The following is a 72089-nucleotide window of genomic DNA, read 5'->3' on the forward strand; positions in this document are numbered from 1 at the left end:
CTACTACACTTCTGGTGGTGTACACAGTATCTAATACAGTGTGTACAGTTTCTACTACACTTCTGGTGGTGTACACAGTACACAATACAGTGCAGCCGTAGTACAGTTGCTAATACAGTGCAGGCGGTGTACACAGTATCTAATACAGTGTGTACAGTTTCTTCTACACTTCTGGTGGTGTACACAGTACACAATACAGTGCAGCTGTAGTACAGTTGCTAATACAGTGCAGGCGGTGTACACAGTATCTAATACAGTGTGTACAGTTTCTACTACACTTCTGGTGGTGTACACAGTACACAATACAGTGCAGCCGTAGTACAGTTTCTACTACTTTTCTGGTGGTGTACATAGTATCTAATACAGTGTGTACAGTTTCTACTACACTTCTGGTGGTGTACACAGTACACAATACAGTGCAGCCATAGTACAGTTGCTAATACAGTACAGGCGGTGTACTCAGTATCTAATACAGTGTGTACAGTGTCTACTACATTTCTGGTGGTGTACACACTAAAAAATACAGTGCATCTGTAGTGCAGTTGCTAATACAGTGCAGGCAGTGTACACAGTATCTAATACAGTGCATACAGTTTCTACTACACTTCTGGTGGTATACACAGTATCTAATACAGTGTAGTGTGGTGTTGCAAAACCAAATATACATCAGGTCCGGAAGGCCACCAAGGGGAGGCAGATGCTCTGTGCCTCTGTGTCTACAGTCAACAGTGCTGGTCATGGACATAGTGCATCCTCTGCAGGTGGCTGTGTTATTGAACCAGAACATGCAGAAGAGTTGGTAGAGTGGATAGCAAAGCCGTCCTCATCCGCACATCCTCTGTCACCCAGGCTCAGAGTAGTTTGCCTCCCAATGCAACTGCCAAAGCAGCCTATTCCACCGGCTCCTTGTCCACAGTCACTCTTTCCGTAGCCCCACCATCATGCATGGAGGAGTCCCCAGAATTACTCAACCATAGTGTTGGGTACATGCTGCTGGAGGATGCGCAGCCATTTGCAGGCTCCAACGTTGGTTCCCAGGTTGAGGAAGGGAATAATGTGAGCCTAGAGAGAGGGGGTGCCCAAGAAGGACAAGAAACTGGCAGTCATGTTCCCCCTGCTGCAGCATACTGCCAAGTTTACTCCAGTGATGAGGAGGGAGGGGATGATGAGGTCACTGACTGTACCTGGGTGCCTGAGAGAAGAGAGGAGGAGGCACAACTCTAACAAGGCAGGATGTCCTCTAGGGGGCAGCCACCCTATTGCATCACATCGCAGAGCTCCGTAGGTGCAGGGCGCTGCTGACTCCCCTTTGACTTTTAAAAGTTACTTGGTGTGGGCCTTTTTCGACACATGTGCAGCAGATCGCACCGCTGCTGTTTGCAACCTATGCCTGAAGCGGATCAAGCGTGGCCAGAACAGCAGCCACTTGGGCACCACATGCTTGACCATACATATGACGACCTGCGATGCAGTCCATTGGCAACAGCACTTGAAAGACCCACATCAAAGAAAAAGGTGGACACCACCATCTGATTTTAGCAGGCAAATTTCCCTACCCCAGTTACTGAACCGTAAAAAGAAATTCAGTCACAGCCATCCACATGCTCAGCGTCTAAACGCTAGCTTGGCCAAATTGCTAGCACTGCAACTGCACTGCAACTGCTGTCTTTTCAGCTGGTAGACTCCTTCTACCCCCTTTCGTGAATTTGTGGAATGTGCTGTACCTCAGTGGCAGGCTTCAAAACGCCATTTCTTTTCACGGAAGGCCATTCTGGCTCTATACTGGCATGTGGAAGGCAACGTTTTGGCCCCATTGGACAGGGCGGTCAGCAGTAAGGAGCATATTACCCTTGACTCATGGTCCAGTAGGCATGGGCAGGAACGTTACCTTTCCTTTTTACTGGGTAACTCTGCTGGCAGCTGGGAAGGATGCAGGACAGGGTTCAGCATTGTTGGAGCTTGTTCAGCTACCACACTTCCAAAATGCTAGTGGTGATTCTGCCACAGCTCTCTCCTCCACCAGCTCCTCTTATTCTTCCTCTATGGCCTCTTCTGCAGATTTGTCCTCTGAACCAGCAGTGCTTCATAAGCGTTCAAGGGGCTACGCAAGCAGTCAGACAAAAAGATGCCATGCGGTGCTTGAGCTGGTGTGCTTAGGGGACAAGAGCCACACTGGGGCAGAGATTCTGTCAGCTCTGCAGGGGCAGGCTCAGAGGTAGTTGATGTGACACCAGCTTCAGCCAGTAATAGTTATATGCGACAATGGCACCAACCTTCTCCCCGCCCCCTGACAGGGACATTTGACCCATGCTCCATGTTTGGCACACGTCCTGAATTTGGTGGTGCAGCGGTTCTTGACCAGGTACCCAGGCTTACAGGATCTCCTGAGGCAGGCCAGAAAAGTCTGTGGTAATTTCCGCCGGTCAAACAATGCCAGTGCTCGGCTAGCTGACATTCAAAGGGAATACAACCTGCCCACCAACCGCCTCATTTGTGACATGCCCACCAGATGGAACTCAATGTTGGCAATGCTGCAGCAGCAGCATGTGTAGCAGAGGGCCAGCAATGAGTACCTGTGTGAGTATGGCACCAGGACAGGGTCAGGGGAGCTTGGCTGCTTTTCACCACGCCAGTGGCTACTGATCAAGGATGCATGCACTGTCCTGTCCCCATTTGAGGAGGCCACAAGGATGGTGAGCAGCGACAATGCATGCATCAGTGACACTGTCCCTCTAGTTTTCCTGTTGGAGCACACTTTTTGTGGAATAATGGACAGGGCACTTGAGGCAGAACAGCGGGAGGAAGATGAGGACTTCCTTACCTCTCAAGGCCCAGTTTATCCAGATAGCATTCCTGCGGGCCCGCCAAACACACAGGAAGAAGAGGAGGAGGATTGTTTCAGCATGAATGTAGAGGATAACACTCAGCAACAGTCTTCAAGGGATGGTTTTCAGTCCCCAGAAACCCAAGGAGTTGTACGTCGCTGGGAGGAGGTAGTCACGGATCATGTGATTCTTAGTGACCCAGAGGACTCAGAATCAAATGCCTCTGCAAACTTACGCTGGCCTCCCTGAGAGAGGGATCATTACTGGCTGGCAACCCTTCTTGATACACGTTACAATGGTAAGGTTGCAGAAATCATCCTGCCTTTGCAGAGGGAGCAGAGAATGAAATATCTTCAGGAGGCCTTGAAGAAAGGTTTTTGCAATGCATTTCCAGACCCTGGGAGGTTACAATTTCCTGGTGCTGGACAACGTGTCGCTGAGGCTTCGTTCAGTCAGAGGAAGAGCAGTCGGAGAAGGTGGCCAGCTGACCAATGCCTTTAAACTATTTTTCAGTCCTCAGCGCCAAGGTCTGAGCGGTTCAAACAACCATCGGCAGTTTCTGCATTACAGGGTGCAGGAATATCTAGGGGCTAGAGCAGACTTGGAGACCTTTCCAACAGAGCATCCACTGGGTTACTGGGTCTTGAGGATGGACCACTGGCCAGAACTTATATACGATTGAGCTACTGACCTGTCCTGCATCCAGCGTTCTTTCTGAACATACATTCAGTGCTGCTGGAGGGTTTGTAATGGATCATAGAGTGCACCTATCAATAGACTCGGTTGATAGGCTCACATTCATAAAAAAAATCAGTCTTGGATCAGCAGCTATCAAGCACCTGATGCTGATGTAACTGATTGAATTTTCTATGGATGTGGGATATATAGTATAATACTGCTGTTCGTGGTGTTGTGTGGTGTTGGGTTCCACTTAGTATCCATACCAGACCCAAAGGGCCTGGTAATAGACTGGGGGGGTAACCCATGCCATTTTTTTTCTATGATTTTCATCTATATTGCCGGGACCCGACAATGCATTACAGCCACGAGTAGTTTTAATTTACATTTAAATGTCATTTTGCTGTGGTATTGTTCTAAACATGGGAAAAATGCGCTACTTTACAAGCATACTAAGGACATTCACAGGCACGATATTTAAAGGAATATTTAATTTTTATTGTTTTACTTTAAGCATTATTAAAATCACTGCTCCAGAAAAAAATGCAGTTCTTAAAACTTTTTTTGCATTGATACATGTCCCCTGGGGCAGGACCCAGGTCCTCAAACACTTTTTATGGCAATAACTTTCATATAAGCCTTTAAAATTAGCACTTTTGATTTTTCAAGTTCGTGTCCAATAGACTTTAACAGTATTCGAACAAATGTTTTGCCTGTTCGCATGTTCTGCTGCAAACTGAACCATGGGGTGTTCCGCTTATCCCTAGCAGTAACACACAAAACTATATGGCGTTAAACTGGCAGTAACGCACACAAAACTATATGGCGTTAAACTGGCAGTTACACACACAGAGCTATATGGCGTTAAACTGGCAGTAATGCACACAAAACTATATGGCGTTAAACTGGCCCATCATTAGTGGGGACAAACTCCTTTACTGCTAGGATAGGAGAGTATGTTGATTCTATTTTGCAGACCTTAGTTGTCAACACTCCTTCTTACCTGAAATGAACTAAAATATGTTTTTGTTGATGATAAACCCTTTTTAGCCACCACAGATGTGGCTTCATTATATATAAATATTGAACATAGGGATGGCAGTAAAGCAGTAGAAATTCACGCCTCAGACACAACAGGAATCTATTCTAAAATTTCTAAACTTTTCTATGTTACATAACTACTGCTGGTTTAATGGTTCCTACTATATCCAGACCAAAGGGGTGGCCATGGGGCTAAATTTGCCCCAAGTCTGGCCAATTTATTTATGGCCAACTGGGAATCAGAAGTGATCTATAATTATCAGTGGAGTAATTTACTTTGCTACAAATGATACATAGATGATATTCTGTTGCTATGGAGAGGGGATGAAGTTTCTTTACAGAATTTAATTTCCTATCTAAATGATAATACTCTGAATATCCAGCTGTCCTTTTCCTTTAGCAAAGTTGAAACCAATTTTTTGGACCTTAATTTAACGATAATAGATTATAAGATTCATACAAAATTCTTCTTTAAATCCGCAGAGCGTAACAGCTATATCCCCATTGATAGCTGTCATCACCCCTGTGGTTGAAAAATGTACGTATGAGATGTAATTGTAACAATTATGATGTATTCATTCAGCAATCCTCGGTTCTAAAATCTAGGTTCTTAGAAAAGAGTTATGACAAGAGCATTTTGGATCAGACGATTGCTGAAGTTGCCACTTCTGATAGAAATTCTTTATTAACATCCAATAATAATAAAAAAGGAAACTAATATTTTGTTCTCTGATAACCAATTTCCAACATTATTAGATTAGAAAGATTATACAGAACCACTGGAACGTTTTACAAGCAGACCCTGTACTGAAAGCCATCCTGCCGGATAAAGAGCAGGTGGTTTTCAGGCGTGCTCCCAATTTGAGAGACCGCCTGGCCTCGAATATTATAAAAGAGGGAAGAGAAAAAAAGCACCAAGCAGGCATCAGGTAGCACAATTTATAAAAAGATAAAAATGTATATAAACAGCAATGGCACTCACAAGCAGGTGTGGTGAGAGATGAAAGTTCACAGTGGATGGGAAGTCCAAGTATGAACTGGGAGCTATGGTCTCTATCCGTAAAGAAAGAAGGCAAGCCATATAGAGAGAGCAAGATCAGCCAGGAATCCATCCAAAGGGAACAGACGTCGAGCTGCCATGTGGCCGTGTGACCATGATGGTCCGTCCGGTGTTCGGATGTCCGTCCAAAGTGTGTATTTCCAGAAGGAGTGTAGAGAGGAGCTGTCAGTCCGTCCACCATGAGAGCCAATAGGAACGCATTTCATCAGACTGTTTGATGGAGGAAACTTCCGGGAATTTATAGAGGCAGCTGAGTAACCTCATGACAACCAGGTGAATGGACCAATTGTCTTTAAACACTCACAGTTGTAATGTTGCCAGAGAAGTCTGCTGCTACTATTTACAAATAAAAGATGCTTTGAAAACGTGAAAAAATTCTAATTTAAAAGGCACATGTAGCGTCCAAAGTGTGTATTTCCAGAAGGAGTGCAGAGAGGAGCTATTAGTCCTTCCGCCATGAGAGCCAATAGGAACGCATTTCATCAGCCTGTTTGATTGAGGAAACTTCCGGGAATTTATAGAGGCAACTGAGTAACCTCATGACAACCAGGTGAATGGACAAATTGTCTTTAAACACTCACAGGTGTAATGGTGCCAGAGAAGTCTGCTGCGACTATTTACAAATAAAATGTTTTGAAAATGTGAAAAAATTCTAATTTAAAAGGCACATGTAGGGAACTAAAATAAACTTGTTGTGAGTGCCATTGCTGTTTATATAGATTTTTATCCTTTAATAAATTGTGGTACACGATGCCTGCTTGGTGCTTTTTTCCCTTCCCTCTTGCATTTCAGATTGTGGATTCCCAGCCCACTTTTAAAGGCAGCCTTGCAAGCATTTATGGTGTCAGCCAATCTCTTTATTATTGACATTTATTCCTATACCTCCAGGAATAAGACTTTTTTGGCTGTTTATTTTAATCAGTTGCTCAATTACATTCTTGACCACAGAATTGACACAGAGAAAGCACTGTAGTGTATTGAGTTTTGTGTTTTTACCGAATATTATAAATCCTCCCTAGAAACCTTCTTTTTTCACTGAATTGAAAGACTTTTTTCCTTGCAACAGGTGTGTAATTTGCACTACTAATTCTAAAAGGCAAATGAAAACTATTCAGTTCTCTTCCACAACTATGGCTAAAGAGCATCAAATTGATTCATTTATTTCATGTGAATCCATGAGCTTGACTGATATGTCAGAGGTCCTGCCGCCATTCTGAGCTCAGTTTGGTGGCATACTATATAAGTTTATGTGCCTCATGTTTTCTTATGCACTTTATATGGACAGCTTGCACTGTTAGTTGTAGAGTCCAAAACACCATTCCCTGCTGTTTGTGGTTTGGTGGTGTTTTTATTTTGTTTTTTTTACATATTTTAATAGATACTACACTCTTTTACACAATTTTTTTCTGGTGTCGGTGATCCTTCTGTCTGGCTTGATGAGATTGAACAGTCTCCTTGATGAATTCACCTGTGAGGTTTGAAGATCTTCCACATCCATAGAGTTTTAGATGTATCTTCATAAGGAACACCTTTGAATACTGAATGCGCTTTTGCTGTCTTATAAATTAGGCAGCAATTGGTTCTGGTGAGTGTGAACTTATATTTGGTGGAGGCAACACACAGGTGGTGATTCACTGAAATTGTGGCGTAATAACACTGTAACTATATCATTTACACTTATGGACTTTTTTCACTTTGTGATCTATTTGATTTGATTTAAAACTCAGGTTTTTTTATGCACATTTGTATCACTAGTATCACTAGTATTCATACAGCGCTTCTTTTTTTCTTTGTTATGTAAGTTTTGTGTTTGTATATTTACACATATTGCATGCTGCTTTTTCCAGACCACTCAAGAGCTAACAGCTGACTTTTTTACCACGTAAAAACACAGAGACAGTTTTTGACAATTCCTTGTGCTGTCACCGATCCAGCATGCACCGGTCCATGACACCAGAAGGAGGGCCAGTGACACCAGGTGATGTTGCCAGGTGGCCCTGCTCTTACCAATATAAAATCTGTCAAACGGCAGAAGAGGCATTCGGCAGTCAGCCTTCAATGAGTGCGGAGCAGTTTTTTCTTTTTCGGGTTCTGACAGTACGGTGGGCGATGTGATTGATGATGGATCTACATCGGGGGACATTTTTTTTATTTTTTATTAAAGGAATTGTCAAAAACTGTCTATGTTTTTATTATTTTTTGACACTTTTTTGGTGAATGGGTACCCCATACTCATTCACATAGGGGGGGAGAATCTGGGGGTCCCCTTCTTAAAGGAGCCTTCCAGATTTTGATAAGCTTCCTGCCCACAGACCCCCTCAACCACAGCCCAGGGTTGCGGGGAAGAGACCCTTCTGCCCCAAAGCACCCCCCCATATGGCCTGGTATGGTTCAGGAGGTGGGCGCATTCTCATCCCCCCTTTCCTAAACTGCCAGGCTGCATGCTTGGCTAAAGGTCTGGTATAGATTTTGGGGGGGACCCCAAGTTGTTTTTTTAATTTTATCTTTTTAAATAGCTGGGTGCTGGCAATTGCAACCGTGAGCTTTTTTTGCTTTAGAAATGTAATTTTTGCTGCAGCATGTTCCATACATGCTACCGATGCACCACTTTACAATAACGGAGTGATCACTTGTAAACAAACCTGAGCATGTCTGGTTCAGCTCCTCCCCTCTCCTCACGCCCGTCAATACAGCATGTGAGGAGAGGATGGAGCAGCGCTGTGGGCTGGATCTGAAGTGCCCACAATGCTGATCCGTGCCCATCCCTGGCTCATCCATCCACATTCATGCTCCATCCCTGACTCATTCATCCTCATTCATGCTCCATCCCTGGCTCATCCATCTATCCATCCCTGGTTCAGACATCCACATTCATGCTCAGTGATGCTCCATCCTTGGCTCATCCATTCACATTCATGCTCAGCCATTATCCATCCCTGGCTAATCCATCCTCATTCATGCTCCATCCCTGACTCATCCATCTATCCATCATTGGCTCATCCATCCACATTCATGCTCAGCCATGATCCATCCCTGGCTCATCCATCCTCATTCATGTTCCATCCCTGGCTCATCCATCCTCATTCATGTTCCATCCCTGGCTCATCCATTCATCCATCCCTGGCTCATCCATCCACACATTCATGCTCAGCCATGCTCCATCCCTGGCTCATCCATCCACATCCATGCTCAGCCATGCTCCATCCCTGGCTTATCCATCCCTGGCTCATTCATCCAGATTCATGCTCAGCCATGCTCCATCCCTGGCTCATCCATCCACAACCATGCGCCATCCCTGGTTTATCCATCCACCTTCATGCTCATCCATGCTCCATACCTGGCTCATCCATCCACATCCATGCTCATCCATGCTCCATCCCTGGCTCATCCATCCACATTCATGCTCATCCATGCTCCATCCCTGGCTCATCCATCCACATTCATGCCCATCCCTGGCTCATCCATCCACATTCATGCTCATCCATGCTCCATCCCTGGCTCATCCATCCTCATTCATGCTCCATCCCTGGCTCATCCCTCGACATTCATGCTCCATCCCTGGCTCATCCATCCATATTCATGCTCTTTCATGCTCCATCCCTGGCTCATCCATCCACATTCATGCTCTTCCATGCTTCATCCCTGGCTCATCCATCCTCATTCATGCTCATCCATCCCCATCCATGGCTCATCCAGGTTCATCCATGGCTCATCCATGCCACATCGGTGATCATCCGTGCCACATCCATGCCACATCAGTGATCATCCGTGTCACATCCATGCCTCATCTGTGCCACATCCATGCCACATCAGTGATCATCTATGCCACATCAGTGCTCATTCGTACCACATCCATGCCACATGTCGAATGATCCACAATGGCTCAAAAGTGATATGGTTCAGAAATATTTAGACAAAATAAAGGTGAATAAAGCACCTGGACCTGATGGCATCCACCCACGGATCCTAAAAGAATTGAGCTCTCTAATTTCAAAACCATTGTATCTAATTTTTAGGGACTCATTAATGACAGTAATAGTACCACTGGATTGGCGCAGGGCAAACGTGGTGCCTATATTTAAAAAGGGATCAAAGTCTTTGCCAAGTAACTATAGACCTGTTAGTTCAACTTCTATAGTCGGGAAGATACTGGAGCATTTAATAAAAGACCACATTGATGAGTTCTTGCTGGAAAAAAACATTTTAAGCAACGGACAGCATTGATTCATGAAAGACAGAAGTTGTCAGACAAACCCGATTTCTTTTTATGAAGAGGTAAGTAAAACCTTGGACAGAGGGGTGGCTGTGGACGTGGTATACTTGGATTTTGCAAAAGCGTTCGACACAGTTCCCCACATGCGGCTCATATGTAAGGTAAAGTCTGCAGGCCTGGAAATATCAGTTTGTAAATGGATAGAAAACTGGCTAAAAGACAGAATTCAGAGAGTAGTGGTTAATGATGCTTATTCTGAATGGTCTAAGGTTATCAGCGGTGTACCCCAAGGTTCATTGCTGGGACCCTTACTTTTTAAATGATATTGGGTCTGGGATCAAAAGTAACATTTCTGTCTTTGCAGATGACACCAAGCTATGCAGTGGAATAACGTCCTTACAGGATGTCTCCAATTTACAAGCCGACCTCAATGCACTGTCTAATTGGGCGACTATGTGGCAGATGAGGTTTAATGTTGAGAAATGTAAAGTTATGCACTTGGGGGCTAAGAATATGCATGCATCATACATGCTAGGGGTAGTACAACTGGGGGAATCCGTGGTGGAGAAGGATCTGGATGTTTTGGTAGATCATAAGCTCAGTAATAGCATGCAATGCCAAGCTGCAGTTTCCAAAGCGAGCAAAGTCCTTTCTTGTATTAAGAGATGTATGGACACCAGAGAGAGAGATATCATTTTGCCCCTGTTCAAATCATTAGTAAGACCTCATCTGGAATATGCAGTTCAGTTTTGGGCACCAGTTCTCAAAAAGGATATTGGGGAACTGGAGAAAGTGCAGAGAAGGGCAACCAAACTGATAAGAGGCATGGAGGAGCTCAGCTATGAGGAAAGATTAGAGGAACTGAATTTATTCACTCTTGAGAAGAGGAGAATAAGGGGGGATATTATCAACATGTTTAAATATATAAGGGGTCCATATAGTGAACTTGGTGTTGAGTTATTCTCTTTACAGTGAACAAAGAGGACACGGGGGGCACTCTTTACATCTAGAGGAAAAGAGATTTCATCTCCAAATATGGAAAGGTTTCTTCACAGTAAGAGCTGTGAAAATGTGGAGTAGACTCCCACTAGAGGTGGTTCTGGCCAGCTCATATAGATTGCTTTAAGAAAGGCCTGGATACTTTCCTAAATGTGCATAATATAACTGGGTACTAACATTTATAGGTAAAGTTGATCCAGGGAAAATCTGATTGCCTCTTGGGGGATCAGGAAGAAATTTTTTCCCCTGCTGTAGCAAATTGGAGCATGCTCTGCTGGGTTTTTTTGCCATCCTCTGGATCAACTGTGGGTATAAAATTGGGTATATTATATCGTATGATGTTTTTTATTTTATTTATTTATTGTTTTTAAGGTTGAACTGGATGGACCTGTGTCTTTTTTCAACCTGACTAACTATGTAAGTATGTAACTATGTAACATCAGTACTCATCTGTGCCACATCCATGCCACATCAGTGCTCATCCATGCCACATCAGTTCTCATACGAGCCACATCCATGCCACATCAGTTCTCATCAGTGCCACATTCATGCCACATCCGTACCACATCAGTGCTCATCTGTGCCACATCCATGCCACTACAGTGCCCATCAGTGTCTCATAAAAGTGTAATAGGTAGTCAAATTAGATTTGAAATGTATGTCCCTAGAACACCTGATGGTGCTCCCTGCATGTTGGGTCTCTGTTGTGGCCAGGCTGTGCAAAAGTCTCACACATGTGGCATCTCCATACTCAGGAGGAGTAGCAGAATACATTTTGGGGCATAATTTTTGGTATGTACATGCTATGTGTTAGAAATATCTTATAAATTAACAAATTTATGTAAAAAAAAAGAGTTTTCATTTTCTTTACACATTTTCCAAAAACTCGTGGAAAAAAACTACATGTTCAAATGACTCATAATGCCTCATAGATTATACGTTGGGGTGTTTGCTTTGCAAAATGGGGTCATTTTTTGTGCATTTCTATTGTTCTGGTGCTCCAGGACCTTCAAAAGTGTAAGAGGTATTCATGAAATTATATGTGTAATTTATGTCCCTAGAACCTTGCATGTTGGGCCTCTGTATGTGGCCAGGCTGTGTAAAAGTCTCACACATGTGGTATCGTCATACTCAGGAGGAGTAGTAGAATGTATTTTAGGGTTTAATTTGTGGTATTCATATGCTGTGTGTGAGAAATAACTTGCTATTATGACAATTTTGTGAAAAAAAAATGAAAAAAAAATCAAAGAATTGTGGGAAAAAATTACAACTTCAAAAAACTCACCATGCCTCTTACTAAATACCTTGTACTGTTTACTTTTTAAAAAAAGGTGTAATTTGCGGGGTATTTATACTTTCCTGGCTTGTTAGAGTCTCAAGAAATGAGATAGGCCATCAGTAAATCAGGTGTGATCAATTTTCAATGATTGGCACCATAGCTTGTAGACTCTATAACTTTCACAAAGACAAAATAATATGCACTTATTTTAGTTATTTTTACCAAAGATATGTAGCCATATAAATTTTGGCAAAACTTATGTAGAAAAATTATTAATTTGCAAAATTTTATAACAGAAATGAAGAAAAATGATTTTTTTTACAAATGTTTCAGTCTTTTTCATTTATAGTTAAAAAAAAAAAAAACCCAGCAGTGATTAAATACAACCAAAAGAAAGCTCTATTTGTGTGAAAAAATGACACAAATTTAATGTGGGTACAGTGTTGCATTACTGAGTAATTGTCATTCAAAATGTGAAAGCACTGAAAGCTGAAAATTGGTCTTGTTAGGAAGGGGGTTTATGTGCCCAGTGGGCATGTGGTTAACCTAGGTGTCGTGGATGGTGGGATTCCACTTATGCCATCAATACAACGCTATGCATATATTCCAACTGCCACCACAAGTATGGCTTGCTGTTCCTTCTCCGGGTTCCCAAAATTTAGATATCTAGTCGCCTCATTATGGAACCTGGAAATAAAAGAAAAAACAAAAGCAGCATCAGATTCTTAGCATGTCTCTATACCCTCATGGAACTCACTGTTAACTCAAGGCTCAGACCAGGCTATGGTCTCAATTTGACCTAGCTGGCGGTATTTTTCCCCACAAAAAATAAATTCTTGTGACGCCAAAAACAAAAAGTATGATAACAATAAATAACAAAAAAAAAGAATATATATATATATATATATATATATATATATATATATATATATATATATATATATATATATATATATATATATATATATTATATATATCTTCCTAATATATATATCTTCCCTTTTCTCCACCTTCCCCACTAGGGGAAGGAAGGTGTCCATATACATCCTCCCGTGCATGTGATGCCTGTGATCAGTGAGTCAATGAGATTCGGCTGATCACAGATCTGAGTAAGGGGCCGAACCTGACCCCTACCACGTGATCAGCTGTCAGCCAATGACAGCTGATCATGTGATGTAAACAGAGCCGGTAATTGGATTTTTTTCCCCTCATGCTCATAGCGTGAGGAGTGTTGTGAATATGAGGATAATTTTCCTGCATCACATTTATGATTGAGTAATTTTTAAACGATAATATTTTTAAGATACAGGATCAATCAAATAAGACTACAATCTAAAAATATGAAATGTTTTCTCCAGACATGTAATCATACAAAATAGTTATATATATATATTGGTTGACAAAACAAATGTTACATAAAATTAAAATAATGTGCTACATAAAAGCTTGAATATCAATTGAAACACCCACTAAATGGGAGTGTAGTAATTTTGAAAGGACACAGCAATGATAAACTTCCCTGTAGAATCAATAACCTTGTAAAAATGACAATAAGACAGAACGTCTGTTTTTCACAATATCAACTGTTACTATACTGCAGGTAAGTAAGTGGTTAACAACTTGAAATTAAATTAGACGTTTGTTATGTCAATACAATGGAGACTATGCAAATGAAAAATATTGAAAATTGAATCTTTAGAGAAAAATCTACAAAGCGGTTACTGATTCGAGAGAATAATTATCAACTGTATAATACTCAATAGATCAATATCTAAGAGAACACAAATGAATATAAGGTAAAAATCAACACAACATAATTACCCGTTCCAAAAATGGCTACTGGTCTGAATTGCTGGTTACCAGAGTTTTTAGAATGGCTGCCGTGGCTTTCAAGATGGCTACTCTTAAAGAGGAATTATTTCTTGTGACCTCTGAATTTCAAAGCATAAGGTGTCCAGGAATCTTCATGAATGTAGAGGTATGAATTGATGAATGGAGTGTGTGTGTGTGTGCGTGTCTGATTGATTGGGTGATTGAGTGTCCTTCCATGGCATCTATCCAAAAATAGGATAATAAAAATTATAATAAGCTCGGCCCAAAAGGTATGACTTCTTTTCAATTGGTTGGAAAAAGATCTAATGATTAACCTTTTCTGAATTCAGGTAATATCACCTTCAACCACTAGGCATGTCTAAGGGCAGAAAAATGTGTTTTGAACTATATGTTTTCATAATGTGTATCTGTTTGTATATTGGCGCTGATGAATATATATCTATATTATTCAGGGACTCTGGTAACCTATACAATATAAAATACACTCAGTATAATTTTGCTTAATCAATATTACTTAAAATGATTATCTTTATGGATAAACGTATAATTCTTGTATATCCTATGAATACTTATTTATCTTGGAACAACCCATGCTATATGTATATTGTTATGCAGATGTAGTCACGATTTATATGTCTTTCATAACAATGATTGGTATCTTAAAACAATTCTTACTTCTAATTTGTTCTACATCAATATATTTTTTTTCCTTATGACAGAATAATTATTGGGTCAGTAGACACTAAAGTCATAATTGTTTCTATAACCTGGAATATAATATATAATTTGAATGACTTACAATCATATGTATTTTAAAATATCACTGGGTAGACAGAATTCTGATGTCTCTCAGAAATGTTTGAAATGAACTTTGGGCAGGCTCAATTTGTTTTTAGATAGCCCAGCTGTATACACACCACTGAGGTCCTCACAATAAGTTTAGTTAAAGACTTTGTTTGATAATGGCTTGTCTCACTTGGGAAAACAATGGTATTTGCTTAATCTTTCATTCAGGTATACGAGTAATCCTTTATTGCAGGGTTGTGTCTCTTTATCTACCCACCAAAGACATGTACATTTCTTTTGGTTTCTGCTTCACAATTAGTTTGGTTATGTAAACTGGGATTGTTGATCCATTTAAAATTGGGAAATGTATGAATTCACAATGACATTTAGTTCACCGCTGTGTTAAGGCCTAACAGCTTTGCAACCATATATCCCCATCTTAAACTTATGAGAGATGATTATTTCTTCATCATAATTACAACAGGAGAAAAAAAAGCTGATTACTGTCTGGAGTAAACGGGACTTCGGTCCTGCACACTCCAGACCCACTGTGCCACCTACCAGTTCCCATATGTGCTGCCTTATTAGTGTCTATCAGTGTCACCAACCAGTGCATATCAGTACCACCTATCAGTGCAGCCTCATCAGTGCCACCTATCAGTGCCACCTTATCAGTGCCCATCAGTGCTGCCTATCAGTGCCCATCAGTGCAGCCTATTAGTGCCCATTAGTGCAGGCTCATCAGCACATTTAAACGAACAAGAAAAATTACCTGTTTGCAAAATGTTCTAAACAAACTATAAAAATGTTTTTTGTTTTTTCAAAATTTGCAGGTTTTTTTGTTTAGCAAAAAATAAAAAAACCCAGTGGTGATTAAATAACACCAAACATAGTTACATATAGTTACATAGTAGGTGAGGTTGAAAAAAGACACAAGTCCATCAAGTCCAACCTATGTGTGTGATTATGTGTCAGTATTACATTATATATCCCTGTATGTTGCGGTCATTCAGGTGATTATCTAATAGTTTCTTGAAGCTATCAATGCTCCCCGCTGAGACCACCGCCTGTGGAAGGGAATTCCACATCCTTACCGCTCTTACAGTAAAGAACCCTCTACGTAGTTTAAGGTTAAACCTCTTTTCTTCTAATTGTAATGAGTGGCCCCGAGTCTTATTAAACTCTCTTCTGCGAAAAAGTTTTATCCCTATTGTGGGGTCACCAGTACAGTATTTGTAAATTGAAATCATATCCCCTCTCAAGCGTCTCTTCTCCAGAGAGAATAAGTTCAATGCTCGCAGCCTTTCCTCATAACTAAGATCCTCCAGACCCCTTATTAGCTTTGTTGCCCTTCTTTGTACTCGCTCCATTTCCAGTACATCCTTCCTGAGGACTGGTGCCCAGAACTGGACAGCATACTCCAGGTTCGGCCGGACCAGAGTCTTGTAGAGCGGGAGAATTATCGTTTTATCTCTGGAGTTGATCCCCTTTTAATACATGCCAATATTCTGTTTGCCTTATTAGCAGCAGCTTGGCATTGCATGCCATTGCTGAGCCTATCATCTACTAGGACCCCCAGGTCCTTTTCCATCCTAGATTCCCCCAGAGGTTCTCCCCCAGTGTATAGATTGCATTCATATTTTTGCCACCCAAATGCATTATTTTACATTTTTCTACATTGAACCTCATTTGCCATGTAGTCGCCCACCCCATTAATTTGTTCAGGTCTTTTTGCAAGGTTTCCACATCCTGCGGAGAAGTTATTGCCCTGCTTAGCTTAGTATCGTCCGCAAATACAGAGATTGAACTGTTTATCCCATCCTCCAGATCATTTATAAACAAATTAAATAGGATTGGTCCCAGCACGAAACGAAAGCTCTATTTGTGAAAAATGTTAAAAATTTCATATGGGTACAGTGTAGCATGACCACGCAATTGTCATGTGCCTAGTAAGCAAGTGATTAAAGACATCCATGGCCTTTTTCGCATGAGAAGAGTAATGCCACGTACACACGATCAGACTTTCTGGCATACTTGGTCCGGCACACTTTCTGACGGACTTTGTCCGCCAGGTGCGCCAGACTTTAAACGGACTTGCCCACACACGACCGGACTTTCCGGCGGGCTAAGTCCGCCCGTCTTTCTGACAGACTTTTGCCGGAGTTATGGCGGACTTTCAGAATGAACAGACTTGCCCACACATGGACAAGTCCGTTCATTTTGAACGTGACTCAGGTGCGACGGGACGAGAAAAGGAAGTCAATCTTGCCGCTTTTATCGACGAGATTGACACCTTGCGAGCCCTGTCGCGGGTCATACCAGGCCCTTAGGTCTAGTATGGATTTTAAAGGGAAGCCCCCCTACACTGAAAAAACACATGGGGGTCCCCTCTACAATCCATACCAGACCCCGATCCGAGCATGCAGCCCGGTCGGTCAGGAAAGGGTGTGGGGATGAGTGAGCGCCCCCCCTCCTGAACCGTACCAGGCCGCATGCCCTCAACATGGGGGGGTGCTTTGGGGGAGGGGGCGCCCTGCGGGCCCCCCCACCCCAAAGCACCTTGTCCCCACGTTGATGAGGACAAGGGCCTCTTCCCGACAACCCTGGACGTTGGTTGACGGGGTCTGCGGGCGGGGGGCTTATCGGAATCCGGGAGCCCCCTATAATAAGAGGGCCCCCAGATCCTGGCCCCCCACCCTATGTGAATAAGTATGGGGTACATGGTACCCCTACCCATTCACCTAGGGAAAAAGTGTCAATAATAAAACACACTACACAGGTTTTTAAAATAATTTATTAAACAGCTCCGGGGGGTCTTCCTCCAGCTTCGGGGGTCTTCTTCCGGCTTCGGGGGTCCCTCCGGTTCCTCTTCTCCCGGTGTTCCAGGCCATGTGACTTCCCCTAAACATCATTGAGAGCAGGGAAGTCACGTCTTGACGCACACATATGTGACGCTCGGATAATTACGTCACGCCGGGCGCATGCGCAGAGAGTGGAACGCAGACGGACGTGTTTCCGGTGGGCTGCTTCGCTCTCAGGCGCTTCACATTACAGCGGGGGACGGACCAGGATGTTAGGGGGATAATATAGGCGTGCCACCTCCTTTCTGGACATATTTTATCTATGTTTAATGGCGGGGCTGGAACGCATGAGATTGAGGCTTGGAACGCACGCGGGTCCGCCATCTTGGCCAAACCCGGAAGTGCAGTTAATTGATGTTGGGGGCTGGATTCTCAATACAGGGGTCTTAGTACTTATAAAAAGGAACATGGCAGCAGTGGGTAGGCACCCCAGAAGAAGTCCTATGAGACGAAACGCGTCGGGAGGACTCCACTGCCGCCATTTTATTCACAAGCACTTGATTTGTTCTTCTTAATATGTAAGTGTGTTTCTTTTTAATACATTTTTTATATATTTACGGAATTACACTATTTGGCCTTTTTTTCTGTCCCACATGGGGTTTGTCCAAGGATATCTCCAACCTCTACTCAGAATAAACACCCCGGTGAGGCACCCCTAGGACTCCAGCGTACTGGTGTGATCTTCCTATCATCTGCCAGGGGGCAATTTTTCAAGCCTTTCTGACTCATACAGCGTATGCTGATTTGGGTCCTAGCTTGACGGGACTTCCCTGTGGCATTCCCCGTGACGTCACAGGGAAGTCCTGTCAAGTCACCGTGCGTCAGAGGGGGGCGGAGTCACCGGGTGGCCCCGCCCCCCCGTTATTTAAGAACCGTCAGAAGAGGAGACGCATCACACAGCGGGAGCCTCCCTCCATGCCAGCATGGGTGCAGAGCGGCCCAGAGAAGAAAATGAAGAAGAGAAGAAGAGAAGATGAAGAAGAAGATGAAGAAGAGAAGAAGATGAAGAGAAGAGCGGGAGCCTCCCCCCATGCCATGGGTGCGGAGCAGCCCGAGGAGAAGAAGATAGAAGATGCCGCGGAGGAGATGCTGGACGAGAACGCCGTTTTTTCAGGAGCAGTGATTTTAATAATGCTTAAAGTCAAACAATAAAAGTGTAATATCCCTTTAAATTTCGTAGCTGGGGGGTGTCTATAGTATGCCTGTAAAGGGGCGCATGTTTCCCATGTTTAGAACAGTCTGACAGCAAAATGACATTTCAAAGGAAAAAAGTCATTTAAAACTACTCGCAATAGTCCATGAGAATATTACGAAAATGTTGGTATGATCTAGCATTCCTGAGAGCCATTTTAGCAGGAAAGTTACACAACACTTATTGGTCATTGAGCATACGAATCCTGCATAATCTTCCTATACGTCAGGACAGTTGAACACTTTCTTATACAATGCCAGATACTCACTGCAGAACAATATTGGGTCATCTCCTCTACTAAATCCCATTCATTGTAAATCACTCTTACCGCTATCACGACTGTCTAAAATATACTGCAACTCTTTCCTCTGCTCCTCTGCATCTGCTAAGTTATCATTAACCTGTGCAGGTAACTGGCCTGCCAGAGGTCCTTGTAGCCATGCTTTTAGAAGAGAGCATGCATCCTCATTACTCAAATAGTATCTAACTACTAGAATCTCAAATTTATTTTACAGACTCACTGATGATTCCAGAGTATTAAATTCACCAAGAAACTGGCACAAAAAAGTCTATCTTGGATTGTAATCAAACTGTTAGTTTGATTTAAAGATATAGGTGCAATAGCTGACTGTCTTTTATTGTGGACCTTCCCCTCATTGACTGTGCAGATATTAGCCAATTGACAAGTTCTTATGTGCTCATTGAGTGATAATATACATTGCTGTTTAGTAAAAAGCTGCTAGTTTGCATCTGCTAATTTTCTTTCTAAAGACTAGGGATGAGCCGAACACCCCCCGGTTCGGTTCGCACCAGAAGATGCGAACGGACCGAAAATTCGCACGAACGTTAGAACCCCATTGACGTCTATGGGACTTGAACGTTCGAAATCAAAAGTGCTCATTTTAAAGGCTAATTTGCATGGCATTGTCCTAAAAAGGGTTTGGGGACCCGGGCCCTACCCCAGGGGACTTGTATCGATGCAAAAAAAACTTTTAAAAACGGCCATTTTTTCGGGAGCAGTGATTTTAATGATGCTTAAAGTAAAATAAAAAAAAAGGTAAATATTCCTTTAAATATCGTACCTGGGGTGTGTCTATAGTATGCCTGTAAAGTGGCATGTGTTTCCCGTGTTTAGAACAGTCCCTGCACAAAATGTAATTTTTAAAGGAAAAAATCTCATTTAAAACTGCTTGCGGGTTTAATGTAATGTCGGGTCCTGGCAATATGGATGAAAATCAGTGAGACAAACGGCATGGGTACCCCCCAGACCATTACCAGGCCCTTTGGGTCTTGTATGGATATTAAGGGGAACCCCGCACCCAAATTAAAATAAGGAAAGGTGTGGGGCCACCAGGCCCTATATACTCTGAACAGCAGTATACAGGCGGTGCAAACAAGACAGGGACTGTAGGTTTGTTGTTAAGTAGAATCTGTTTGTAATTTTTAACGGGTACATTTTTAACGTGTTTAGCTCCAGCCAAAAAATCTTTTTTAAGCTTTTTGGAAAACATAGGGAAGGGTTATCACCCCTGTGACATTTGTTTTGCTGTCTTTCCTCCTCTTCAGAAGATTTCACCTCACTTTTTGTCCCAATGACAAATGTTTTTTGAAAATTTGGGTTTTTTTGTGGAACAAGGATTGGAAAGCATCAGTGGAAAGGAGAAATTTTTTTCCCATATTAACTCTTACAGGAGAGAATTTCCCTTCTTAGGGGTAGATTTCATCTCACGTCCTGTTGTCTCCTTCCGTTAGCAAGTAGGAGTCGTTTGTAAGTTAGATGTTTGAAAGTAGGGGCCTGCCCTATATACTCAGCAGAAATTTGGGCCTTAGGTGTTGTTGTGGCCACAACACTGTAAGCCCTCACAGGGCCCTGCTGTGAAATATTAGATCAAGAATTGTAATTACATGCCCCTGTTGAACAAGGGCAGAAAAATTGGGCCTTTGGTGGTGGTGGTGCCACAACACTGTAAGTCCTCACTCGCTCTTGGTGGGTGCAGAAATGGGCCCTGCTGTGAAATATTAGATCAAGAATTGTAATTACATGCCCCTGTTGAACAGGGGCTGAAAAATTAGGCCTTAGGCACTGGTGCTGGTGCCACAACACTGCAACCCCTCACAGATACTCTAGTTGGAACGCAGAAATGAGCCCTGCTGCAAAGTATTGCATCAAAAATTGTAATTACAGGCCCCTGTTAAACAGGGGCTGAAAAATTGGGCCTTAGGCACTGGTGCTGGTGCCACAACACTGCAACCTCTCACAGATACTCTAGTTGGAACGCAGAAATGAGCCCTGCTGCAAAGTATTGCACCAAAAATTGTAATTACATGCCCCTGTTAAACAGGGGCTGAAAAATTGGGCCTTAGGCACTGGTGCTGGTGCCACAACACTGCAACCCCTCACAGATACTCTAGTTGTAACGCAGAAACTAGCCCTGCTGCAAAGTATTACATCAAAAATTGTAATTACACACCCCTGTTAAACAGGGGCTGAAAAATTGGGCATTAGGCACTGGTGGTGACGCCCAGAACCAAAAATGTTCTTACAAGCTATCAGCGTGATGATTGAGGAGGAAGAGGATAATTACTCAGGGATAGTCACTCAGCATCAGCATAGGCAGTCTTTGAAGGGATCTGAGATTTCACAAAAAATTATTCGGTTACATCAGCATCAGGTGCTTGGTAGCTGGTGGTGATCCAAGACTGATTCATTTTTATGAAGGTCAGTCGATCGACCGAGTCGGTGGACAGACGCACCCTGTGATCGGTTACAAAGCCTCCATCAGCACTGAATGTGCGTTCCAAAAGAACGCTGGATGCAGGACAGGCCAGTAGCTCAATTGCATACTGTGCAAGCTCTGGCCAGTGATCCATCCTCAAGACCCAGTAACCCAGAGGATTTTCGGTGGGAAAGGTGTCCAAGTCAGATCTTGCCCCTAGGTATTCCTGCACCATGTAAAACAGATGCTGGCGATGGTTGCTGGAACCGATCATACCTTGGGGCTGCGGACCAAAAAATTGTCTGAACGCATCGGTCAGACAGCCACCTTCTCCACCGCTCCTTCTTTGACTGACCGAAGCCTCAGCAACACGTTGTCCAGAAACAGGAGTTTGTAACCTCCCAGTCTCTGGGAACGTGTTGCGCAGACCTTTCTGCAAGGCCTCCCGAAGATGTTTCATCCTCTGCTCCCTCTGCGATGGCAAGATAAGGTCCGCAACCTTACCCTTGTAACGTGGATCAAGGAGGGTTGCCAGCCAGTATTGGACCTTCTCCTTGATACCACGAATACGAGGATCCTTACGCAGGCTTTGCAGGATCAGGGAGGCCATGCAGCGTAGGTTTGCTGAGGCATTCGGTCCGGAGTCCTCTGGGTCACTAAGGATGACATGGTCCGCAGCCACCTCCTCCCAGCCACGTACAAGTCCATGTGTTTCTTGGGACTGATCCCTTAAAGACTGCTGCTGATGCTGAGTGCCAGGCTCCACCTCCATACTGACACAATCTTCCTCCTCCTCCTCCTCCCCCACCTCCTCCTCTTCCTGTGTGATCGGCGGGCATGCAGGAACACTGTCTGGATAAAGGGGGCCTTGAGAGCTAAGGAAGTCCTCCTCTTCCTGCCTCTGTTCTGCCTCAAGTGCCCTGTCCATTATTCCACGCAGCGTGTGCTCCAACAGGTGGACAAGGGGGACAGTGTCACTGATGCATGCACTGTCACTGGTCACCATCCTCGTGGCCTCCTCAAATGGTGACAGGACAGTGCATGCATCCCTGATCATGGCCCACTGGCGTGGGGAAAAAAAACCAAGCTCCCCTGACCCTGTCCTGGTGCCATAGTCACACAGGTACTCATTGATGGCCCTCTGCTGCGTGTGCAGCCGCTGCAGCATGGCCAACATTGAGTTCCACCTGGTGGGCATGTCACAGATTAGGCGGTTCTTGGGCAGGTTAAACTCCTTTTGGAGATCCGTCAGCCGAGCACTGGCATTATATGACCAGCGGAAATGCACACAGACTTTCCTGGCCTGCCTCAGGACATCCTGTAAGCCCGGGTACCTGCCCAAGAACCGCTGCACCACCAAGTTAAGGACGTGAGCCAAACAGGGCACATGGGTCATTTGTCCCTGTCGGAGGGCAGAGAGGAGGTTGGTGCCATTGTCGCAAACCACCATTCCTGCCTTAAGTTGGCGTGGCGTCAACCACCTCTGAACCTGCCCCTGCAGAGCTGACAGAACCTCTGCCCCAGTGTGGCTCCTGTCCCCCAAGCACACCAGCTCAAGCACCGCATGGCATCTTTTGGCCTGCGTACTTGCGTAGCCCCTTGAACGACTACGGAGCACCGCTGGTTCCGAGGAAGAGGCCATGGAGGAAGAAGAAGACGAGGGGGTGGAGGAGAGAGGTGTGTCACAATCATTAGCATTTTGGAGGCGTGGTGGCGGAACAACCTCCAACACTACTGCACCTTGTCCTGCATCCTTCCCAGTTGCCAGCAGAGTCACCCAATGCGCTGTGAAACTTAGGTAACGTCCCTGTCCATGCCTGCTGGACCATGAGTCAGCGGTAATATGCACCTTACCGCTGACCGCCCTGTCCAGCGAGGCATGGACATTGCCTTCCACATGCTGGTAGAGAGCCGGAATCGCCTTCCGTGAGAAAAAGTGGCGTTTGGGTACCTGCCACTGAGGAACCGCACATTCCACAAACTCACGGAAGGGGGCAGAGTCTACCAACTGAAAAGGCAGCAGTTGAAGTGCTAGCAATTTTGCCAAGCTAGCATTCAACCGCTGGGCATGTGGATGGCTGGAAGCAAACTTCTTTCGGCGGTGCAGCAGCTGGGGCAGGGAAATTTGCCTGGTACAATCTGACGTCGGTGTACCAAAATCAGATTGCCCACAAGTACTTGGCTGTGACACACCTAATTCTACACCTTCATTCCTCTCAGTGCAGGTCTCAGAGAGGACTGAAGGTATAGTGGGGTTGGAGATCTCAGCTGATGAGGAGCAAAGAGAGGTCCTCTTTGTTCTTTGGTGTGGGTCTTTTAGATACGCTTGCCAACGAACTGCATGGCAGGTCAACATATGTCTGGTCAAGCATGTGGTACCCAAGCGGGAGATGTTTTGGCCACGCGAGATAAGCTTGAGACATATGTTGCAAATAGCAGCGGTGCGATCTGATGCACTCGTCTCAAAAAAGGCCCACACCAAAGAACTTTTTGAATAACGCGCAGAGACTGCAGCGCCCTGCACATGTGGAGCTTTGGGGTGTGATGCAGTCAAGGTGCTGCCCTTAGGCTGGCCCCTGGAGGGCATCCTGCCTCATTGGTGATGTGCCGCCTCCTCGTCCTCCTCTCTCCTATCAGGCACCCACGTTGAGTCAGTGACCTCATCATCCCCTCCCTCCTCATCACTGGAGCAAACCTGGCAGTATGCTGCAGCAGGGGGAGCATGACTGCCAGATTGCTGTCCTTCTTGGGCACCCCCTCTGTCCGTGCTCATGTTACTGCCTTCATCGAGCTCAGTATCATTATCAGAGCCTTCCAAACGCTGGGCATCCTCCTGGAGCGTGTACCCAACACTGTGGTCAAACAGTTCGAGGGACTCCTCAGAAGGACATGGTGGGGCTAGGGAAGGAGTCACTGATGACATTGAGCCAAGGGAAGAGGCTGCTGCTTTGCCAGACAAAGTACCCTGGGCATGGGTGAGAGAGGATGAGGAGGATGAGGACGGCTTGGTCATCCACTCGACCAAGTCTTCCGCATGTTGCGGCTCAACACGGCCAGCTGCCGAAAAAAAGGCCAAGCATGTCCCACGGCCATGTGCTGATGAGGATGCACCGTCTCCACGACCAGCACTAGACACAGAGCCTGCTTGCCCTCTCTTATTGGCTTGTGACTGTCTGCCTCTCCTTCTTGGCCTTCCAGACATACTAATGGCCTGTAGCTGCACTAAGCTGGGATAAATATATATATATATATATATATATATATATATATATATATATATATATATATATATATATATATATATATATATATATGTACTGATACTGCAGCTAGCAAAATCAACTGTCTGCCTGTAGTATGAGAACACCACCAACCTTCTACAGGTAGCTTTAGCTGAACACTGTGCAGAGCTCGCAAAAAACTAACTTGTAGCTTTTTTAGCTGCCTGTGCTAGTGATAGGATCAGGAAAACACCACCAACCTTCTACAGGTAGCTTTAGCTGAACACTGTGCAGAGCTCGCAAAAAAATAACTTGTAGGTTTAGCTGGACACTGTGAGGAGGACGCACCACACTAACTTGTAGTTTTAGCTGAACACTGTGAGCAGGACGCACCGCACTAACTTGTAGGTTTAGCTGAACACTGTGAGCAGGACGCACCGCACTAACTTGTAGTTTTAGCTGAACACTGTGAGGTGGACGCACCATACTAACTTGTAGTTTTAGCTGAACACTGTGAGCAGGATGCACAGCACTAACTTGTAGTTTTAGCTGTACACTGTGAGCAGGGCGAACCGCACTAACTTGTAGGTTTAGCTGAACACTGTGAGGTGGACGCACCACACTAACTTGTAGGTTTAGCTGAACACTGTGAGCAGGACGCATTGCACTAACTGTAAATAGTCTAGCTGCCTGACTGTGGTACTAATAGGATCAAAAGAACACCAGCAATTTTCTTCAAGTAGCTGTAAATACTGTAACAAGGCAAGCCTGCCTGTCAGTAAGAAGATAACAGGAACGGATCTAGCTGAACACTGTGAGCAGGACGCACTGCACTAACTTGTAGCTTTAGATGAACACTGTGCAGAGGTCTCACTACGCTAACTTGTAGGTTTAGCTGAACACTGTGAGGAGGACGCACAGCACTAACTTGTAGTTTTAGCTGAACACTGTAAGCAGGACGCACCGCACTAACTTGTAGTTTTAGCTGAACACTGTGAGCAGGACGCACTGCACTAACTTCTAGGTTTAGCTGAACACTGTGAGGTGGACGCACCACACTAACTTGTAGGTTTAGCTGAACACTGTGAGCAGGACGCACCCCACTAACTTGTAGGTTTAGCTGAACACTGTGAGCAGGACGCACCGCACTAACTTGTAGGTTTAGCTGAACACTGTGAGGTGCACGCACCACACTAACTTGTAGGTTTAGCTGAACACTGTGAGCAGGACGCACCCCACTAACTTGTAGGTTTAGCTGAACACTGTGAGCAGGACGCACCCCACTAACTTGTAGTTTTAGCTGAACACTGTGAGCAGGACGCACTGCACTAACTGTAAATAGTCTAGCTGCCTGACTGTGGTACTAGTAGGATCAAAAGAACACCAGCAATTTTCTTCAGGTAGCTGTAAATACTGTAACAAGACAAGCCTGCCTGTCAGTAAGAAGATAACAGGAACGGATCTAGCTAAACTGAATACAGTGTATATATATATATGCAACACCTGGGATGCATATATATATACACAATACACTGTAAGTGCAGCTAACTGACTGACTGTTCTGCCTAATCTATCTAACTCAAATCAAATGACACTGTCTGTCTCTCTCTCTCTCTATCTATGAACGCCGGAACACACACTACACAGGGCCGCCGTGCAGGCGGCCTTATATAGTGTGGGGCGTGTGCTAAATCCCCTGAGCCATAATTGGCCAAAGCCTCCTTGGCTTTGGCCAATTACGGCTCTCTGTTCAGACGGCGCTGTGATTGGCCAAGCATGCGGGTCATAGTGCATGCTTGGCCAATCATCAGCCAGCAATGCACTGCGATGCCGCAGTGAAATATGTGCCGTGACACGCCACACGAATTTGGCGCGAACGGCCCATATCATTCGCAATTCGGCAAATGGGCGAACAGACGATGTTCGAGTCGAACATGGGTTCGACTCGAACACAAAGCTCATCCCTACTAAAGACATAACCAACTTTCCATCTCACACAACTTTATTCACAATGATTCTAAAGTAGGGCCGTTACTGATTAAAATTTTCGTGTTCGATTAATCGTTTTTTTTTTAATCGATTAATCGACTAATTTTAATTAATTATAATGCACATACAGATCCAACTACTTTTAGCTTTTGTTATGGCAATGGCCGAAGCCGAACATAGCAGGGCATGGCTAGGACATCACACGTCAATCAAAAGCAAGCGCCGCCATCATGGCAACAGCAGAAGCCGATCCACACGGCAAAAATATCACAGCTTATCAATGTTAAAAACGGAGGTTATCAAATTTGCCTATACTTAGCTCACTGAATGATCCCAGTTAACCACATCCATATTTACCATCACTGTCCAGGCTGTCCGGTGACATCACGGACATAGACGTCACCGGACTCCTCCCCCCTTCTCTTCGTTATCAGACGGAGGCACTTGGGGAAGGGGGGAGGAGTCCGGTGACATCACCGGATCTCCGACGGAACTCTCTGAAGTCCCGGAAGCCGGTGGAGAGGTGAGTACCGATCAAAAGAATTTTGATCGATGAAAAACATTTTGATTGATCAAAAAGATTAAAGATTAATCGAGGAATTAATCTTTAATTTCCACAGCCCTACTCTAAAGGTTTTTTCTTCATATCACAGTCCATACTGCACCTCTGAAGCTGTTCTTGTAGGTCACTGTTTATTTCTGACAAATTGCCTGCTGTAGCCTGCAATTTATCAATTGCCATACTGGAGGCTGTTGCAACCTTTAGAAGGCTTTCGCTAATTTTCTCTATGTCCTCCCTGAGATGCCTCCTCTCTGTTTTCCACTTCTCCCCCATTTGCTCAGATATAAATTTAATTCTGAGCAATACTGCAATTTAATTTGCTAACCTCTCTTTCTTCACTTTCTTTGTTTGCTGTTTACCCAATAATCAAGTTGTTGACACTGAGACAATAGTAAATGACACTGGCTTTTAGGAGATTCATCTGCACAAGAATGATAACTGGCAGAGGCATATTTTTTTAACATATGTACACACCTTTCCTTTGATCGCTACTATACGAATTGATGTTCTTTGCTCTATTGCCCTGCTTTTGGCTTTTTCTGAATCGCTATGTTGTCAAGGCTTTCATTTCTCTAGAGCTGAATGATGCAATCAGCTTTGCACTTCTCCTTTAATTGCTACTATATGAATTGTTGCCCCTTGCCCTGTGGCCTTCCTTTGGTTTTCCATGAATCACTATGTTGCACCACATGTACGGGTCAATATGGGGGACCCTTTGAGTTGTTAATTCAAAAATTCAAAAACAGCAAAAATTCTTAAAACCAATTATAGGTTGTATTTCACTTTAATAATGGCTCGTATTACATTGTGCATGTAAAATGACTCCCCTTGGTTGGCTGCTACAGCAGGACCCAGATATGGGCCCTTCCTCAAGATGGTGGGCTGTGACATGGTCACGTCCTCCGCCTTCCCCGTCCCTGCATGTGAACACGCAGCCTTGCTATGTTGCGCTGGGATGGGTGGAATCTTGCCCACCTCCCTTCCCGGTTCCCAGCATGCCTATGTGCCCAGCAGTGAGTAACGTCCGTCATATGACAGGCAATTACGTCATGGCGCATGCGCCGGTGCATCTGAAGCCACAGCGGCCATCTTCGTATAGGTCCGGCGTCCAGAAAATTTGATTCTGGCCGCTGGACCACAGCTGGGGGCAATTTGGAGAGCATAAGTTCTCTTATATGGCGCAGCTATTTCCCAGGATAGCGCTCTTTCCCCTCTCTACAGCCTGAAAACAGGCTGACAATTAGTTTGGCAGTGTGGTATCGATACAGGTAGGACATGCTTTTGGAGGGCTGCTTTCCTTAGCAACAAATTTCCTTAATAGTTGACAGTTTACTTATCTCTTGGTTTAATTTGCAGATTGAGTTAATCTCTGCTCAAATGAAACAGCATATGGCTGTCACTGTTGGAACTTGCTGCATTTGAAATATCTACAACCAGCATTATCTTCCCCTCTTCTTGTCTTTGTGATAGGCTTATATTAACAAGGGTTATCTAATCGCTATGCAAAGGCAGTGTAGTGCTATAGAGAAATGTTACTTTGCACTAACAATCTTAACATTCTTATTAGCAGTAGTATCATTATTGTAGTTATTATTATAACATTACTATTATTATTATTATTGAGCGATCTTTATAACATTATCACCATCATTGAGTGAATGTGTTGAAATTAAATTTAAGAGGGGCAGGAGGCGGAGCCTAGCGGAGCAGACATGCATTGTTAGAGCTCCACACCGCTGAGGAGAGAAGAGAAGGACAAAGCGGAGCCTGCAGGCTCAAAAGGTATCCATTTGAACCTTTTTGCCCCAGGGAACAAACTGTGAAAGTTTGGGCAGGAAATATGGTACTGGGAGGAAACCGTGGCAGAAATAAAAATCACCTCACAAAGAGCTCACAGGCACTCACTGCAGCTGAAGCAGCTCCAGTCACCTCACAAGATACAGCATCAGGGCGCTCTCACAGACAGAAAATGTCACAGCAAGACTCTCCATTTGAGTCAGATACAGAACAAATCCTCTCACAAACTTCTCCACAAGCCTCCTCAGTATCCCCAGTAATATTATTACAATTTGAAAAGATGCTTCATAAGGCTTTAAAACAAACCTCAGACCAAATAACAAAAAGCCTAACCAAAGAAATAAGAGAGCTGGGAAACCGCACCGCAGCCTTAGAAATAAACATGGATGAAATTGAAATTACAACCCAAGAAAATATAACAGAATTGGAAAAATTAAAAAAAGAGAATTGAATACTTCAAACTAAGCTCGAAGATTACGAAAATAGAGCCAGACGTTCAAACTTGCGCATAAGGGGAATACCTGAAACTGTGACAGACCTGCAATCTACTATTACTGCTCTATTACAAGAACTAAAGCCAGATATCCCTATTGAACGTTTAGAACTGGACAGAGTACACAGAGCCCTCACAGCCAAAAAGAAAGATGGACCCCCACGTGATATAATCACAAAATTTCATTATTACAGAATGAAAGAACAAATACTAATTGCTGCAAGAGAAAAAAAGAAACTTAATTTTCAAGGACATAATTATCAAATTTTTGCTGACTTATTCCAACTTACTATTACTAAAAGACGATCCATGAAACCCCAACTAATGGAACTGCAACGCCACAACATTATGTATCAATGGGGCTTCCCCTTTTCAGTCAAATTTAACTACCAAGGTACAATTTACAGAAGCAGATCAGCAGATGAACTACAACAAACCCTTTTAAAATTAAATCTGACAGAACCCACAAGCAGCAACACTCCCACACGCAGAAGAATGGCATCATCTTCACCTTCAGGCAGCACCCAGAAAATTTCAGAACAAAATGGGAATCATCATTCTCACAAAAGAGGCCGTTATGCCACATCATCCATGGACCAAGAAGATTCAATGGACTGACATCCTAATTCCTGATATCTCTTCATTTATCATACTAAGAGATGGTTCTCTATAAAAAACCTGTATTTATAACTGAATGTAACTGCATTCTGATAGTCACACACTGTGTGGGATCATGTTACATTCCAGTTATATTTCTTATTACTTCTGATTCATATAGCTTTAGAATATATAAGTGAAATAAGGAAATCCTTGTTCAGTTATATATTATCAGGTAATAACAATAGATTTATTACTTTTTAGGACAAATATGTTCAATAATCCAGAAGTAAAGGAAGCTTTTTCTTTCTTTTCTTAAAACAAATATATTATTACCTAACTAGTTCCTAGAATTATGTTTTTGTTTATTCTAATCTGAAGCAATACAACCTCAATTTTATAAGTTGACATATCTAAACAGTTACATATGAATAAAATATGTAATTGTTTACTCTAAAAGGGTTAAAATTCCAAAATAATTCAAACTATCTTCATCAATACCAAAGTTATTAACAGTACCTTTCTAACTGAATTATTTAGCCTAGGGCAAGACTAACCATATACAACCACCCTGGAATAAATGATTTCAACAAAAACTATATTCTGCACTCCAATTAATGAAACATCATTTTGATGTCTTTTGACATAGCACTTCTCTCCTGTAAGCGGAAGATCCGTGTACCCCCATTAGCCCTCCTCATTCTCCCAACCATATTATGTGGGAGTGTGACGAAGGCACTTATTCCCCTGAGAGAGATATTTATTCTCTTTCACGGGTAAATTGTGATTACTTGCAAAAAATAATTTATACAATGTATCATCTAATCTCATATGTTTTTTGTTTACTCTTTACTCCAGAATTCACTGGTTTCTTTTCTATCTATTCATCTCTTCAGTCCACACAGGTTGATCTGCGCAGTCAGCTCTGCATAACAAAAAGTAAGTCAAAACTATTTGATCTATTGCCATGGCACCACTGAATATACTTTCCCTGAATGTTCAGGGAATAAATGTCCCTCAAAAAAGGACCAAAGCCTTCCGTACTTTCCATAACAAGAAGGCTCACATAGTATGCCTCCAAGAAACACACTTCACCAAAGATTCTACTCCAAAATATATTTCTCCTTTTTATCAACAAATTTACACGGCTTCTGCCTATACCAAGCAAAGGGGAACTCTAATTGCATTTCACCGATCCACACCATTCACCTTATCATCAGAAATTAAAGACCCAGAAGGTAGATACCTGATACTCATGGGTTATATAATGGATACAGCAATCACAGTGATTTCCTACTACGCTCCTAACAAACAACCTACACCATTCCTCTCACATATATTACAAGTGATTAATACACACAAAATAGGAACAGTGATAATGTGTGGGGATTCGAACCAGGTCCTCCTCCCATTTCTAGATAAATCACCTTTTACACCATCCAAAATAACCTCTAGATTACCTTTTTCTCAACTTCTTTCCAAATACAATCTGGTAGATTCATGGGGAGAAAGTAACCCAATGAAAAAGAAATTCACTTATTTCTCGCACCCTCATCAAACCTTCACCAGAATAGATCATATTTTTCTAACAATAGGAATGATACCAGAAATTATTGCATCAGATATAATTCCGATTCCGTGGTCTGACCATAATGCAGTATACACTACTATAGCCTCAGCCATACCAAAAGCGCATGACCCAACGTGGTACTTACCGGACATAATGCTCAAACACCCACTACATCAGATGGCCATTGAACAAGCTTTAAAGGAATACATATCAATTAATAATACAACAGACATCTCCCCAATAACACTGTGGGAAGCTCATAAGCCTGTCTTGCGTGGTACAATACAAAGACAAATGGCACTATTTAAACGGGAACGCAAAAATCTAGCAAAAAAACTAGAACTCAATTTTAATGCAGCCTACATATCATTTCAAGATAATCCATCCCAGAGTACAAAATCTCATCTGGAAAAATCTAGATTGGAATACGATCTATTTCTCACTGAGTCAGTTGATAAATCCCTCAAACGCTCCAAACACAATTTCTACATGAATACAAACAAACCAGGTACATATTTGGCTCGGGCATTAAATTCAACTAACAAATCTTTCAAACCAATACGTTTGAAATTATCAAAAAATGTTTACACTTGTAATCCAGTTAAAATAGTCCATAAATTTCACTCACATCTCGCAACTTTATACAAGACAAACAATGAATTTAATCCTACACAGGCTGAATCCTTCTTCTCAAAAATAACCTTACCTGAGTTATCTCAGAATCAAAAAAGCAGTTTGGATGAGCCTATAACTATAGATGAAGTTGCTAACGCCATAAAAGACCTAAAACTTAACAAAAGACCAGGCCCAGACGGCTACTCGGCTTTATACTATAAAACATTCTCAGAAATACTCTCTCCCATTCTCACTGAAACTTTTAACAAACTTCTAGATGGACATTCTTTTCGGCAAGAAACACTAATGGCAATTGTTTGTATGATCCCAAAACCCCTTTCTGATGATACTTCCTGTTTGAATTATCGGCCTATCTCTCTGTTAAACCTCAATATTAAATTATTAGCAAAAATAATAGCAAAACGCCTCAATAGCATTATAGGAAAATTAATACATAGAGATCAAGTAGGCTTCATGCCAAATAGACAGGCAGGCGATAATATACGCAGGGCAGTGTTATTGGCACATATTGCTAAAAAACGGAAAATCCCTTTATGTTTTCTATCTCTCGATATTAAGAGGGCATTTGACACAGTATCCTGGCAATATATGCAATACTCATTACAAAAATGGGGTTTTGGATCCCACTTTTTAACATGGATCAAAGCATTATATAATAAACCCAAAGCCTATATAAAATATGCTGGATACAAATCTGAAGCCTTTAATATCAAAAGAGGTACCCGACAGGGTTGCCCATTATCTCCCTTATTATTTGCCCTTATACTCGAACCCATGGCCCAATACATCAGAACAAACCAAACTATAACTGGCATTGAAGTAGGAGGTATTACACACAAATTATGTATATTTGCAGACGATATATTACTTTTTCTATCATCACCACAGGTCTCTGGTCCTAACTTAATACCAGCTCTTGATGGATTTGCAGCCCTATCTGGCCTTATGATTAATCCTAAGAAATGCCTAGTGCTTAATATTTCACTGACAAACATGGAATTGATCCCAGCTAGGGCTGCACTCCCATTCACATGGGCAGAAAAATCAATCCCATATCTTGGAATTCATTTAACAGCATCTCATTCTGACTTATTCTCAACCAATTATCCTCCTGTATTAAGACAGATCACAAATCTAATAAAACAATGGTCGCAACTTCCTTTATCCTGGATAGGGAAGATTAATGCAATCAAAATGACTATTCTACCCAAATTGCTTTATCTATTCAGAGTCCTCCCTATTCCAATTCCTTCCTATTTTTTGAGAATAGTACAAAAAAGAGCAACTTTGTTTATATGGGGCTCTTCTAAACCACGTATACCTATACACACACTACATCTTCCCAAAAATAAAGGAGGCCTGGGATACCCTAATTTTACTAACTACTACAGAGCAGCACATTTGGCCAGTCTGTCCAAATACCATGCAAAACAGGAAATCCCATTATGGGTATTTATAGAGGCTTCAGAAAATGACCCTCTATTAATATCAAATTTATTATGGCTTGATCCTAAAGACCGCTTTAAAATTCATAATCCCATAACTAAACACTTCTTATCTCTCTGGGATAAACTAAAAACCAAATATCAGTTACAATCTCCACACAATCCTCTCCTTTCTTTTATCAGAAATCCGACCTTTTATCCGGCATGGATCTACCCAAATTCTTTTAAAGCTTGGACAACATCAGGCATTCAGACACTAAATGACTTCATAGCATCTAAATCATTCCTTTCATTCCCATCGCTTAGAGAAAAATATGATCTACCAAACTCTGAGATATTCAGATATCTCCAAATCAAAAATTTCTATACACCATTCCTAAAGGGGGATACACCATTATCCCAATTATCAATTTTTGAATCAATCTGTACAAAAGATCCATTTGCTAAAGGTACAATTTCATCACTTTATAATCAATTATATGGAGTAGCAAATCTTAATAGACCCTCTTACGTTCAGAGGTGGGAGGAGGACCTGGGACGAACTTTAGAAGACACGGACTGGTCTAACATATGGCTCACATCTAAGTCATCTTCACCCAACATCTTAGCACTGGAGACAAATTATAAAGTCCTAACTCGCTGGTACCTTGTACCCGCTAGAGTGGCAAAATATTCACCTAATACCTCAGCTCTTTGTTTTCGAGGATGCCCAGAAATAGGCACATATTTACACATATGGTGGACGTGCCCAGTAATCCAAACCTTCTGGAAGGAAGTCTTCGTGATTGCATCTAAAATATTTAAAAAAATAATACAACCAGATCCATATTTAACTTTACTTAATCTAAAACTGGAATGGTTAACACTCTCTCAATTCAAACTTATGATCCAACTAATAACGGCTGCAAAACAAACAGTGGCCAAGGCATGGAAATCTCCTACATTGGTACTAGCAGAAACAATTCACAGAATGAATAATACAATGTCCCATGCTAAGATGGTAGCCATCGATCAAAATCAAATTCCAAAATTTGAAAAACTTTGGCATCCTTGGATAAAACAACAGTTCCTGTCAAACTTCAATGACTCTGTCCTGTTGCCATGGTAACAGATTAAATGACCTACAGAGACACCCATTCTAAGGCTTCAAAGAGAACTAAAAAGAATAATAAACTGACGAGCGGGACAACCTTGTGGACCATACCTCTACCTTTCAACCCTTTTTCTTCTTTCTCTTTCCTTTTCTCCACCTTACGATTAAAGCTCATTATCAGAATTTATTTGACCTATATACACGCTACTTGTAAACAATATGTATAGTAGGTATAAATCATTTAAATACCTACAAAAGTAACTAAGGAAATGATATATATCTTTAATTTAGGTTTACGTGAACCCAATGTTTAATATTTGAAATTTCATGATATTTACCTATATAAACCCTACTGTAAAACAATGAGCTTACTTTATAGATCCTTGTAAACTTACTTTATGTATCTTTATAACATTGTATACTAAATAAACTTCTTTTGACAAGGAAATTAAATTTAAATTATGGTTATTTGTTAGACTCAATGTGAGGAACCTAAACTAAATCTATGAGAGGAGTTTACTTGTCAACCATCTGTCCAATGGACCACCATCTGTCCAATGGACCACCTGGACCACCTGTTTTTACTATAGTCATAGTTTTGATATACGTATACACAAGTTCCATTTCACCACTATACAATCTACACAATGCACAACTCTCTTAGTACTATGCCACTGAGCAACAAACTAAACTCAATTGCCTTTAACTCTTATGCCCTGTACACACGGTCGGACATTGATCGGACATTCCGAAAACAAAATCCATGGATTTTTTCCAACGGATGTTGTCTCAAACTTGTCTTGCATACACACGGTCACACAAAGTTGTTAGAAAATCTGATCGTTCCAAACGCGGTGACATAAAACACGTACGTCGGGACTATTAACGGGGCAGTAGCCAATAGCTTTCGTCTCTTAATTTATTCTGAGCATGTGTGGCAATTTGTGCGTCAGATTTGTGTACACACGATCAGAATTTCCGACAACGGATTTTGTTGTCGGAAAATTTTATAGCAAGCTCTCAAACTTTGTGTGTCGGAAATTCCAATCGAAAATGTGTGATGGAGCCCACACACGGTCGGAATTTCCGACAACTAGGTCCTATCACACATTTTCCGTCGGAAAATCTGACCGTGTGTACAGGGCATTACAACAACTCACACAACTCATATTACAAACAAATAAAAATCAAATCGTTCTTCTAGCATTCGATATCTCTCATTCATTACCACTCTTACCTAACATCACACCAAACTTTTGCATATCCATAGAAAAGACTCACCACACTTCCAGCCCTTCCGGTTTCTGGGATGTATTCAGCTGACTTTACAATGAGAGATTCAAAGAAGTCCTGCTTGTCCTTTTGGAACCATGAATCCAAGCATTTCTGTTCTGTAGGTTTTGTGTGGCTATTAGGATTATCTCATGCTTTCTGGGGTGACAAATGTAAAATGTGCTCTGTTTGGGGTGTCTGGCCTCCAATGAAGGATGACTAATTCTTAAAATAAGGGTCAGGTGTATTTACGGTAGGGATAGAAATACATTTTAATTACATATAAGGAAATGGAGTAAAACAATGGAGAGGGAAATGGACAGGGAAAAGGAAGGAGGGGGGGTCTGTCTTATATTGAACACACATCCTCACTGACTCTTCCATGCAAACCAAAGTCTCTCATCATTTTTTGACCCACCCTCAAAAATGGGTCTAAGCAAATCATTTACTGGTCCTTTGTATAAGATGTATGGAACCAAAAGGGTCACAAAAGTTAATTCCTCTTCCAGGCTCTGCTTTGAGTTTCTTTTGAGCACTCGATCAACACAGGATGTCCATCATCCTTCAGGCCCAATGCTGGCCAGGTGTGTGTGTGTGTGTGTGTGTGTGGGGGGGGGGGGGGCTGGGGGTACTTAAATAGCCTCAAGAGTCCTTGTAGAGTTGGGCTGAACACCCCCTTGTTTGGTTCATGCCAGAGCTCTTGAATGTTGCAAAAGTTCAGACCCGAATTTGGAACCCTATTAAAGTCTATGGGACCCGAACTTGAAAAATCAAAAGTGCCCATTTTGTAGTCTTATATGCAAGGTATTGGCCATAAAAAAGGGTATTGGGCCTGGGTACTGCCCTGGGGGACATGTATCAATGCTTTTAAAGGAGCAGTGATTTTAATGATGCTTAAGGTGAAACAATAAAAATGAAAAACTCCTTTAAATATAGTCCCTTGGTCTGCCTGTAAAGTGGGGCATCTGTACTGTGTAAAGAACCTGGTGCAGCAAATCTGACATTTAGTTAAAAAAAAAGACATTTAAAATGATTTTCCCTGCAAGCTTTCTTTATTTTGTAAACTACGGCGTGGGGAGCCAGTCTGTATGATGAGGCCACAATGTAGTGCACTCGGAACAAGATCTGAGATTTTTTGGATAAATTCTGGTGTCTCTTTCACAGACTTTGGATCTAAGTAGCACGTGCGGAAATATTGGTCCTTGGGTGTTGGTGTCTTCACACCATAACCCTTCACAGTTATCCTTGGCAAATGCAGGATTGGATTCTGCTCTTAAAAATGTCACACAGGTGCAGAAAAATTGGGCCTTGGGTGTTGGTGGTGCCGGCACCCTGTAACTCCTCACAATTACTCTTGGAGGGCACTGGACTAACACTGTGTTCAAATAATTCAGCCGACTCCTCCATACATGTTGATAGATGGGGCTATGGCAGAAGTAGCTGTGGACAAGGAGGCAGAATAGGCCGCTATGGCAGCTGCGGTGAACTATAAACTAGTGTCAGCTTTGGTGATGGGGAGGATGAGGATGGTTTAATAAGCCAGTCCACCTCCTCTGCATGCTGTGGTTGGATAGCATGGGCAACATCACTAAACAGAGAAAAATGTGCCCTATCTGAGGAGGGACAACATCCACCTTTGCTTGTGGACACAGACGCTACTGGCCCCCTCATAGTGGCATGGGAACATCTGTCTCTCCTTGTTGGCCTCCCAGACATGATGGGGAGGGCTTACCCAAATTTAATATATACTGGGAAATGTGTAATTGGATGCATTTTATTCAATGAACAGTGGTGTTTGGTGCATTTCAAATTGAGGACTGAATAATAACTGTATCAACACATAGTGGCACTGTGGATACTGTATAAATAACCAGTGCCATGTCCTGTATGAATTAGAGAAAAAAGATTTTTTGGGAAAAAATGGGCTAGGACTTTTTAGGCACGATCAAACAAGATGTACAAAAAATATATATTTTTTTGTACCACCATCTACTGAACTGAATTCCATATTTTAATTATCTTGACAGACTACCTACCCCTCAACAGCTGCCCTGTATTTTGCCTTTTTCCTTCTTGGCCTGTTTTTGGCTGTGAGCTTATACTCCATACATTCCACATTACGTATCCTCCTGATGCTCCTGAAGAAGCGCAAGGCACGTAACATGTAGAGCTATGTCCAAGTCACTTGGACATATCACTTCACTGCAATATAGCCGTACTCCTGGATCCATTGCGACAATGTTATGATATCTATATCTGTTGGATTCCATGTAGTTGTAAATTGGTTTTATACAGTTGTAAATCTAATTAGTATTTGACTTATTAATGTGGATTTTAATATTCAAATAAATATTTTTCTATGTTTATTTAATAAAATATATATTTTTGTACATCTTGTTTGGTCATGCCTAAAAAGTCCATGCTCATTTTTTCCCCAAAAATCTTTTTTTCTCTTAAATTGAGGACTGCCACTGACAGAAATGTAAAAACTATAAAAAAAATAAATAAAAAGGGGGGACAACAGCATTGCAGTCAGAAAAACTACAGCTGACAATTTAAAAAAAGGGGGCAGGCACGGGACAAAAAAACCAAAACACAAACAAAACAAAAAAACCCTGCAGCAACCAACAAAAAAGGGGGGTATACAGCACTAAATTTTATGTAATGCTGTGTTTAACACTGCACTACACTAATGCACTACAGTGACACTACACTTTACTCACACTATGCTCCCACTACACCTATGCCCTGTACACACATTAGGATTTTCCGACAACAAAATCTATTTTTTTTTTTCCGACGGATGTTGGCTCAAACTTGTCTTGCATACACACGGTCACACAAATCTTGTCAGAAATTCCAAACATCAAGAACGCGGTGACGTACAACACGTACGATGAGCCGAGAAAAATGAAGTTCAATAGCCAGTGCGGAATCCAAGATAGCGTCAGGTGAGTCCTCTCAGGCCGCACACGAGGCATCCCAGATCCTATCACCGTGCCATCCACCTGCATCCCCTCTTCTCCCCTCCTCTACGGACTCCCGAGGGAGCCCCTTCAGCAGCCCGAGCCGTCAGGGTGCAGGGAGGAACCACAGCAATACCCCACTCGGATCGCCTCATGACTATCAGGCGAACCCTGTTGTTTCCCCCTCCTCTAGCCCCCAGATCCCTCCCCACATGGTCCCTGGGCGCAGGGGCTCACAGGTGGCCCTGGAAGATGGAGACCTGAGGTCAAACATCCTAGCCCTCCCCACATGGGCTGATCTGGAGGGCTTTATGGCTCGAATGGAGAAAGCCTTCAGGAAAGATATAAAAGATTTACAGGCAGACACAGCTCACATAGGGGGCAGAGTGGAGGCCTTAGAGGCGACAGTGGAGGACATTACCCCTTCCCTGCAGGCCCTACAGACACGCTGCAGGATGCAAGACCAACGTATTGACTCTTTGCTTGATCAACTTGATGATGCACAGAACAGGAGCCGAAGGGTTAATATCCGTATACGCGGTTTACCAGAAGCCACGGGCCTCAGGGACATTATTCCTTCCCTTCAGGGATTATTCACACAGATTCTGGGGAGGGAGGCTCCTGATCACATAGAGATTGATCGTGCCCATCGGGCCCTCAGACCCCCCTCTGAGGATCCTGAAAAACCGCGGGACATTATTTGCAAACTGCACAAATATACCGTGAAAGAACATATCATGTACCATGTCAGAGGAACCCGCCACGTGGATTTTGATGGAGCCCAGCTGTCCTTATTCCCAGACTTATCCAGACGCACGTTGATGCAATCCAGGGCCCTTAAGCCACTGTTGACAGTCCTGCAGGACGCCCACCTAGTATACCACTGGGGGTTCCCCTTCAGCCTCTCGGTCACTAAGGGAGGCCAGCAAGTCACTTTACGGAACAAGTCGGACTTACCTCACTTTCTTTTCCACCTCTGCTTGCCTGAAGTGGACATACCTGATTGGCGCACACCCCCTGATGTCCCAGCTCCAGTTCGTCCAGAACCCTGGCGGCAGGCTCGTTGCAGACACCGCAACAAACGGTACCGCTGTTGCCGCGGTGCAAGGTCCCTTTTCTTCCTCGGCTGCACGCTGATGGCCTGATACAACACCGGAGGACTTAATTTTTCTATTCTCAGGACTGGTGTTTTGTTTTTGCTTTGTTTTTGTTTTTCATACATTTTGCTGCTGCAGATAATTTGCATGCACTTCTGATTTTCAGATGTGCTCATGTAAAGGAGCCCTGATGGGGCTCCCACCTGATGTCTCCCCACTCACCCCCCATAGGTGAACTCCTGGGAGTTACACTCCTCGGCCGAGGATGTCTACGGTGCATTGGTTATCCGAACCTTTTGGGGCTGGCTGGCCGAAAGGTAACCTCTGCACCGTTGAAGTTAGTGTTGCTTACTTGCCCACTGGGCATTATGTCCTTTTTCCCCCTTTTTCCCTTTTTATTTATTTTTTCCTGTTATATATTACTTATATGTTTTTTGTTATTACACTGCATGGGTTGTACTCATGTTTCTCTTTTCAGCACCTCAGGTTTAATGGGTCGATTGGCTGTGGGTCTCTCCTCATCCTCCTTACGCCCTTGGGGCGATGTTACCGGTAACCAACTATGGCTGATCTGAAGATTGTATCGTACAATGTCCGTGGCCTAGACTCTCCATCCAAACGCAGTAAGTTGTGGCTTGAGACAAAAAGACTGAGTGCACATATCTTACTCTTGCAGGAAACTCATTTCAGGACTGACTCAGTTCCCCGCCTCCCCATACATATATACAATCAATGGTACCTCAGCAACTCGCCCAGACCTAAATCTGGTGGAGTTGCGGTTGTAATACATAAGAATTGCCCTTTTATTCCCCTAGACCACTATGCGGACCCCGACGGCAGATTTTTCTTTCTGAAAGGCACTCTGTTCGACCATAAGCTTACACTTGTTGCGCTTTATGCTCCCAATTCTAGGCTGTTGAAATTTTTGGATAAGGTATTGGACACTCTTTCCACTTTTCGTGAGGGGCAACTGGTGGTGGTGGGGGACTTTAATGTCTGCCCTGACCCACAGTTAGATACCTCTTCTGGCCACTCTACACACTTGTTCGCTTTTCTTAAACGATTCCGAAAACCTTACATGCTAATCATCTGGTCGACTGCTGGAGAGTGACTTACCCCACCGTAAAAGACTTTAGATACTATGCTGCCACAAATAAAGTGTATACGCGGATAGACCTCCTATTGGTGAATCAATGTTTTATGGAGTCGCTCTCCAGCTCGTCGATTGGATCATTGACGATCTCCGACCATGCACCCATCTCTGTCTCCCTAGATCCTCTATCTCCAGATGTCCGTCATTGGACATGGCGGTTGAACGAAAACCTGTTGGACGATGCTGTGGCACAAAAGCGGGTTTCAGACACCATCTCTTTGTATTTTAAAGAGAATATGAGGGGAGAGACGGGGATGGCAAATGTAAGGGAAGAACATAAGGAAGTGATACGGGGTGAACTTATTTCCCAGGGATCTAGACTCAAAAAGGCACGCTGCGGGGAACATCAATCCCTGCTGACCCAACTGCTCACGGCAGAGCTCAAACACAAACGCCAAATGACGCCACCCCTCTATGAGGAGCTGATGGCCCTCAGAGAAAAGCTTTCCGACCTGTTAGAATTGCGAACTTGGGATAGACTGCGATATGTTTCCCATAAATTTTACGAGTTTGGAAATAAATGTGGTAGACTATTAGCTAGGGCCCTCAAACGACAACGCACATCCGGCCACGTCCATAAGCTCCAAACGGCCTCAGGTTCCCAAACTGTACTGTCTTCCACAATCGCGGACACCTTTCGGGAATATTATGCCCAATTTTATCAACTCCCTGCCACACTCGCCGGTCATACACACTTGCGGAAGGTGGAGTGTATTTCACAATATCTAGAAGAAGCACTAACTCCACAGCTATAGAAACAAATTAGCGAGCAGCTTGACAGGCCTATAGCTGTAACAGAGATTGAAGCTATTATTAAGGACCTCCCGCAAGGAAAAAGTCCTGGCCCAGATGGGCTTACCAATGCCTACTATCGCAAATTTTCTCACCTTTTGTCTGATCGCATGTGCACATATTTTAATGCCCTGGCATCAGGCACCTCCCATCCAAAGGAGGTGTTAATGGCGCACATTGCTGTCCTTCCAAAGGAGGGTAAGCACCCTTCCACCCCTAGCAACTATAGGTCGTTCTCGTTGTTGAACACTGACATTAAGATCTTCGCGAAGGTGTTGGCTAATCGCCTTAAACCCGTACTCCCGACGGTAATTCACACAGACCAAACGGGCTTTATAACAGGCAGGGAGGCTAGGGATAATTCCAATCGAGCTATACAACTGATCCACTGGGCAAACCTGCAGCGGCCCAGTGCACCCTGTCTCTTTTTATCTACGGACACTGAAAAAGCTTTTGACAGGGTGGACTGGGCCTACCTCCAGGCGGTGTTATCTAGATTGGGCCTGGGAAATAATATGCTCCAATGGATAGGCTCCTTATACAGCTCCCCGAAAGCATGGGTTAAAGTAAACGGGAAGCTCTCTAACCCTTTCCCTATACAAAACGGTACAAGGCAGGGGTGCCCTTTGTCCCCCCTGATATTTGCCCTCACCCTGGAACCGCTACTCAACATGATACGGTCTAACCCTAACATTAAGGGGCTCACGGTAGGGACAACAGAACATAAACTATCAGTGTATGCTGATGACATTCTATTTAATGTCACAGACCCACTGATTTCCCTCCCCAACATTATTTCGGAGTTACGGAGATTTCATTCTCTCTCCAACTTCAAAATTAATTATAGTAAATCGGAGATTCTCCCTCTCACTATCCCTCCTGTGATGCGCTCACAACTACAAGCCTCATTTCTCTTTATATGGTGCTACTTCTCCTTAAAATATTTAGGCATTCACCTTCCAGCTACCATTGCACAATTATACACGTGTAACTTTGCCCCCTTACTCACCACTATTAAGGCTGATCTAATGAGATGGGACCGTACTACCTTCTCGTGGATGGGACGAGTCAGTATCCTGAAAATGAATATACTGCCTAGAATTCTACTAATTCTTCTACCTCCAGATGATACCTATAGCATTACCCAGATCTCTCTTCTCGGCCTTCAACAGTCTGTTTGTAAAATTTATATGGCAGGGTCGTGTACCCCGCTTGGCCCTACATACACTGCAGCGTCCTAAGAGTCTGGGGGGGTTGGGAGTCCCTTCAATATGCAGGTATTATGAGGCAGTTGCCCTACAGAGGATTCTTGATTGGCAACAACATACCACCACCAAATCTTGGGTTCCCCTTGAGAAATTTCTGGCAGGGCGTAATTTGTCTCATGCTCAATGGCTCCCTCCCGAAAGCCGAGGCCTTTCGAGCTTTCTGTCGCCGGTCTCTGTCCACGTGCTGAAGTTATTGGATGCACTAAATACACAGGAGTGGTTATCACAGCCGGTATCCCCGCTTGCACCTCTTGGGGGCTTCCCCTGGTTCACCCCAGGGGGAACACCTCTCCTATCTTTGCGCGTGGACGGGAGATGGGGAAGTTCGCTGCGGAAGGTTTGTACATGAACAGGGTCTAGTTTCCCAGTTCGGCAGCTTCCCGATGGATGGATGGATGGCGCTATAGACAACTGCAACACTTTATTAGTAGTTTGCCTCATCCTGTCCGACCTCCCTCCTCCCTAACTTCGTTTGAAAAACTATGCAAATCTGAGGGCCCCATCCCTCACTATATTTCCTTGCTCAATGAGATGCTGCAGTCTGTGGAGTCCCAGGGCAAACCAATTTACATAGGAGAATGGGAGAGAGATCAACAGCATAGTTTTACATAAGCTCAATTGAGCCATTTATACCAGCTTACACACAAGAGCTCAGTGGACACTAAAATGCAAGAAAATAGCTTTATGCTATTGACTCGATGGTACAGAGTCCCAATCACTTTGGCCAGGATATATCCGACAGCTTCTGCTGCATGCTGGAGGGGCTGTGGGCTTCGGGGCATTTTCCTGCATATTTGGTGGGAATGCCCGAGACTCCGGCCCTTCTGGCAGGATATTAAAGCCCAGATAAAACTTATCCTGGATGTAGATTTGCAGGATTCCCCATTGGAATTCTTACTGCATGTGCCGTCCACCCCTCTAAGCGATTACCGTAAATCACCTCTTAAATGCAGCCCGGCGTCTGATTCCTATACATTGGAAGTCGGCCCACATTCCAGGGCGAAACGATTGGGTGCGATTACTAAATTCTATTATGGCAGCTGAGGAGTGGATGGCGAAGTGCAGGGACAGGTATGATAAATTCTACGCTATATGGGCAACTTGGATACATTATATGTCCAATATGGCACTGTCACCACCTTCTGCTACTCCTGGGTAGGGATGAGCCGAACACCCCCCTGTTCGGTTCGCACCAGAACATGCGAACAGGAAAAAAGTTCGTTCGAACACGCGAACACCGTTAAAGTCTATGGGACACGAACATGAATAAACAAAAGTGCTAATTTTAAAGGCTAATATGCAAGTTATTGTCATAAAAAGTGTTTGGGGACCTGGGTCCTGCCCCAGGGGACATGGATCAATGCAAAAAAAAGTTTTAAAAACGGCCGTTTTTTCAGGAGCAGTGATTTTAATAATGCTTAAAGTCAAACAATAAAAGTGTAATATCCCTTTAAATTTCGTACCTGGGGGGTGTCTATAGTATGCCTGTAAAGGGGCGCATGTTTCCTGTGTTTAGAACAGTCTGACAGCAAAATGACATTTTGAAGGAAAAAACTCATTTAAAACTACCCGCGGCTATTGCATTGCCGATAATACTCATTGATAAAAACGGCATGGGAATTCCCCACAGGGGAACCCCGAACCAAAATTAAAAAAAAAAAATGATGTGGGAGTCCTCCTAAATTCCATACCAGGCCCTTCAGGTCTGGTATGGATATTAAGGGGAACCCCGGCCAAAATTTTAAAAAAAAAATGACGTGGGGTTCCCCCTAAATTCCATACCAGACCCTTCAGGTCTGGTATGGATTTTAAGGGGAATCCCGCGCCAAAAAAAAAAAAAAAAAAACGGCGTGGGGTCCCCCCAAAAATCCATACCAGACCCTTATCCGAGCACGCAACCTGGCAGGCCGCAGGAAAAGAGGGGGGGACGAGAGTGCGGCCCCCCCTCCCTCCTGAACCGTACCAGGCCACATGCCCTCAACATTGGGAGGGTGCTTTGGGGTAGCCCCCCAAAACACCTTGTCCCCATGTTGATGAGGACAAGGGCCTCATCCCCACAACCCTGGCCGGTGGTTGTGGGGGTCTGCGGGCGGGGGGCTTATCGGAATCTGGAAGCCCCCTTTAACAAGGTGACCCCCAGATCCCGGCCCCCCCCCTGTGTGAAATGGTAAGGGGGTACATAAGTACCCCTACCATTTCACGAAAAAAGTGTCAAAAATGTTAAAAATGACAAGAGACAGTTTTTGACAATTCCTTTATTTAAATGCTTCTTCTTTCTTCTATCTTCCTTCATCTTCTGGTTCTTCTGGTTCTTCTGGCTCTTCTGGTTCTTCCTCCGGCGTTCTCGTCCAGCATCTCCTCCGCGGTGTCTTCTATCTTCTTCTCCTCGGGCCGCTCCGCACCCATGGCATGGGGGGGAGGCTCCCGCTCTTCTCTTCTTCTTTTCTTCTCTTCTTCTCTTCTTCATTTTCTTCTCCGGGCCGCTCCGCAATCCATGCTGGCATGGAGGGAGGCTCCCGCTGTGTGACGGCGCTCCTCGTCTGACAGTTCTTAAATAACGGGGGGGCGGGGCCACCCGGGGACCCCGCCCCACTCTGACGCACGGTGACTTGACGGGACTTCCCTGTGACGTCACGGGGAATGCCACAGGGAAGTCCCGTCATGTCCCGTGCGTCAGAGGGGGGCGGGGTCACCGGGTGGCCCCGCCCACCATTATTTAAGAACTGTCAGACGAGGAGCGCCGTCACACAGCGGGAGCCTCCCTCCATGCCAGCATGGATTGCGGAGCGGCCCGGAGAAGAAAATGAAGAAGAGAAGAAGAGAAGAAAAGAAGAAGAGAAGAGCGGGAGCCTCCCCCCATGCCATGGGTGCGGAGCGGCCCGAGGAGAAGAAGATAGAAGACGCCGCGGAGGAGATGCTGGACGAGAACGCCGGAGGAAGAACCAGAAGAGCCAGAAGAACCAGAAGAACCAGAAGATGAAGGAAGATAGAAGAAAGAAGAAGCATTTAAATAAAGGAATTGTCAAAAACTGTCTCTTGTCATTTTTAACATTTTTGACACTTTTTTCGTGAAATGGTAGGGGTATAAGTAACCCCTTACCATTTCACACAGGGGGGGGCCGGGATCTGGGGGTCACCTTGTTAAAGGGGGCTTCCAGATTCCGATAAGCCCCCCGCCCGCAGACCCCCACAACCACCGGCCAGGGTTGTGGGGATGAGGCCCTTGTCCTCATCAATATGGGGACAAGGTGTTTTGGGTGGCTACCCCAAAGCACCCTCCCAATGTTGAGGGCATGTGGCCTGGTACGGTTCAGGAGGGAGGGGGGGCCGCACTCTCGTCCCCCCCTCTTTTCCTGCGGCCTGCCAGGTTGCGTGCTCGGATAAGGGTCTGGTATGGATTTTTGGGGGGACCCCACGCCGTTTTTTTTTTTTTTTTTGGCGCGGGGTTCCCCTTAAAATCCATACCAGACCTGAAGGGTCTGGTATGGAATTTAGGGGGAACCCCACGTCATTTTTTTTTTAATTTTGGCCGGGGTTCCCCTTAATATCCATATCAGACCTGAAGGGCCTGGTATGGAATTTAGGGGGACTCCCACGTCATTTTTTTTTTTTAATTTTGGTTCGGGGTTCCCCTGTGGGGAATTCCCATGCCGTTTTTATCAATGAACTTCTATGTGTATTGTCGGCAATGCAATAGCCGCGGGTAGTTTTAAATGAGTTTTTTCCTTCAAAATGTCATTTTGCTGTCAGACTGTTCTAAACACAGGAAACATGCGCCCCTTTACAGGCATACTATAGACACCCCCCAGCTATGAAATTTAAAGGGATATTACACTTTTATTGATTGACTTTAAGCATTATTAAAATCACTGCTCCTGAAAAAACGGCCGTTTTTAAAACTTTTTTTTGCATTGATCCATGTCCCCTGGGGCAGGACCCAGGTCCCCAAACACTTTTTATGACAATAACTTGCATATTAGCCTTTAAAATTAGCACTTTTGATTTCTCCCATAGACTTTTAAAGGGTGTTCCGCGGCATTCGAATTTGCCGCGAACACCCCAAATTGTTCGCTGTTCGGCGAACTTGCGAACAGCCAATGTTCGAGTCGAACATGAGTTCGACTCGAACTCGAAGCTCATCCCTACTCCTGGGCAGGTAACTTGAAAAATGTTGGTACATATTCAATTTCTGGAGGCGGAGACCCACACACTATACATCCCCAGGTTTTTCTATATCAGTCTATGATTTACACCTAATGCTGTCGTGCTGTTTGACCGTTAATCTTGTTCTTGGTTTTTGAGTATACCCATTTCCCTTCACCCCTTTCCCCATCCTCTTATTTTGGGTCTAATTAAGTGTAGTCACTGGGATGCTACACTCTAGACTTGAAAATGCAACCCTGTTTTGATGCAATGGTTATAAAACTCACAACCCCCCCCCTGTTGGTGTGGGATATCAGTTGATGAAGTCATATGAGGTCTACTACCTGAACGTATCAGAGGTTTCTATGTACGTATATCCCAATCCCCCTCCTTGTCCCCATATGTGCCCCTTAAGCACTTATTGTCTTGTCTTCCTTTTGTTTTATTACAGTATGTTCCTTTTTTTTTTACTTTTTCAATGTCTGTTATTTTGAAAATATAAAATAAAATAAAGATTATATAAAAAAAAAAAAAAAAAAATAGCCAGTGCGGCTCTTATGCTTTTTTTTTTTTTTTTTTTCTTTTTTTTGCCACGTCAGTTAACTTTATCCAGAGACTGCCTTCAGAATGATATTCATATATGTCTCTAATCCAGTCACGTCATTGTGGCCTTTCAAAGTTTTTTTTTTTTTCTCCTTTTTTCTTGTAAAGTATTGTATTACCATATGCGTTTCAGTGTATAGGTAGTTACAGTGGTGCCGCGATACAAAGTGCATAACCTACATCCTGCCTCTCAAAGCCGGTTGGCCACATATCCTCATATTACTATTGTGCATATTTGTGCATTGATACTTTTCTCTCTAGTAAACCCATCCCCCCGCCCCCCTGTGACCCCCCCTTATTAAGCCCCCGTATTTCCAAAGCACGTACAGTGGCCAGCATTGGTTCAGTACATTATTCTCTCTCGGCTCAAACCTCTAAGCTACTACTCACTCAGCCTCGCCCCATTAGTAGGGGGGCAAGTATTCTCAACACTAGAGTAGCACTGATGACGGGCAAGGCATTGCTTGGACCCACGGGTTCCACATTCTCACAAACTTATTATAGTTGCCTGACCTAGTGTAGAATGTTCTTTCACTCCACACTGTGGAGTTGACAGTTCTAATCCAATCTTCCGGGGTGGGGGGAGTTCGTGATTGCCAAGACTGTGCAATTAGTTTCCTGGCTTGGAACAAGCATCTTGCTGCCGCTACCGCCGTGCTTCTGTCTCTCAGTCCATTAGTAACATGTCCCAGCACACAGGTCTTGGGATCTAACTCTAAGTTAGTTTTGAACGTGGTGATTATTTTTTTATAATCTCAGGCCAGTACCTGACTAATTTTGGGCACCTCCAGAACATATGAATTAAATCGCCTGTGCTTCTACATCTGGGGCACTCATCATTGGTTCTACGACCGAACATAAAAAGCTTTTTCGGTGTGTAGTAGGATCTGTGCAGCAGCATCAGTTGAGAGGCTTTTTGCGAGGGAGAAACCGACACCTCTGGTCCAAGTTCCAGAATCCTTTTCCACTGTGTGTCCGTAATTTCCCCCACATCAGCCGCCCACCTGTCCCTGCCCCCGGGAAAGCCTACCTGAGCGTTTATTTTCTTTATTAGTTGGGTATATATCACTGTGATTAACCCCTTAGAGGTCTCTGATTTTATTATTGTTTGTAATAATGGGATCTTACACCATGTGGGGGGTTGCCTTCCAAACTGCTTGCTCAAGGCGTGTCTAATCTGTAAGTAGCTATAAAATACGCGGTTTGGCAACCCATACTCGTGCCTCAGTTCCTCAAAGGGTTTCAGGGTGTCCCCCTCATATAACTGTGTCAGCCGGCGTATTCCACTCCTTTCCCACAACTTATTCCTATCAACAGATAGTAATTCCTGCAGGTACCTGTTGTTCCAGATTGGTGAGTGTTCTGAGATTCCCTTATACCCCATTATTCGCTTGGCTGTCTGCCAGACCTTAGTGATCATTTTAAGTGTCGGAATCTCTCCTTGTAATGAATCTGCCTCCAGTGCTTCAACTAATGAACTATGAGGGCTTCCCTGTAGAATAATTTGGACGCTCTTACCTCCCCCTCCATCAGTGGCGCATCCGCCAAGTTGTTGTAGCTGGGCTGCCAGGAAATAGGTAAACGGGTGGGGGACCCCCAGTCCCCCCTCCGTAACGGGGCACTGCAGTTTTTGTAGGCCTATCCTGGCCTGCCCTTTTTTCCAAATTAATTCCCTAAAAAGGGATTGGATTCTTTGGAACCACTTCTCCCCAATCCACACTGGGGAGTTGTGGAGCAAGTATAACAACTGAGGCAGCCATACCATTTTGATCAGGTTGGCCCGGCCCGTCGTAGATAGAGGGAGTCTACTCCAGATGTCGCATTTTTTTAAAAATTTCAATAGAAGAGGGACCAGATTGTCCTCAATAAACGCATCAGGGTCTTTGGACAACACAACACCGAGGTACTTCATTTTCCCCGTGACTCTTAGTTGGGGTAAGCTCATTGAAGTAGGGTTGGCCGATGGATCGACCGGCAGGAGCGATGATTTCTCCCAATTAATGGTCAGACCTGAGAATTTTCCAAAGTCCTCCACTAAATGGATTACTTTCTCCAATGAGGAGGTCGTGTCCCCAAGGAGAAATAGAACACCGCCCGCAAAAAGCGCTATTCTCTCTTCCTCACCTTTTCTATGAAAACCCTGCAGTTCGGATGATGATCTCACCGCTCCCGCCAATGGCTCCATGGCCAAAACAAACAGCAAAGGGGACAAGGGGCAGCCCTGCCTCGTCCCTCTTTCGAGGGGGAAGCTTTCCGAATAATCATTGTTTATCTTGAGTCTTGCCTTTGGGTGGTTATATAGGATTTTTAACCAGCTGATGAATACGGGGCCAAATCCAAACCTCTCTAGGACCCACCAAAGGTATTCAAAAGCCTTGGCAGTGTCCAAAGACAATATGGCTCTAGACCCCGCATTCTCCGCTGGTGCCTGAAGGTTCAAGTAGGCCCTTCTAATATTGGTACTGGTAGACCGACCGGGGATAAACCCCGATTGGTCTGGATGCACGAGTTTTGTAATACATTTATTTAATCTGGATGCCAGCACCCTTGCAACAATCTTGGCGTCCGAACACAGTAATGATATCGGTCTATATGAGGTGACTTCCAGTTGGTCTTTCCCCTCCTTTGGTATCACCACTATGTCGGCCTCCAACATTGACGGGGGTAACCTTCCGTCCTTAATCGACTGCTCCAGTACTTTTAAAAGCTCCGGAAGTAGCACCTCCCCGTACTTTCTGTAGATCTCCAATGGCAAGCCATCCGGGCCTGGAGATTTCTGGCCCGACAGCTCCGCGACAGCCTTTTGCAACTCCTCCAGGGTCAGGGGAGACTCCATCTCACTCCTGTCCCTTTCCGAGAGCACAGGCAGCTCTACCCCTTCTAGAAACCCATTCATGTCGCGCCGGTCCGACCCCCTGCGCGACCTGTACAGATCCCTGTAGAATGCAGAGAAAGTCTCTAGGACCTCGGCGGGATCGGAAGTAATTTCTCCAGCCGGTGTCTTAATTGAAAAAATGGCCGATGGGGATAGGTTAGACTTAGTTATAAGTGCCAGCATCCGGCCCACTTTCTCCCCTTAGCCAAAATAATTTTGTTTCTGGAAGAGTCTTTTGTTTTCTACTCTTCTATTAATTACTTCTCTATACTCTTGTTGTCTGCTGAGCCAGACCACCTGTTTTTCCGGGGTTGGGTCTGCCACGTATTGTGCTTCTGATTCCATAGCTTCCCTACTAGCCCTCTCCTCCCATTCCCTTGACGTTTTCTTAGCTATGACAACCTGCTGGTGTAATAGTCCCCTAAGGAACGCTTTTAAAGTATCCCACACCGCCCCCGCAGGGGCTGTACCTGAGTTAAATGTTACAAACTCTTTTAATTTAGAGGTTACTTCTACTGAGCTGCTTATTAAGTCCAACCATAATGGTTTTATTGTCCACCTTTTCCGGCTAGATCTAGCATTTAGGTTCAGAGTCAAGGTCAAGGGAGAATGATCTGAGATACCCCTCGGCTTGTACTCTATGTTCCCTATTAATTGCATAGCATCACTATTGCCTACTGCCATGTCTATGCGCGAGAGAGTAGAGTATGTCCCTGAATAACAGGAATACTGTCGGATGTTTGGGTTGTGGGATCTCCATAGGTCGCACCACCCAACCTCCTCCAGAAGTTGGCCTAAGCGGCCCTCTGATAGCCTTTCCGCCCGGTTCATGGGCGGGAACCGATCCAATTTACTATCCGGAACTGTATTAAAATCCCCCACTAATATAATCGGTACGTCTACCTTGCTTTCCACAAACTCCAGCAGGTCCAAAATGGTCTCTGTTTTAAACGGAGGAGGGATGTAAATATTTGCTATCACCAAAGGCTGATTTTCCACAACGCAGCTCAAGAAGACATAACGTCCCAGCGCGTCTATTCTGGCTTCCCTGCAGGAAAACAAGATGCCTCTCCCCACCAATATGCTCACCCCTCTTGAGAATGAGGTATAGACTGAGTGATACTGTTCTTGGAATTTGTGATTCCGAACATGTAATTTAGTATGATTAGTGAGGTGAGTTTCCTGCAGACAAGCCAGTTCAACACCATGAGCTTCCATTGCCAAAAATACTGCTGCCCTTTTGGCAGGATCACCCATGCCCCTGATGTTCCAGGAGCCTATCCTTAGCGTTTTAAAAGGCATCTAAGATAGAGAAACGAGAAAAAACAACAAAAAAAAAAAAAAATAACAAAAGTTCATTTGTGCATTTGTGGATACCAAGCTTATCGTGTACTCTGTGGTTGTGTTGACCAAGAAAGAGTAAAAGAAAAAAATAAGAAAAAATAAGGTGGGGGGGGCAAGGGGCCCCCACATCCAGGGGACCCCCCCCCTACGATTCCTAACTGCAAATACAAACCACTTGTGCTAATATGCTTTACATTTATTTTTATGGACCAATCCTTCGTAACTGTGTGTGCCTTACATTTGCTCCATTGCCTATCCCTATGACTCACTATAAACCCTCCTTCCCCCCCGCCTTCAGCTTTATACATCCCCCTTCTTCCCGCCCTTGTTCGTGACCCCTCCCCCTGCCTAATTAGGCTAGCCCTGGGGGCTGCACTTGTGACCTTTTTCCCCCCTCCCAGCCGTACAAAAAGTGACTCCCCACACATATACTGAAGAAATACATTGTGACTCGCTACCGCACTCATCCCCCCCTCCCCCCCACCCACGACCCTCCTCCAAACCCTCAAAACAACATGCATAACTAGTGGAATCACATCCTTCATCCGTGCTTCCATCTCTCGTGCCCCCCCCTACCCCCCTCCCCCGTGTCATCTGTTGATTACTGTGAGAAAATCAAGAGAAAAAGGAAAAAAAAAAGAGAAATAAAAAAGATCAAAAAAGAAAAAGTTGCATTTTCCTCCTTTCCTGTCCAGGTTTAGGTAACCTTATTTAACGCTTAACTCTGTAGGCCCGTTTTGTTATCTTCCAGCCATTTTGTTGCCCCTGCTATTGTGTCGAAGAAGTGGGTAGACCCTAGGGCAATGATGCGTAGCCGTGCAGGATACAACAGGGCGTATTCTATATTATGAGTCCGTAAGTTACGCTTAATGTCCCTAAATTCAGCCCTTCGTTTCTGGAGGTCTGGGGAATAATCGGGAAAAAATAAGATCTTGGCTCCGTTGTGCAGAATATCCCCCAGCTCTCTGGCCCTACGCATCAATGTTACCTTATCTCTGTAGTTGAAAAGCTTCATTATTATTGGCCTGGGATGCCCCCCTGATGATGGGGCCCTAGTTGGCACTCTGTGGGCTCTCTCAATAGCAAAAAGGTGAGAGAAGGTTTCCGTCCCGAATATACCCCTAAGCCACTTCTTCAAGAACTCCTCGGGATGGGGACCCTCACACCGCTCCGGTAGGCCTACCACCCTCACGTTGTTCCTACGGGACCTATTTTCGATTTCCTCCATTTTAGCTTTATATAGACCCATCTGCGTTTTTAATGACTTGAGATCTTGCTTCAGTGGGGTTAAATCGTCCTCAACCTGGCTTACTCTCTCCTCCAGTTCAGTTGTTCTAGTAATAGTCCTTTGCAGTTCTTGGCTTACCCTAATTATCTCTTCCTTTAGTCCCGTCAGCTGGTCACTCAGGTCGCTTAAGGAGGCCTTACAGGAATTGACAGCGCATAGAACGTCTTTCAGCGTGGGTTCAGCTTCTGCTGGTGCGTTTTGCGCAGCAGTGTTGCTGGTTGCTAATCCCGCAGGGTCGCCTGCAGAGCCTTTACTAGTCGCCGTTTTTATTGTGTGCGTTGCCGCTGGCCCTTTTCCTAGGCTCTTCCTGTCCCCTGAGCCCCCCGCTTGCGATCTGTCCTGCTGCTGCTGAGTGTTTTTAGATGGTGATGAGGTGGAGGGGTGAGCGAATTTTTCCAGTTTGGCCGCTGCTGCGACTGCTGCCTGGTTCACCTTTTCTTTTGAAGTACGGGTCATTTGGGAGCCAGTGTTATCCTGTTGTTGCAGTTCCTCTCCCTTTTTCCTAGTCATGGCTTATTATATAAGCCGGGGGGGTGTATAAAAGAGTTTAGCCGCTCGTGGGGTTAGTACTTTCCCCCCCCCTCTCTTCTCTCTTCCCTTACTCCTCTTCTCTTCACTTAGTGCTGTCTCAGACCCAGTAGTGTCCTTCTAATTTGCAACTGCCACTAGGATACTTGTACAGGCTGATATAGCAGGTGTTTCGACACTGTTAGAATTATATAGTGTAGCGAAAGGTTAGCATCTATCTAATTAATACAGCCCTCCACCAACCATCAAGAAATATCTTTTCCCAAGTAGCCACAGATCGCTGTGTGATAGTGTAGCAGGCTGCTTAAGCCAGCCTGAGCTCAAGACAGGTCGTAGGATAGCAATGTATCGGGCTGCCTGGGCCCACCTGTGCCTCCGCCCCCCCTTCGTCCGTGACAATAGACTGATCCTTGGGGAGAGGGGAGAGACAGTCCGCTTCTGAAACAGCCACTGATATAGCCACAAAAGTTGGTACCTTAACACTGCCGGGTACCTGGGCAGCACAGGGACACTCCTAATAGTGGCTCCTTTCACTGATAACACACGCCGTCCCCGCCGCCTCCCTCCGCTAGTGCCGAAGCCGTCGCCCAGGCAACCGCTCCAAGCAGATAGCCCGAGCTCCTCCTCTCCACTCCGAGGGCTCTGATATACGGCTTCTCCCGAGCGGCTGGGTTGGTGTTCCAGCGTCGCGCTCCGGGACAGGCAGGGACAGGGGAGCCGAGCAGCTGGGAAGACGCCAAATTCTGTGGGGGGAGAGAGCTCAAACAGCCGGGTCAGGACGCTGGAATAATTTCCGATGAGCACGGAGGCATCGGGCTAGGGGAAGTTCGCTCGCCCCTCCTCTCACTCCCGCATCCGGTCACGCCCCCTTTGTCACTCGCGGCTCTTATGCTTGATTCCGAGCATGCGTGGAACTTTGTGCGTCGGAATTGTGTACACACGATCAGAATTTAGGACAACGATTTTGTTGTCGGAAAATTTGAGCTCCAGATCTCAAATTTTGTGTGATGGAAATTCCGATGGGAAATGTCCGATGGAGTCTACATATGGTTGGAATTTCCGACAACAAGCTCCCATAGAACATTTTCCGTTGGAAAATCCTATCGTGTGTACAGGGCATAACACTACACTAACACTTTACACTCAGAATCACAATAACACACTAACTTGCTAGAAGCAAACTGAGCCCTGCTCTAACTTTCTCCACTTCAACAATAGCCTGCAAAAGGTTCCTGTGGGAAGGAACCTTTTATAGTGAAGAGGGGGGAGGGGAGGTCATCATGACTTTGTCCAATCATGAATCATGTCTCTGACTGTATTCTGTGCCCTGCTTCATCCAATTAGGGCATTAGAATGCATTATGCAGCTTGCAGTGCATTGTGGGGCGCTCGGCGGTGAATATCCCGCCGAGCCCCTCGCAAATTCGGGTGTGGGTTGAACGGGCGAACAGGCGATGTTTGGGCTGAACTTCTGCTTGGCTTGAACTGTTTGCACCACTCTACTGGTCAGATGATAATGAGCTTGTGCATTCATCTAGCCTAGTTTACTGCAGGCTGGCTGTGAAAATTGTCATCTGCCTAAAATCAAAGTCCTTTCAAAGCCATATTATTCCCATGTCCCATCAGCATTGATATACATTTTCTAATATTACATGGTGCTTTGTAAATATATATATTTCTAACCTTACCAGGGCCATACGACTGTAAAAAAAAAAATGTGCCCCTTAGTGTAGAGCTTCTACATTTGAAGGACAGATAGCAAGAAAGTGGGTTGTGGGCCGGGAAATGTTCTTGACTTTTAAAAAAAATAGTTTTCACTAACCAGAACTCAGTGGCGTAACTAGAACCTTCAGGGCCCCGGTGCAAGAAATCATGAAGGGCCCCCCTGACCCCCAGCTGGGGCCCTTCCCTCCAAGCCGATGGCATAAATGCCAAGGCCCGGTCGCAAGTGTGATGTTTGTGACCCTGGTAGTTCTGCCACTGGCGTCTGTTTTTTTTTATTTTTATTGTATTTTTCTACCATTTATTTATTGTTTTACAATATTATTTTATAAAAAATATTTTAATTTTTTTTTAAGAGTTGGGGGGCTTTGGTGAGATATCAGGGGTCTAAGCAGACCTCTGATGTTTCATATTTGAGAACGAGAAAGAAGATTGAGAGCACAGCCTCAGCTGCACAGAATGAATGGACAGGAATAGCTCTGTATAGAGCTGCCCCTTTATTCGCAAACTGAAGCATAGTAAATACAGTTTACTATGTTTCAGTTATGAATGGATTGAGTCCGTGATCGGTATGGATCACTGACTCTCCATGCAGATACCCTACAGCAGCTGCCAGGAGAGGGGAGGGGGGGACTCTGCTGAGCTGTGGGGACAAGGGGAGGGGCCAGGAGAGAGCGGGGGGGCAGGAAAAAGTACAGGGGGGCTGGAGAGCACACGGGGGGCAGCAGAAAGAAGCTGCATAGGAGGCGTGGTGGGTGCAGCTGCATATAGATGAACTGATCTTTCCATTTCCCCCACTTCTCATCTCCTTTCAGCAGCTGCAGGAGGAGAATGGAGAGATCCGTTTCTCTGTATCAGTGTTTCTCAACATTTCTTCAACATTTTAGTCAAGGTGCAACATATTGGCTCTTCACTGCCTGTCAAATGCCTCTGAAAAGCGATCTGCATCGCTTTTCAGAGGAATGGTATTTTCTTGTTGGTATTATGAACCCCCCCTAAAAAATCTGTTCTGATCGTAAAGAAAAAGGGGGTCAGAATTACAAGTAATGTGTATACATACACACATGTAAACACACGTACGCAAATACACACATATACATATAAATACATGCACACACATAGACGCACACACATGAGCAAACACACAAACATGCACATATAACTCTATACACATGCACACACACATATAACTCTATACACATGCACACACACATATAACTCTATACACATGCGCACACACATAACTCTATACATATGCACACACACATGCGCACACACATATAACTCTATACACATGCACACACATGCGCACACACATATAACTCTATACACATGCACACACATATAACTCTATACACATGCACACACATATAACTCTATACACATGCACACACATGCGCACACACATATAACTCTATACACATGCACACACATATAACTCTATACACATGAAAACACATGCGCACACACATATAACTCTATACACATGCATACACACACACATGCGCACACACATAAAACTCTATACACATGCACACACATGCGCACACACATATAACTCTATACACATGCACACACATGTAAACATACACATGCACACAAATAAACGCACACACACATATAAAACACACACACACATGCAGACACACACATATAAGCACACACACATGCAGACACACACACATGCAGACACACACATATAAGCACATACATATAAGCACACACACATGCAGACACACACATATAAGCATCGCCTTTTTAAAAATCTGCAGCTGCAGCTCTGTACCTTAAACTCTCCATGCTGGGTACTGCACTGTAGGGGGAGGCAGAGAGCACAGCACACAGTGTGCTAGACACGTCTCACCTACTTTCATTTTGTGACCGAACTCCTGCACTGCCGAATGATTTACGCATCGGCTAAGGATGAGGGAGCTCGGTCCCATATGCAGCCACCGCTCAGGGAGAGGGGGGCACACGGGCCCCCTGCAGCATGGGGCCCAGTCGCAATGGCGACTTTTGCGACCCCTATACTTCCGCCCCTGCCAGAACTGACTTTTTCACTTGCTATTTAATATTCACACTCTGTGTGCTCAAAAGGGCTACATAACAGTGAACTTTAAAGAAGAGACATCTTAAAAAAGAAAAACAAATTAGAGGCAGATTATCTGTGATGATGCAGGTCAATGTAGGTTCACCCAGAGCTACAACTCCAAACATATAATCAATAAAATTGTTTATTTTGTTTTTTCAAAAAAATAATAACAGCACCATATCACTGCTAGCAAAGCCCCCAACCTCCACAATCTCCTACATTCTCCTCTCTCCATATTGATTTCCCACAATTCCCTGGAAAAATAAGTCAGCCCTGCTACCCCAGGTTATTAATGGCAATCCCAGGTGCATGACAGCAGAAATTAAAAAGATTTGGTTCTCCTTCAGCTCTGAAACAGGTATATGTTTACTAGATATATATCACCTGTAACAATATAATACTTATAATAGTAGCTCTGTGTAGGAGAAAGAGGACATTTCTCAAGGTTAAATGTTTTGAATCATAACATAGATGAAAGTAAAGTTGAATGCAATATTGAAATAAAGCATGAATGTCCCTATTATTCTGGTTACATTTTGTTACAGAGATGCAGTACTATAGAGGAAATTTAACAAAAGGGTTCTTTTTAATAATGTCACTTTTTATATTTTGTTAACATGCTTTTCATTTTTCTTTAAATCATTATATTCAAATTCTACACAAGACTTTCATTTTACTTAACCACTTGAAATCCAGCTTTTTAAAAACATTTTATGCCCATGTTAAATCTGCATTTTTGCTAAAAAATTAAAACTGCCAACAATAAAATATTTTTTGCATAACTATTTATCAAACACATATTTTCAGTAAAAAATATACTAAAATTAAAATATACAAACACAAAATAATACCCACCTTTTTTTGTAAAACAAACAATGAGATTGCATCGAGTAAATAAATAGTAAGCATGTTAACCGCTTGCCGATCACCGTACTCCGATTTATGTCGGCAGAATGGCACAGTCAGGTAAAAGGGCATACCTGTATGTTCCCTTGAATATGCCACCTAGCGGCTGAACGCGTGTCCACCGCTCGCCGCGAGAGCATGCCTGTGAACTCGATGTGGAGAGGAGAGGCAGAACAGGAGATGTAAACAAGGCATTTCCCTGTTCTGCCTAGTGCCATGTCAGGGATCTACTGCCCCCTGTCATTGGGAGCAGTGATCGCTGTCATGTTGTAGTGAGCCCATCCCCCCTAGTGTTTAACCCCTTCCCTGCCAGTGTCATTTATACAGTAATCAGGGCTATTTGTAGCTCTGTTCACTGTATAAATATCAATGGTCCAAAAATAGTGTCAAAAGTGTCTGATCTGTCCACCATAATTTCGCAGTCCCGATAAAAAATTCAGATCGCCACTATTGCTAGTAAAAAAAAAAATAATAAAAATGCCATAAATCTATGCCCTATTTTGTAGACGCTATAACTTTAGCACAAACCAATCAATATACACCTATTGTGATTTTGTTTTACCAAAAATATGTAGAAGAATACACATCGGCCTAAACTGTGGAAGAAATGTGTTTTTTTATATATTTTTTGGGGATATTTATTATAGCAAAAAGTAAAAAATATTGCTTTTCTTTTCAAAATTATCGGTATTTTTTTGTTTAAAGTGCAAAAAATTAAAACCACAGAGGTGATCAAATACCACCAAAAAAAGCTTGATTTGTGGGAAAAAAATGACGTCAATTTTGTTTGGGTACAGCATCGCACGACCGCGCAATTGTCAGCTAAAGTGACGCAGTGCCAAATCGCAAAAAATGCTCTGGTCGGGAAGGGGGTAAATCCTTCCGGGCCTGAAATGATTAATATTACACGTGTCCATGAAATGGAGAAAAATGATAGTGCCCTACATTTTCCATGGGTAATGCTTTAAACACTTTTGCAGGTTATCTGTTTAAAAAAAAAAACATGAAAAAAAACATGCTAAGAAATATTCTGAATGAAAAGTGTAAGCAGAAAACCATCTGTGAGACATATACACAGTTAGTAAACATAAAACAGATAATGGTCACGCTATAACGCAACCGTTGATGGCCCAATTGCTGCTCATTTTGTAGAAAATTACTTAAACTGCCAGCAATAATATATTTTTTGAAAACAGAGATATTTGCGCAACTGTTTATCAAACACCTATTTTCATTAAAAAATACTCTAAAATTAACATATACAAGCACAAAATACCCAATTTTTTTTTGTAAAACCAAAAAATTGATTGTATCGAGTATATAAATAGCAAGCATATTAAGCGTTAATATTACACATGCCCATGAAATGGAGAAAAACTACGCAAAATTGCCCATGAGTAAACACTCTTGCAAGTTATCAGTGAACGATGGCCCTAAAATTATTGTCGGCACAATGGCACGGTCAGGTAAAAGGGCGTACCTGTATGTTCCCTTGAATATGCCACCTAGCGGCTGAACGCGTGTCCACCGCTCACCGGGAGAGCATGCCTGTGAACTCGATGTGGAGAGGAGAGGCAGAACGGGAGATGTAAACAAGACATTTCCCTGTTCTGCCTAGTGCCATGTCAGGGATCTACTGCTCCCTGTCATTGGGAGCAGTGATCTCTGTCATGTTGTAGTGAGCCCATCCCCCCTAATGTTTAACCCCTTCCCTGCCAGTGTCATTTATACAGTAATCAGGGCTATTTGTAGCTCTGATCACTGTATAAATATCAATGGTCCAAAAATAGTGTCAAAAGTGTCTGATCTGTCCACCATAATTTCGCGCAGTCCCGATAAAAATTTCAGATCGCCACTATTGCTAGTAAAAAAAAAAATAATAAAAATGCCATAAATCTATCCCCTATTTTGTAGACGCTATAACTTTAGCACAAACCAATCAATATACACCTATTGCAATTTTGTTTTACCAAAAATATGTAGAAGAATACATATTGGCCTAAACTGTGGAAGAAATGTGTTTTTTTAAATATTTTTTGGGGATATTTATTATAGCAAAAGTAAAAAATATTGCTTTTTTTTTCAAAATTATCAGTATTTTTTTGTTTAAATCGCAAAAAATTAAAACCACAGAGGTGATCAAATACCACCAAAAAAAGCTTGATTTGTGGGAAAAAAATGATGTCAATTTTGTTTGGGTACAGCATCGCACGACCGCGCAATTGTCAGCTAAAGCGACACAGTGCCAAATCGCTAAAAATGCTCTGGTCGGGAAGGGGGTAAATCCTCCCGGGGCTGAAATGATTAATATTACACGTGCCCATGAAATGGAGAAAAATGATAGTGCCCTACATTTTCCATGGGTAATGCTTTAAACACTTTTGCAGGTTATCTGTTTTAAAAAAAAAACAGGAAAAAAAAAATGCAAAAACAAGAAATATTCTGAATGAAAAGTGTAAGCAGCAAACCATCTGTGAGACATATAAACAGTTAGTAAACATAAAATAGATAATGGTCACGCTATAACACAACTGTTGATGGCCCAATTGCTGCTCATTTTTCTAGAAAATTACTTAAACTGCCAGCAATAATATATTTTTTGAAAACAGAGATATTTGCGCAACTGTTTATCAAACACCTATTTTCATTAAAAAATACTCTAAAATTAACATATACAAGCACCAAATACCCAATTTTTTTTTGTAAAACCAAACAATTGATTGTATCGAGTATATAAATAGCAAGCATATTAAGCGTTAATATTACATATGCCCATGAAATGGAGAAAAACTACGCAAAATTGCCCATGAGTAAACACTCTTGCAAGTTATCAGTGAACGATGGCCCTAAAATTATTGTTCACTACAATACTTCGCTTTTGTGGCCCAATTGCTGTGTACATACATGTGTATGCTCTATGCATCTATTTTCAGTCACATTTGTGCTTGGGGGACAGAGTTGATTTTCATTTTTTTCTATTATTTTTATTTATTTTATTAAAGCCTTTACATTGTTAACACTTTTTTTCATTTACTTGTACTGTATTACTATCAAAAGGGGGCTAACAGGCCCACTATTTGATAACATCAGCAAGTGACAGGTACTATTTATGGAGGCATCAATGTCACCCGTGCCCTCCACTGTAGCTAATCAAGCACAGATCATGTTTGATTAGCTGCTTCTTTGGCTACAGGAATGAATGTACTAAAATTGGAAGAAATCAGGACATGGGATTTTTTACTTACCGTGAAATCCATTTCTCTGAGTTCATTGACAGACACAGTGCTCCATTATTCAGAACCATAGGGTTATATCACCCCCTACAGAAGTAGCACACTAGGCAGAAAAAAGACTTGGCTATGCCTATGGGCAGTCCTAGGTGATATACACCCCCCTCTCTGCTATAGGCCTTCAGTTTAGTAACAAGCAGTGTCAGAAGCATCAAAACTCTGTGTCTGTCAATGAGAAATGGATTTTACGGTAAGTCAAAAATCCCATTTTCTCTTTCATTCATTGACAGACAGCGCTCCATTATCCAGAACCATAGGGACGTCCCAAAGCAGTGCCAAACATGAGGGGGGTGGTGGGACAACGAAAAATCCCAAGGCTAACACAAGAACCAACCAGGTAACAGGAGCTCAACACAGAAACAAACTGGAGGCCAACTTGAACAATACCTCTTCAAGAGGCAATAGACCCTCTAAACAGCAGCCTGCAACACCTTCCGGCCAAAAGCAACCTTTATATGCCAGCACATCCACGTTGTAGAATTTTGTGAAAGTGTACACCGATGACCAAGTGGTCACCTTGCAAACCAGCGCAGCTGATGCCTGATGATGGAAGGCCCAAGAAGCAACAAGCAGCCAAGTCGAATGCGTCGTAATGGGGAAAGGAGGAACCCAACCCCTGATAGAATAGACCAGAATGATCATCTGTCTGATCCATCTAGAGAGATCGCAGAAGAAGCAGACAGCCCCTTTTTTGACCTGTCCGTGATCACAAACAGTGAGTCTGACCTCCGAAAAAGTCCTGTGACAGCCAAATACACCCAAATCGCCCGAACACATCCAGGGCATGCAAGGTAATCCCTTAGGACATTTTGACCTGGGACACAGGAAAGGCAATACAATGTCCTTAGTCAAAAGGAATCAGAGGAGGGAACCACGGACAAGGGCGAGGAACCACTTCCTCTTTGTGGATCACCAGGTAAGAAGTATGACATGGTAATGCCTACAGTTCCGACACTCTGTGAGCAGAGGTGATAGCAACCAAAAAAGCCACCTTCTGGGACAGAGCAAGCAGAGGAACCTCCCGAATATTTCCAATGGGAGGCTCCTGTAGAACCGAACGCACCGAGAGTAGATCCCACGGTGGTAGAAGTGACCACACCGGTGGAGGCAGATGTCAAACCCCTTAATTAAGAGTACACACCAGGGAGTGCGAGACCAGGGGATGTGGAAGAAAACCACCAAGGCTGACACCTGGCCCTTGATGGTACTCAAGGCCAAGTTCTGCTCAACCCCCCTGTGAAGGAATCTTGAGAGGAGGAGAGATGTAGATCCGACTATACAGGCCCCATGGGGCCACTAGAGTATCTGCAGTGTCCACCAGAGGATCCCGTGATCTTGCCAGAAACCTTAGTACTGTTCCGTACCTCAGTACTGTTGCCGGGACGCCAACAGGTCTACCTCAGGGGTGCCCCATCTGAGACATATCCGATGAAACATGTCCTTGTGAAGGGACCACTCCGTGGACCAACACCAGCCGACTGAGGCCACGGCCTGCCATTTTTGCCATTTTTACACTCCTAGAATGCATACTGCAGCGAGGGCCAGAACAAGGCGTTCTGCCCACCGGAGGATGCTGGCTACTGTCAGGGCTGCCAACACTCTTTGCTCCACCCTGGTGATTGACATAGACCACCGCCATGGCATCATCCAACTGGATCCGTACCAGGAGCCCCCGAAGTCGACGTCCATGATCCATACATAGTTTGATCACTCGAAGTCCCAGGATATTGATCAGCAGTCTGGATTCCTCCAGTGTCCAATGACCCTGAGCAGAACCCAGTCCCAGGACACCTCCCCACCCAGACAGACAGGCATTGGTGGTGATCACTGTCCAATACAAGGGGATAAAGGATGTGCCCTGCCGAAATCCCGGAGAGCGAAGCCACCAGACCAGGGACCCCCAGTTTTCTGGCTCAGCCGAATCTGATAGCCCAGAGACCTTGGGCACTTTATGCCAGGATCTCACTTGAAAGGAGCTTGTATGGAACTGCGCAAATGGAACTGCCTCCAAGGTAGATACCATCAGGCCCAACACCCACATGCAGGACTGCAGGGAGGCCCACCTGGGAGACAACAGTAGTTGAAAAGCATGCAACTTCTGGAGTTTGTCCAGAGGAAGAAACACTCTGGCCAGAGATGAAACCAGAGTCAGGCCCAGATAATCCAATTTTCTGGAAGGAGCCGGAGCAGACTTCAGGTAGTATAGAAGCCAACTGAAAACTGAGGTCTGTATAGCGAGTTACATAGCCCCTCAGGGTAGCCAAGGACTCTGCTTGCAGAAGAAGATCATCCAAGCAGCCCAGGACTGCAATCTCCCGCTGACGTAACCACCCCAGAACTGGGTCAACACCTTTGTGAGTATGCGAGGGGTGGTGTCGAGACCAAAAGTCAATACCTTGAGCTGAAGTGTTGGTGTTGGGCACATATTGGAGTGCGTAATCAGCATCCATGATGTCGACAGAAGCCCAAAGGTCCCCATGATGAAGGGACGCCACCACCGTGCGGATGGACTCCATACTGACCTTCTGTACCCACTGGAACTGGGACAAGCACACCCTGAAGCAACAGGGCTTGCACAGCCCCAAGGAGAACTGCCAACAGTCCGGTGACAGACGCCAATTGGGAAGGAAAAACCCTTTTCGGGGTTCAATGCCGGAACACTAGGACATAGGTGAGGGCATGCTGAAGGGGCCTTGCCTGTGGGTTTAGGGAGCCCCGCTCTCGGCTCGCCAGACCAGGTCCATTGCGTGCCGAGCAAAGAATTACCGCATCCGCTACGAGGCCCTTTTCCCCATTTCAGACTGTGGAAGACATTTACACTTCCCTCCTGTGAGACTCGTAATGATGTCATCCAGGGTAGCCCCAAACAAACATTGCCTTGAAATGATAACCCAGTCAGAGCTTTTTTTAGAAGCCCAGTCCACAGACCAACACTTAAGCCCCAATAAATGTCTAAGCATCACTGCAGAAACAGAGAGCTTAGCAACCAAGGGAACTGTGTCCAAGAGGCATCGCATGCAAACTGCAGCCCTCAAACCAATCTGCTTCCCCTCCAGGTATGTCTGCCAGATCCTTAAAAGTCGGAGACTCCTCTGCCAGAATCATGGTCGCCTTGCCCAGACTAGAGACTGGGGGATACACTACTAGTGGAACAGTCCACTCTTTAAGGAGGGACCCCACAAGCGGTACCTCCCAGCGAAGCGTCTTTGGAACCACAAAGGGATGCTTCCCAGTTTATATGAACAAATATTCCAAAATAGGAGAGAGAAGGGAACACTTTTGTCGTGTGAGACAGTTTATGGGTGCCAAGGGGACCGGCACCTCTGCAGCAGCCACAGCTGCATCCTCCATGTTTAAAGTTTCCCGCACAGATGTAATAAGGGAGATAACCAGCACCTTCTTGTGTGCCACTGCAGTTGTGGAGGAACAACCTCACTAACTGACAGGACAGGGATTGTGGCCACCAACCCCACAAGGTGGCCACATCTACGACGGCAGAGCCAGACATAGGATCGGTCAAGACCGATGAGGCAGGGGAGGGGGGCACCATTTACTAACCTAAATGCCTAAGTGCCACCAGTAAATATGCAAAGAACATAGGGGGGTCACCGACTGAAACCTCCGCCGCCTTAGGCCCTATACAGGGGCGTCAACGAGGTCCCACATGGGGGACGTCGACCGAGGCCCGCACAGGGGGGGGGCGCTGACCAAGGCTTCTCACAAGGGGCACCAGCCAAGACCCCGCACTGGGGTGCCTACTGATACGCCGCACAGGGGGCACCATTGGACCCCACTGGGCACTGGCTGAGACCCCGCACAGGGGGTACCTATGGATACCCCACACATTGGAAACCACTGGACCCCTCACAGGGGACATTGGTTGAGACACCGCACAGGGGGCGCCTATGGATGCCCCGCACAGGGGACACCACTGGGCCCTTCACAGGGGGCACTGGCTGATGCCCCTCACAGGGGGCATCCACTAAGGCATCCACTAAGGCCCTCACGGTGGGCATCCACTAAGGCACCTCACAGGGAGCATCCATTAGGCCCCTCACAGGGGGCATCCACTAAGGCCCCTCACAGGGGGCGCCAACGGAGGGCTCACTCAAACAACCCCCCCAAAAGGGGGTCGCCCTCAGAGCCCCCACAGCGCCGTACCCCTGGAAGAAGGCGTCCGGCGTGGGAGTGTGGACTAGCAGGCTGCGGCCTAAATTTTCGGCCGCCCGCATGCAAGTGCACAGGTCTGCGGGGGGACCGGACCAGGCTAGAGCCGAGGAAGGAGGACGGATGCCCACAACAGAAAGCGCCAGCCTCGCCGCCCACTCTAGGGCCGCCCCACATGTCTCCCGGTTGATAGGCCGCAAAAGCAGCGGCCTAAATTTTTGGCCACCCACCGGAGTGCTCGGTAGGCTGCAAAGCCGCGGTCTAAATGAGTGGAGGGCCGCCACAGGGGGCGCGGATCTGCGGATGCCTGGTCAACCACCCAACCATCCAGTAGGTAACAAGGTGTACCCCCCATAGTGACAACCCTGGAGGGGGGGTGGACAGAGTGTCCGAAGCACCTAAGCCAGAGGTATCCTTTCTCTTTGCCTGAGAGGCTTGGAAGAACAAGCAATCGCTGCATTAATCCGTTATGTGGGAGTTACTTATAACATACTGCTCAAGGTCATTGCCGAGGTCTGATTTTTCACACATGTCTGCCTCCTGAGGGTACATGTTATCACATGGTGCACAGAGTTAGTCACTGCTGCAGATGCTGGCATGCCGGGAGCTTGTCAAAAAGTGATGTCAATTTTCAAAAACATTTTTGAAGAACCATCCAAAGACCGGTAAATACAACTTTATTGCACTACTTCCTATACTAGTAATTGTTTTCTATTACTTCTCTACTAGTAATGCTATTGTGCTGTAAAAAGAAAATACCAAAATTATTATTTTTGCATTAGTTATGGGTTTGACATTTTGCATGTTCCATTTTTGCAGCACAAAGCAAATCACTATAATATCCAAAAGTGGTGCCACACTCCCAAATGCTAATATGTGAATATCCCTTTGAATCTGTTTGCATAGTGTGACAGACCTAGCCGGGAGAGAGACTTTTGGAGGGGACTGTATGCTAGCCTCTTGCCGATCGATCGGGGCCCTTGCATTTGGGGGAACGGTGCTCTTTGTAAGCTGTATGCCTGGGGACCCTTGAGGTGGTATTACTGTAGATTCGGGTCCTGGTCCCCCAGGACACACAGACTCTGGGGACCCTGGATTTGCCATATTGGAATAGTGGCTGATTCATAATGCTGGGACAGATACTATTGGGAGATGCTGATGTAAATTCCAGCACCTGTCTGTCTGTTGTCTGCTAAAATGTGTATTGTAAATAAGTCTATAGTATGGGATCTAAGGGTCATTAGATCCCCATTGTTGTTTGTGTTAATTAACTCTGCTATTGTGTGAAGAAGAGTCTATGTTGATTGTGATAATGTTGATTGGATTTTTTGAGCTACAAGACGGCCAGTCTGGCCTAAAAGTCATGTCTGAGTCATCTAGGCTGTCTAAAGGGATTAGTTAATTATCTCATGTTAATTAGGTTAGGTTACAGCTGTATTGTTAGAGTAATATGAGCAGGAGGTCTGCACCTCCACTTTTAGTGTATAAAAGCCTGTATTTTGAAATAAAGTGAGATTCCTGGTTGAACTTACAAACAGCCTGCCTGGTGTTTGTTCTGAGCTATCACAACTGGACTAGAACAGCACAGAGCTGTAGTTCTAGTCCCGGAGCATTGGATGACCGAACAATCAGATGTTGTGATCTGCAGTCTGATTCTATAGCAGCAGAGGAGTGTCGGGAGAGTGGAACTGAGCGAGCAAGGGCCTCGTTACATTGGTTGGAAGCCGTGGGATTGGCTCTCCAGTTACTGGGACACTCCAAACCAGCCTGCAGGAGAGCCACGCTGAAAGACTTACTTGAGAGCCGTGGAGGGAATGGTGGGTTCATGCTTCCTTGCCGTGAACACATCCAAACCATCACCTGGATCCAAGGTAGCAGGATAGCAGGAGAGGAGAAATACCAGCCACCATGGATGAGGAATTCAGAAGGAGGTTGCAAGAGAAGGAGATACAGCACAGAGGACCAGTATCAGAGCAGGTCCTGCTAGGATGGTTTGATTCTATCCGCTGTGAACTCTGGAAGGAAGTGCTAGCCCATGAGCAGCGACACCAGGGAAAAGTTCTCCCCTCCATCCATGTAAGGTACTAGTCGAGGTATGAAGTGCGAATACTGTTTTTGGGGGAACAGCTGAACCAAGAGTGGACAGCCGAGTTAAGCAGGCTGATCCGGGCAGAAATGCGGTTGGACGAGAGCTACAGAGCCCTCCAGTGGTATGTAGCCCAAGAGTGCCCATGGACAGGGGATGACAGCCCCATGGAAGGCTTTGACTACGATGGCCTGGGATTGTTATACTGGAGGCTGTCCAGGGACCCTGACTTTGGAAGTGATCGGGAGTGGCGTTTGGAGGAAATAATGGAGCACAGAGAGCGGAGACTGAATGTCTCAGAATTGCACTGGGCACTGGAAAATTTGGAGTTTCTGGCCGTTCAGGAATGGGAGTTGGAGATCGCCTACAAACAGCTGTTAGACTCTGCTCAGCAGCAGGGTGGTGCTCCCTTTGCCTGGGACTATCATGAAATACCAGTTGACAACTCTGAAATCCTGGCTGAAGAGTTGACAATGTGGCAGAGTAACGGTGTACTTTGCCAACCTGGCCCCGCAGCTATGGAGGCGGAGGTCTTATGGCGGATGCAGCAAGTGCTGACTGACCTTGATGAACCTGTTTCTGCATTGGATGATCTTGGATGGAGGAATGTGCCTGTCCAGCAGAATGCCAGAGAATCGGCAGTGGAAAATCTGAAGATTGCCGTCCCCAAACCTGAAGTGCTGACAACAGGGCAGAGCTCTGCTAACCTCTGCCCAGCACTGATAGCATCTTCTGGGTTCCACGGAGAGGAGATGGTGAACCTTTATCCCCAGACACCAGTTGCAGAGACAGAGGATTTGATAGACTTTTCTGCTGAGGAAGAACAACCTGGTGAGCCTCCAGCAGAAGAAGAGCTGTTATTAGGGCCAAACTTTACTGTGCTCTGCCCAACACTGATAGCATCTTCTGGGTTCCACGGAGAGGAGATGGTGAACCTTTATCCCCAGACACCAGTTGCAGAGACAGGGGATTTGATAGACTTTTCTGCTGAGGAAGAACAACCTGGTGAGCCTCCAGCAGAAGAGGAGCTGTTATTAGGGCCAAACTTCACTATGCTCTGCCCAGCACCAACAGAAGTAGCTGTGAAGTCACAAGGAACTTCCCCAGCTGAAACGCTGGCAACCGGACAGAGGGTCCAAGATCTCTGCCCTACACCTGCGGTGCTTCCGGAGGCTCAGGGTGAGAAGGAGGTGGTCACTTCCAAGCAGCAGATCAGGATACAGGGGGAGAAGGGAGAGGAGGTGTTCGTCGGCCCTCCCCAACAGTTAGCCGGAGCAGATGATGTGGGGTTTCCAGCAGAAGGGCTGGCAACATGGTCGAGTACTGCTGTACTCTGCCCTCAACTAACAGAAGATGGATGTCCTGTGAAGGTGGATGGGAGTTCAGTCTCCACCTGTATACCCCAGGGATGCTGGGCAGTCGGCCCAGATCCCCAACAGCATGACGGAGTGAGCCCAGACACCCTATCTTCTCTCCAGCGGCAGAAAGGACTCCAGGGAGAAGGGCCAGTCCAGGCCTCTCCCCAGTGGCAGATATGTTCTCTGAGAGAGGCAGAGGTTGGCTGGGTGAGTAATGCTTTGTTTGGAACAATTTGTTTGGGGTACTGTGTGGGTACAGGCATTAGAGGACTGGAACCACTGACTAACTTCAGAGCTTCAGAGTCAACCCGTCTGGGGTCTCCTCCTGTGTTAGTCCCTTGCCAAAAGGGGAGAAATGTGACAGACCTAGCCGGGAGAGAGACTTTTGGAGGGGACTGTATGCTAGCCTCTTGCCGATCGATTGGGGGCCCTTGCATTTGGGGGAACGGTGCTCTTTGTGAGCTGTATGCCTGGGGACCCTTGAGGTGGTATTACTGTGGATTTGGGTCCTGGTCCCCCAGGACACACATACTCTGGGGACCCTGGATTTGCCATATTGGAATAGTGGCTGATTCATAATGCTGGGACAGATACTGTTAGGAGATGCTGATGTAAATTCCAGCACCTGTCTGTCTGTTGTCTGCTAAAATGTGTATTGTAAATAAGTCTATAGTATGGGATCTAAGAGTCATTAGATCCCCATTGTTGTTTGTGTTAATTAACTCTGCTATTGTGTGAAGAAGAGTCTATGTTGATTGTGATAATGTTGATTGGATTTTCTGAGCTACAAGACGGCCAGTCTGGCCTAAAAGTCATGTCTGAGTCATCTAGGCTGTCTAAAGGGATTAGTTAATTAGCTCATGTTAATTAGGTTAATTAGGTTACAGCTGTATTGTTAGAGTAATATGAGCAGGAGGTCTGCACCTCCACTTTTAGTGTATAAAAGCCTGTATTTTGCAATAAAGTGAGATTCCTGGTTGAACTTACAAACAGCCTGCCTGGTGTTTGTTCTGAGCTATCACAACTGGACTAGAACAGCACAAAGCTGTAGTTCTAGTCCCGGAGATCTGCAGTCTGATTCTATAGCAGCAGAGGAGTGTCGGGAGAGTAGAACTGAACGAGCAAGGGGCTCGTTACACATAGCAATTTTCAAACTCAGCATATCATATCAAACCATATATAACATTAACAAAACAAAACAAAATAAACAATGCATCAGTCTATTAAGTGTCCTTTGGTATGAATTCGCTTGCATATGCTCAATCTTTCATAAAAAAAAAAGGCTTGTGTTCACATATCCAAATGACTGCTTCCTTAATTAGTGTTCACCACTATGGGCTCCAATCATCCCTCGAGGAAGCCACGCGACCCTTTGTTTTTATGAAAGATTGAGCATGTGCAAGTGAATTCATACCAAAGGACACTTTATGGATGGATGCATTGTTCATTTTGTTTTGTTAATGTTATATATGGTTTGATATGATATGCTGAGTTTGACAATTGTTATGCAAACAGATTTATAGGGATATTAGCACATTAGCATTTGGGAGCGTGGCACCACTTTTGAATATAATTTTGCACATTGATAAAAAACGTTTAGAGATTGTGTATAGCATTCTTATAGCACAACATAGCAACAAGCAAGTACACCCATTTTTAATAATCAAAACCACTACCACTAGGACTAATAATATATTTTTTCCACTTTCTGAAAAAAAGAAAGGGGCACACTCGATTATTGAATTGTTGGACAAAGGCAATTTTGTCTACATCTGGAATGATAACAGTGTTGTCACTGTTGCCTCATCTGGTGCAGGTATCGATAACCTGTGTCTTGTCAATCATTATTACCAGTAACTGAAAAAGAAGATCCAAGTTCAGCAGCCAAACATGATCAAAGTGTATAACCATTTAATGGAAGGTGTAGACAGAGCTGATGAAAGTATCGGGCATCAATATGTGGAAAGAAATGGTATTCAAGCCCTCTTTTGTTCGGTTTCAAATTGGTCTTATAAAATGCTTGGCAACTGCATAAAACATATGATAAGAAGTCAATGGATTTTCTTGAGTTTCGTCGACATGTGATATGCCATTATCTGGAGACTCATGGTCATCCTCTAGAATCTGGCTGAAGAGGATGACTTTCTCAGAAGCGTAAGATTGACTCTCGTCATGATGGCATGAATCATGTGATAGTCAAACAGGGAAAGCAAACGCGGTGTGCTGAATGTCATAAGAACACCACTTTTCAAT

General features: G+C 44.4%; 1 pseudogene; it reads right to left on the minus strand.

The window, feature by feature from the left end:
• Positions 1 to 18857: 18857 nt before the first annotated feature.
• LOC141148047 (posterior protein-like) lies at positions 18858 to 51077 on the minus strand (annotated as a pseudogene).
• Between the last annotated feature and the right edge of the window lie 21012 nt (positions 51078 to 72089).

This window comes from Aquarana catesbeiana, linkage group LG06 (assembly GCF_042186555.1).
Source record: "Aquarana catesbeiana isolate 2022-GZ linkage group LG06, ASM4218655v1, whole genome shotgun sequence".
NCBI lineage: Eukaryota > Metazoa > Chordata > Amphibia > Anura > Ranidae > Aquarana > Aquarana catesbeiana.